General features: G+C 37.1%; 4 protein-coding genes across 4 annotated transcripts; 2 read left to right on the forward strand and 2 right to left on the reverse strand.

The window, feature by feature from the left end:
* Positions 1-6,873: 6,873 nt before the first annotated feature.
* LOC112198576 (transmembrane emp24 domain-containing protein p24delta9) lies at positions 6,874-7,398 on the reverse strand. The gene is made up of 2 exons (XM_024339733.1): positions 7,195-7,398; positions 6,874-7,098 (listed from the first exon to the last, which is right to left on the reverse strand). Exons 1-2 carry the CDS (start codon positions 7,396-7,398, stop codon positions 6,874-6,876), a joined length of 429 nt encoding a protein of 142 aa, XP_024195501.1.
* Positions 7,399-8,909: 1,511 nt separating this feature from the next.
* On the forward strand, positions 8,910-12,143 carry LOC112198587 (receptor-like protein 6). The gene has a single exon (XM_024339740.1). The coding sequence runs from the start codon at positions 8,910-8,912 to the stop codon at positions 12,141-12,143; it is 3,234 nt and encodes a 1,077-aa protein (XP_024195508.1).
* Positions 12,144-37,524: 25,381 nt separating this feature from the next.
* Positions 37,525-44,041, reverse strand: LOC112193051 (carotenoid 9,10(9',10')-cleavage dioxygenase 1). The gene is made up of 14 exons (XM_024333068.2): positions 43,696-44,041; positions 43,555-43,625; positions 43,418-43,432; positions 43,094-43,205; positions 42,907-43,006; positions 42,454-42,516; positions 42,074-42,184; positions 41,808-41,992; positions 41,157-41,295; positions 39,677-39,794; positions 39,491-39,592; positions 38,731-38,982; positions 38,003-38,114; positions 37,525-37,836 (listed from the first exon to the last, which is right to left on the reverse strand). The coding sequence occupies exons 1-14, from the start codon at positions 43,942-43,944 to the stop codon at positions 37,807-37,809; spliced, it is 1,659 nt and encodes a 552-aa protein (XP_024188836.2). The 5' UTR covers positions 43,945-44,041; the 3' UTR covers positions 37,525-37,806.
* Positions 44,042-63,370: 19,329 nt separating this feature from the next.
* Positions 63,371-66,743, forward strand: LOC112180006 (polygalacturonase). The gene is made up of 8 exons (XM_024318493.2): positions 63,371-63,712; positions 63,970-64,107; positions 64,976-65,149; positions 65,261-65,281; positions 65,411-65,618; positions 65,790-65,871; positions 65,973-66,198; positions 66,283-66,743. The coding sequence occupies exons 1-8, from the start codon at positions 63,431-63,433 to the stop codon at positions 66,511-66,513; spliced, it is 1,362 nt and encodes a 453-aa protein (XP_024174261.1). The 5' UTR covers positions 63,371-63,430; the 3' UTR covers positions 66,514-66,743.
* The last annotated feature ends 5,346 nt before the right edge of the window (positions 66,744-72,089 follow it).

A 72,089-nucleotide genomic window follows, 5' to 3' on the forward strand; every position in this document is an offset into this window, starting at 1 on the left:
CTCATTGTGTGTTTGCATTTCATCCTTGCATCTCTCATCACATGATCACACTTAGGGGGAGTATTGATACTTGGGCTATCTTTCTCTGATTGATTCTTCTTGGGCTGGTGTCTATTGCGAAACATCTACTGGTGATCCTCCTTCTACATAGCTTCCGCTACATAAGTTGCATTTGTCATAAAAATGTCAATGTTGCATCGCTTTTTTGTGTGTTCCGTGATGATATCATATTTCTGATGTACATATACCAGAGATGGGTCTATCCCGTGGACAAAAACCGTGTAAATGATTTTGGTTTCAGTGGTGAAGCCGATCAGGTCACCGATCAGGTCATTGAATAGGTCACTGATTACTGAACATGAGAAGTTCAATGAATTTGGAAATGAAAGTGCCCTTGTATGACATGAAACCAAGCACTAATTGGGAGGCAATCCAATGAATGGATGAGGAGATGGCAACGGCATAGGAAACTTTTATGTTAAAAGGGTGTTATAGTTTACCTGAATCTTCTTTTCAATTTCATTGCTTCTTTTCTGGTTCCTTTTTATGTTTTTAGTGTGTGTGCAGGTCATATAGTTGAGGAAAGATAGAAGAAGATCACTGTTGACCGAAACAGTTTTTCTGGCTCACGGATCAGTTCATTTTGAACGGCTAGGGTTCACAGCTCACTTGGAATCAGAAGACGTGCCATACATGGATCAAAAGCCCCAGGAGTCTATTTTCCAATGGAGTTGACAGATAGAAATTCTGAGTTCTAATGAGTCTGCAGTCTCCAGTTGAGTACAGAAAGGTCAGGGCAGAAAACCAGAAAACTGGGCAGCTGAGCCACATAAAGCGTAAAACAGGGGATAATTCCCGGGGTCCAAATGAGACAAGCCTTATATGTATATGAAGCCCCAGATGTCTACTTCATTCATACCAAAGGGTTTCTGAATGTGACCCCTGTAGCTTCCGGTATTCATGTTTGAATGGACAAAGGACATTCTGTCAGCATTCTGACAGTTTTCTGTATTTTTTTGCTAACTTTGCAGGTCTCTAGTTTTCACATCCCTTGGACTTAGAATTTGCGCCACATATGTACGGAAAGCCCTGAATATGAACTTTCATCTCCAAGTAGGATCTTTGGATTCCGATTCTGAATGGATGAGCTATAAGCCTCGGAAGTAGGACTGCTGCAAGGTTTTAGCTGAAATCAGTTTGTGACAAGTGATGTTTCCTATTGTCTTTGAGCATTATTGGAGTACCTTTGGAGCATGTTTGGCATGGAACTTATGTTAGGAAGTCAAGGCTTAATTAGCCTTGAGGTTTGTGTCTTTAGTTCGTCTCCAAAGGTTGCGTGCATTGGGAGGTCTACAAGAGGGAGCATTCTCTACTTTTCTTAACTATACTTGTTTTTGTTGTTTTCTTTTCTCTCTCTTTCTATACTTAAATCTTTTCATTACATGTGATTATTTGTCAAACATTGAGGACAATATTTGGTTTAAGTGTGGGGGGAAGAAAATTGAAACCTTTTTGCTATTTTTAGGTTGTTAGTTTTGCGTTTTCGATATATATATAAAAATTAAAAAATATATATATATAAAAAAAAAAAAAAAACGATATTCAGTTTTTGTGTGCTTCATAAGCTAGTTCGTTATCTTCCTCTATCTACTTGACAATGAATTCATGGATTGTTCTTGCAAGCTCTGGAGTTGGCTGCTGCATTAAATTTTGGAAAATTGGGAAGGCCATGCACATAGAGATTGATAGAAGTGGGAAGATACCAATGTTGAGGTTCTGAGTCCCATGCAGGGAATAAGACAAAGGAATATGATGATATCGGAATGAAATATTTGAAGTATGTGCTTTTGTTCCTTGTTGCATGCTCCTCTATTTATTCACTCAAGTACGAGCAGCACAAGAGCTGGTATTCTTGGGTTCATTCACAAGCTGTGTCTACATATTCGGTTTTATTATGTTGTGCTCTCACTTGTTCATTAACTACAAGCTGAAGGTTGCCTTTGTCATTCCTAGACAAAAAGGGGGAGAATATTGGTGAATTTGATCAACTTGTGCTTTGATTGTTTAAATCTTTTGATATTGATCTTGAAATTGCGTTGACATTCCTATGCCTTATCTTTAACTTGCTTTTTACAAGGTGTGTGTGATAAGTGTTACAGGAATTGCAGGCTTCTTCCCAAGTGAGGATCCTCAAGTACTTGTTGAGGGGGAGTTTGTATTAATTAGATGTGTTTTGTATAGGAATGCCAAAGGGGGAGATTGTAAGTACAAGATTTTGTACATGTTATTTGTTGGCATTCCCATACAAAGCTAGTGAAGTATATCATGACAATTCATCACTGAAGAAGCTGGAAAAGGGCCTAATACTGATCTCAAATACGTTACAGGTAAATGCATCTCATGAGTCAGCATATGCATTGGGATTGCAATCTGTGTTGCAATCCTTGAGTCAGTCCTAGGTTTTAGGAAGTTTGTTTTTGGAAAGTATCTTTCTATTCTTAAATTTTATTATGCAAAGATTTTTTTCACCAGTTAAAATCGTCCCATTGAAGACCTAATTGATTTAGGTCTGTTTATTTTAATTGGCAATCTTTTGTTAAAAAGATCTTTCCTAATAGGAATCAATTAGGGTTAGACGCATTGATTGTACACGATTCTTTCTCCATATAATTATGAAAATATGGTCTAGGTTTAGAGAGCTTTTAATTTGCATATCATATCAATTTGCATGTGATTGATGCATATATTGTGGGTCTAAACTCTCCAATTCAAATAGTGTTTAAGGAAAGGAGTTTAGGAAATCTTATCTGCATTTAGAATTGTTTTGAATACATATCAGATAAAAGATTGTGATTGCATATTGTTTTGAAAAACCTTTCCATGTTTATCTCAATCGGTGTTTAATGTGATTGGATTGAGGGGGAGTCTTTATCTTCTATAAAAGGTTTTGAAACTGCATTATGAGATGTAGAGTTTTCTGATTGAGAATTTTAATTGTGCTGCATAGTCTGCACTAACTGTTTTACAAAACTCTCATTGTTTGTTTGATTGATTGATCATACTGCTTGTTCACTGCATTCATCACTTGCATATGTGATTGAGATCAGTGAGGCTTCAAGGCAAGATTGAATTTGAAGGCGTGTCCAGATTTCTTCATCTATACAGATTGCTTCATAGTTGTTTAGAATAGGTCTTTTACAGTTGTGAGCAAGTTAGCATTGTTGCTAGTCAATGTGGTTGTGTTGAATACCACTACTTATGATCTGTAACGATTTGATTCATATTGGATTTGATTCACGTGTTGGCTACGTTAAAAGCCACGCAGTGAAGTTTCCTCAGTGGAGAGGTTTACACTGCGTCAGCAATTCTTGTGTTCTTTTATTTGTGTTGTTGCTTGTTTGAATAACTGTCATTACTCAAACTCTATCAATTTTGTTCCATCCGGTAATTACATGGACCCCGGAAATAGTTTGTATGTGCTGCAAAACGCTTGAGGCTTGTGATGTTGGATAGGATTTTCCCAACTTCCAGCTTGGAAAGCTCTCCCATTCTCTGAGAAATAGAGCCAATCAGAGTCAAATTCTGATAGCCCAAAATTTCAACAGGCATTACACCGTGAAATCCATTCTTAGAAAGCACAAGCTCCTCTAAAACCATGCATTTCCCAAGATGAGTAGGAACAGACCCTCCGAAATGGTTGAAGCTAAGGTTCAAGCTTTTAAGCCCAACCGACCCATCCAACTCTAAGGAAAAGCTCCCAAACAAACTGTTATGAGAGAGGTCCAAGAACTCCAACACAGCAAACCCAACAAAGCTAGGCAAGGAATCAGTCAAATTGTTATAACTGAAATTGAGTAGCTTTAGCCCATCTATGCTTCCACAAGCTATGATAAACTCGAATGGGATTGTAGTCAGAAGGTTGTGTGACACATCAAGAATCTGCAAAGACTCAATTTGGCAAATAATTGGAAGAAAATCCCATGAAGTAGTGGTGTTTAGACTCTTGGAGAGATTGACCATAGTGGTTATTTGGTGTGAGGATAGTTGTAATACCCAGAAAATTAAAATTTAATTCCGATGACCTTTCGGAAATGATTTCGTGGTCGTGAGCACAAGTACGCAGCCCGGAGATGTTGTGGAATTATTTCAGACGAATTTTATTTGAAAACGCAATGTTTAGGAGGGTCATAAAAGTTGACTTTTTATACGTTGAGAATTTGTGAAAACTTCTGTCATGAAAGTCGTAGAGCTCATCGATACGAGTTCGTGCATATGTTGAGAATTTGTGAAAACTTCTGTCATGAAAGTCGTAGAGCTCATCGATACGAGTTTGTGCATATGTGGAATGCGAAAATCGGAGTTCGTATGAAGAAGTTATGGCTTTCAAGAAAAATTTCTATTTCTGTATAAAGGGCGAAACTTTGTGAAAATTGCAAAGATGGATAGGTTTCCAATTTTGGAAACCCGAGCTGTGTTTCTCCCTCCCTGAGCCGATCGGTGTCCCACCTTCGACATGCCATTTATTTGCCTTCCGGCCACCATAGGCCGTGATTCTTGTCATAATCTCTTCGCCTCATCATCCTCTAGAAGTCTGTGGAAAAATCGAAGCAAGAAACGAGCTGTGGAGGGAGTGGCAAGGCCAAGAAGTTGGCGGCGGCGCTGCAAATCGCCTTGGTTGGAGTTGACGATTCTGGCCACCATAGGTAGAATGTCTTGAGGGGTTTTGCAGCCCAGAGGATGTAGAATGTTTCCCCTAAGATGGCTTGCAATGATTCAACTCGTGGAGATCGAATTTTGAAAATTTCAATTTTAGGGTTGATCGGATTTCAAAACTTTCGAGGTAAATTCTGGCCAAATGGCCTTAATTCAGACTTTGTGCTAGTTCTGAATGTTGTTCTACATGTTGAGAAGAAGATTTTTTGTTTAGGAAGTTTGGCCCAATTTGTAAGTTGGCCGACAGCGACGCCGCCAACTGTGGCGGTGAATTCTGGGGGGTTCCGGCCACCCTAGGGACTCACGATCTACTCATTGATATGAGTTTCAATATGCAGTACGTAATTTTGTGGAGATCGTATGAATTTGTTACGAATTTTACCTTTTTCAATCATCTCGGTTTCGATCTGTGAGGATCGGACCGTCTGATCGAATTGTAATTTTGATATGATGATTGTTGAAGTGTTCCGATGACTTTGTGAGGTCACAGATGAAGATCAGACCGTTGGATCTTGGTATAATTGTGAAATGACAATTCGAAAAGCGATCTCTGATGATCCGACCGTCGGATTGTAGTATAATTTTTGGGAGATGTTTATAAATGCGATCCAGGAAGATCCAACAGTCGGATCTTAGTATAATTTTGAGGGAATGATCTGAATGATGATCTGTGAGGATTCGACCATTGGATAGTCGTATAATTTTGAGGGAATGATCTAAATGACGATCTGTGAAGATCCGACCGTTGGATCGTCATGAAATTTTGATAGGATAATCTAAATGGTGATTTGTGAGGATCTAACCGTTAGATTATCGTATAATTGTGTTTGTGAATTGTGTGCTAAGTTGAGATCATATTTAATTAGGTGATTGACGGATTTGTTTTGGACGGACGGTTGTGATTGTGATTTTGAGCTGTTAAGAAGATGTAGCTGGATTACAGGTGAGTAAATCTCACATGATTCATTTACGAATCAAATCTCATTATTTTATATTTATTCGGTAAATTGTGGAAATTATTTTAGGGAAACAATTATTTGTTTTATATAAAATGGACTTGATCCATACGGTCCATGGGTAAGTATAAACAAGTTTTAATTATAAAAATGAATTTCTTGGTTTTTAATGCATGTGAACTATAGTTGGTATTAGTGGTCATTCCTGCATTGATGACTACTCATATATATATTTACGTAAAATATATATATATATACATATATATATATATATGGATGATGTGACATTTAGTTACGTAATGATTGTGATTTGATTGAGTTAGTATTTCGAGCACTTATTATTCACGTGAAATAATATATCTCAGTGGAATTGCGAGTGTAGTTATTATTGTTGGGAATTTTGATGTTGAGGAAAATTAATAGGGGAAATGATCATTTACCTAATTTTAGCTTAAAAATTGTCCACTTTGCTCCATTAACAGTTTTTTAACCCCATTTACCCAAAACACTCTAAAAGATTATTTCCCTAATACCCAATTAATTCTTTTTTTATTCTTTTTATTTATTTTTGAGACTTTTTTGCCCTATCCTTCTTTCTCACTTAGAGAGAGAAGTCATCCTCCACCTTGCTGTGCTCTGGTGACTAGTAGCCGGCCGCGGTCTCTGGCAACTGTTGACCGGACTCCGGCGACCGGTGATAGGAATCCTGTGATCGGTCATCGGAATTTGGAATCCGGCTATCGGATTCCGGCGTCTGATTTTATTACTCCCCAATAATACCCAGTAATCATATTATTCCCCCCCCAATAAACATATTATTGCTCCCCAATAAACTTGTTATTAGGGATCAATAATAAGTGAAAAATGAAGATGTTTTGAATTTTGAAAGCTTTCGGAGTTTTATCCAAATAAATAATTTTATTATTGCTCCCCAAATAAACATTTTATTGCCCCTCAATAATCTTATTATTGCCCTCCAATAATCATATTTATTGCCCTCAAGTGAATTGCATAAACTCCCAAAACCAAAATGAATACACTACAAACACAATTGATCAATTTATATGTTCAATTGTACACGTTCACTTTTTTTTTCCCTTCCCCATTCTCAGAGCTCACAGTATACCAAAAAAAAATAAAAATAAAGGTCCTCTGGGCACCTAGAAATTGCTCTGGGCACCAGATCGGATCGATCGGAGCTGCTTCATCTATACTCTTCCAGAGCCGAGCAAATTTCCAGCACGGCGTTCATTCCCTTGGCCGCCACACCGATCTTCCAATCAAACTCAATGGTCAACGTCGTCGGGGGCTTGTGATCGGGCGCCCAGAAACACGCCATGTAGTCTCCGGCCTCCACCGCCTGAAAAGCAAACTGACCCGATTCCACAAGCTCTGAGTAGCGATGGCTATTCCCATAGCTCGAAGTCACCTAAAATTCCAAATCAATCTGATCAGTCAAACTAAAATAACCTGATTCCGTGATTTCGGAATTCAGAATTTGAAATTGAATCTAAGCCTACCTGACGGTGAGCTTGTGTGAGGGCGGCAAGGGCTGGCCTTCATTAGGGTTGACGACGGAGTACTTTCCGACGGTCATGGCATTGGCCTTCATGTCTTCGACGATGCATTTGGTGTGACCCGATTGAAGCTCAAAGCGGAGAGATTGGGATGTGGAGAATAGAAACCCTAGGATCACAGCAGCAGCTACTAGTAAACGCAATTCAACCATTTTTCAGAGAGAGAGAGAGAGTATGAGGGAATACTGTCCAACACTGTTAGATTGGGTAAATGGGGTTAAAAAACTCTTAGTGGAGTAAGTGGGCAATTTTTAGGCTAAAATTGGGTAAGTGGTCATGGCCCCAAATTAATAATGTTGGAAAGAAAATACTATTTTGTCGGTCTTCATTCTTGAACGATGTAGGGAGAATTATAGTAATAGTTGTGAGTTGAGAAAAACATTATTTGGAAAATGAATTTGATATTGTTTTAGGGTTATTGGAGATAAAGAAGCAATAATCGGGAAATGATTACATTTTTGTTTTAAGGCTATTAGGTTTTAATGTGATTCCCTGAACTAAACTTTATGCAGGGATTACTATGATTTTATTGAATGTTTTAATGTGATCTCCTGAACTAAGTTTCTATGTAGAAATCACTTTTTTATTTAATTCTTATTTTGAGTATACTGTGAAATGAGATGTAATGTCATAATTTTAGTAATGCCTTATGTTTAGAAGTAATTAGTGAGATTCCTTAGTTGTGTCGTTGAGACAAATGGAGGATGATCTGATAGATTGTGGCGACGTAAGATGTTTAAAAAAAAAAATGTTGCTGGGTTAATTGTATAATTGAAGTCGTGGGAAATTAGATACAATGAATCGAGAGACAGGGCATGTGGGTTTTAGTTTGAATTCATTTAGTTGAGCATGATATTGATTGATATAGACTTTTGTTGTGATAATTTCATATTGATTTTTTTAGACTGAAATGGTTTGAGCATCTGTTACAGGGTTATTTAGGTTTACTTAGCTTACCGAGTTTGTTATTTCAACCCGGTGTACTATTCTAGGGTGTAAGGGTTATTGTGCAAGTCGGAGTTACAGTCGTTGAAGCTGAGGTTTGATAGCTATTGTAGCTTGGACGTAGAAGTGGTTTTGCCTTTAGTCTTCCGATGTGTAAAGAGTTGGTGAACGTGTTTACTTGTTGAATTGTTAGCTAGTTTAATTTGTAAACTCTTTGTAATGTGTTATGTGACTCTAAAGAACGAGTTCGTATTGCTATTGGTGAGCTCGGTTGTTTTATGGTTTAGTTTAATATGAAAATTTTCAATGTATATTTATTGTGCTTGTTATGTTTTTCGCGTTTCGAATTTGAATTTATTTATTAAAAATTCAGGACGTCACAATAGTTCAGACAACACCATAGAAATAGAATAACAAATAAAAAAGAAATAGAAGAATAGGGAGACGGTGTGCAAATACCTGGTCATTTCAGCTTTGCACCTACTTCTTTTGCAAAGATATGAAGGCATGTGAATGTGGAATATTTTAATAGAGAGGAGACTAATACCAACGTCTAATATTGTTTATTTGAATAGAGAGGAGAAGGGAGAAGATTTGAAAGACATATGCCATCCACTTTTCTACAGTCTAACTTTTGTTTTTTTGAATAGAGCGGAGAAGACTTGATAGACATAAGCCATCTGCCACTTGTCTAACTTTTCTTGGAAGTTACCTATGGATGGAGAGGAGAGGACTTGAAAGTCAAGCCAAGCACAGATTATATGGAGGCATTTTCCAATCCCATTTACCTTTTAGAAGCCACCACAACCTAATTATCACTTTCCCTGCAATTGTGCATCTGAAAATTTTCTGTAGAATGATAACTTTGATCTTCCATTTCTTCCTCTTCTTGATCACTCCTTGTGTTACTAACCTCATCCCTACTGTTCACAGCAAATGTATTGAAGCCCAGAAAGAATCATTGCTCAATTTCAAGAAAAGTCTTGTATTTAATTCTTCTTCTTCCTCCAAGCTCATAACATGGAATTCGAATACCGAATGCTGTACTTGGACCGGAGTAACTTGCAGCACTAATGGGAGTGTTGTTGGACTTGACATCAGTAGCGAGTCTATCTCATGCAACATTGACAATTCCAGCAGTCTTTTCCAACTACAACATCTTCAGAGACTCAATTTAGCCTATACTAATTTCAGTGGCTCTTCAATTCCATCTGCAATCGGAAAGCTTATAGAGTTGAGGTATCTGAATTTAAGAGGGGCTTATTTTTCTGGGAAAATTCCAATCGAGGTTGCACACTTAACGAGGCTGGTAGTTCTTGATCTCTCTTATAATTCCTATCCCTTTTTTGCTGAGAACCAGAATTTGAGCATGCTAATTCAGAACCTCACAGAGCTTACAGAATTATATCTTGATCATATAAACCTGTCGGCTGAGGGATCTCACTGGGGCCAAACCATATCATCTTCACTCCCAAAGCTGAGTGTGTTGACCTTGTCCTTTTGTGATCTTCGAGGCCCTATTCATGAATCGTTTGCCAAGCTTGATTCTCTATCCACGTTAATATTGTATGGAAACAATATCTCTGGTCTGGTTCCAAAATTCCTTGCCAATTTTTCAAGCTTGATTTCCTTGAGTCTCTCCGCTTGTAACTTGTACGGAGCATTTCCCAAAGAGATATTCCAGGTACCTACACTAAAGTCTGTTGACCTATCAGTTAATTCAGAGCTTCGTGGTTCCTTACCTGAATTTCTAAAGAATGTATCTCTTGAATCCCTAGTTCTATCCAGGACTAAGTTTTCAGGTGTCTTGCCAGACTCTATTGGCAACCTTGAAATGCTGTCTAGATTATATGTTTCAGATTGCAATTTCACAGGGGCAATTCCAAAGTCACTGGCAAACCTAACACAATTGAGGTTTTTGGCCTTGTCATCCAACAAGTTTTCTGGTTCGATTAATTATATTCAATGGGACAAACTCATCAAGCTTGAGCTTCTCGACTTGTCCAACAATCTTCTTTACAGGAGTATTCCATTGTCTCCCTTTTCTATTCGCTGGCTGCGGAGGTTAGATCTTTCTGGAAATCACTTCTCTGGTCAGGTGCTTGAATTTTCTAATGTCTCTTCGTACTTGCTGTACATACTTGATTTGAGTAGCAACAATTTGGAAGGATCAATACCCGTGTCTATCTTTAATCTTCTAGGGCTTCAAGAGTTAAATCTTTCTTCAAACAACTTGAGTGATTTTCCTTTTTATGGCCTTCACGAGTCGAGAAATCTTTCATTTCTTGATCTATCCCACAATAGCTTGTTGTCCAATCATAATGGTACCAACTCATCACACCCCTCCCTCCTTCAGATTCAGGCCTTGAAGTTGGATTTTAACAAGTTGAAAACATTCCCAAATTTCCTGAAAAATCAATCTAGTTTAGCCTACTTGGATCTTTCAGACAACCAGATTCCAGGTCAGATACCCAATTGGATATGGGGGCTTCCTCTCAAAACTCTAGGTCTCTGTTGTAACAAGTTGGTAAGTCTAGAAGCCCCTTTACTTGGTTCTACTTACAATCTGTTGAATATTGATCTTCACTCAAACCAGCTTCAGGGACAAATACCATTGTTCATAAGTGGTAATTATTTGGATTACTCAAGAAATAATTTCAGCTCTAGCATACCAACTGATATTGGTGATTTCATTTCTTCCACGGCCTACCTTTCTCTTTCAAGCAGTAACTTGTATGGGGAAATTCCAATATCAATATGCAATGCAAGTGGCATAGTTCTTGATCTCTCTAATAACTCTTTGAGTGGAATCATTCCCCAATGCTTGACTCAGGCATCTTCGCTTAATGTCCTTGATTTGAGGAGAAACAACCTTAATGGATCTATCCCCGATACTTTTCTTCAAGGTTGTAATTTGCAAAGTCTAGCTCTGAGCAGAAATCATATACAAGGTCGATTTCCAAAATCTCTAGCCAATTGTTCAATCTTAGAGGTTTTAGACCTTGGAGTCAATCAAATAATAGATGTTTTTCCCTGCATGTTGAAGACCATATCCACCTTGCGTGTCCTTGTGTTGCGATCCAACAAATTTTATGGACCCATTGGATGTCCTGAGACCAATGGCACCTGGCCGAAGCTTCAAATCATAGACTTAGCTCATAACAGTTTCAATGGTGAAATACCCGGTATGTCATTGACAACATGGAAGGCAATGATGGTTAATGAAGATAATTACCAATCTCCCCGTAGCTTTTGGTGGGGAGCAGGTGGTGGAAGTGGGCACTCTATTCAATTGGAAGATGTAGTAACAACTACAATCAAAGGTCTAGAGATGGATCTTGTATATATTTTAACTATCTTCACTTCGATTGACTTCTCTGGTAACAAGTTCAGCGGAACAATACCCAAGGAAATTGGCCTACTGAGATCATTACATGTCCTTAATCTGTCCAGTAATGCTTTCACAGGCGAAATCCCATCATCCTTTGGTAACATGAGAACCATCGAGTCCTTAGACCTCTCACAAAACCACCTGAGCGGCCAAATTCCACCACAATTTGCAAATCTCACTTTTCTTTCGTACTTGAATGTCTCATATAATCAACTGACGGGAAGGATCCCAACCGCCACTCAGTTATCGACATTTCCAAATACCTCCTTCGAGGGTAACAAAGGATTATGGGGGCCTCCTCTGACATCGGATACAACAATCGTAGTACCACCTCCAACGTTAAATGGAAGCTCAAGTAAGCCGAATTCTGGAGATGAGATTGAGTTGAATGTTCTCAGTGCTGACATTGGATTTACATGTGGGTTTGCAATTGTCGTCGGGTCACTTTTGTTTTGCAAGAGATGGAGGAAATGGTACTACAGAGCTATGTTTAACATCCTGTTCAAGATATTCCCTCAGCTGGAACACAGATTTGGTAATCACAGAAGGCATTTTACATAAATCAAAGGTATTGGAGACGTCGAAATGGTTAGGTAGACAAAGCATGCAGCTCAACTCCATTATATAGGAGATTCCGCTGGCATTTTTTCTCTGTATTTTCATCACATAATTATAATGTAATTGCTTTTTTTAATTTTTTTGTCATAATTATGTTTTTTTATTTTTGTGTTTTCTGTTTTGGTCTGGTGTCGTAAGCTATGTTGTAGTCGTTCTTGCAATGTGATCACTTTACGCTTTTAACATTTATGAAATATCGTGTAGTGTGAGCAGGTAATTGCTATGTTTTGTGATATGGTGATTGTTTTCAAATATCCTCCTATCTAAGCAAGAATGCAAGATAGAGACAAATCTGATAGAGAGATTTGGGTTATAGATGAATCGTTCAGGGGATCGCACTCGACTCTTTCCCATAGACATGGGTTTGGTTCATAGTAGATATCCAATGACCATGTAGTAGTGTTTAGACTCTTGGAGAGACTGATCATAGTGGTTATTTGGTGCGAGGATATTTCAGAACCATAGGAATAGGATAACAAATAAAAAAGAGGAGATAGAAGAAAAGAGAGCTGGTGTGCCCATAGTCCCATACTGGTCATTTCAGCTGGCACTTGCTCCTTTTGCTGCTAAAAGAAATGAAAGCATGTGAATGTGAGAGAGTAATACATGGACAAGAATGTAGCAGGTTTAATAGCAATTTGAACAAGAGAGGGTTAAGACTTAAGAGAGATGTTGGGCGTGTTGGAAGGGGGAGTTTGACTGGACTGTACTACTCTTTTCACCGTAGAATTATAGCCTAAAACAAAAGTCGTCCAAGGGAAGGTTGGGGGTGTTTCCTATCTTTTTCTCAATAAGAATGCAGCCCATGTCATGCTTAACTTGAAGAAAAAATTGGCTCCCTTGAAAATCCATAGTCGGCTAGTCATAGCTTTTACTTATGGCAAACCTTTGTCCTTTTGCAAGCAATCAAGATAAGTTAGAGAATCCAAGTATTGGCTGCAAGCAGTGACAGTGCCACTGACGAGTCAGAACCAGAAAGTTAATGTTGAATGGATGCATAAGCTGGACAAAGAGATCTTCCAATGGATATATAAGCTGCCGGTAAAAAAATTAAGATAGTGAATCCGACAATTCAAGAGGAAAGGAAAAGGTAAGGTATGTACATTATGCATGTAACCAATCGATGTTCATCTCCTTCTGCAAAGTAGATTAATACAGGAGGATAACTTTAGTCGAAAAGGTGTATATAATTAAACTAAAAAGGTATACTATAAATGAAAGAAGTAATTAACATGAACATGTATATATTGCACTCAATTTAAGAACACACCAATACAAGTAATGTCTAAAAAGTAAAGCACATAACACTAACCTGAAAAAGACATGTTTGATCTTCTCCTCTGAACAATCTGATGAAGGCAATCTCACTAATGGGGCAGAGAACTTGAATGCTTGTATATGATTGTTAGAGCAGAGATCAAGGTCTATAAATAGGCATTGAGGATTAGGTGCCTCCCATAAAGGTTTCCTAATCCTTTTACATTTAGGCCAACCTTATTCTTGTTCCATATGCAATTAGGTATACCTCATTAGCAAAGTAACCTCTTAAATCAGTACTGATAGCAATAGGAAATCCAACACCGAACCGATTAACACTAGGAATGTCTATTTTGCTTGTTCTGTAAGTATGCAGCTTATTTATTGTAATACTTGACGAATATTGATAGTCCACATTAAGTCTTACAATCTCCCACTTGGACTATCAATGTTCAAACAATAATAAAAGCTGCTGCATCAGTTATAGCAAAAATGAAGTGTGCACAGAGACATACTTAGCATCATCAAATTCATTCCAACACTCAGTCATTCTGTAATCCATTATATTGAACCACAGGAAATCTAATGCTTAACCAAGCATTAGCACCCTGCAATCACAATGTAATATTTCACAGAACACAGGAGCACAATTGCATATGAAACTCAGATTTTCTTACAAAATGCAGTGCAAGAAAATGATCCAGAACATAGATTCTGAAAATTAAGGAATCTGTAAATTTAGTGCTTTCAATCAAGCTCAACACAAATTTCATTAGTATATTGAACATTTCTGCAAATAAGGCTAATGAAAGAATCAATCATACTCGAGTAAAACATCACAAATGCAGAACTTTCAATAATACTTGAGTAAGAAATTTGCTGATTTCAAAATACTGAAATAGGAACCTGAAAATCAATGTTTTTAATAAATTTGAATGAAGTCTACAGCAATGAAATCAAATAATGCAAGAAAAATTAATTCTAAATCCTCCCACTAATCTAAAGCATCAAAAACTTAATAAGATTCCCATATGAGTTTGAAACAAACCAACTGCCTTAACTTCTAGCCTCCTTGTTTGGGATCCTCTTCCTTAGAAATCCCTTTCTTCATAAGCCAGTCTTTGAAACCCTTGCAATCCTTTTTGACGTGTCCAGGCTTTCGGCAGAAAAAGCATTTTACAGAACCATTCTTAAAATTTTCAGAGTTGCTAGACCCTTGAGAAACTTTAGAAGATGAGGCACCTGATTGGTTTGATCTATAGTTGAATTTCTTCTTAAACTGAGGCTTGCTGACAAGGTTAATTCCAATGCTCTTTCCCTTCTTAATTCTATCCTCTTCTTGGACACATATTGAAATCAGTTCATTTACACTCCAACTCTCCTTCTGTGTATTGTAATTTGACTGCATCTGACTATATTGTTGAGGTACAGAATTCAAAAGCAAGTGTACCAAGAAGGTGTCTTCAATACTGACATTTAGGACCTTGAGTTTTGCAGCTACATCAATACCCTTCATTATATATTCTCTAATGCTTCCAACTCCATCAAACTTCATGGTAATGAGAGTATTCATCAAGTTTCCAATTTCAGCTTTATCTGACACTTTGAATTTTTCTTCTACATTTTTAAAGTATTCCCTGGCATACTCAGACTCAGGTATACTACCTCTCACAGCTTCTGTCATAGATTTCTTCATGATTACTAGGGTCAATCTGTTGTGTTTATGCCATTGATGGTACCTATCCTTCACATCCTTGCTGGTAGTAAGTGTTGGTTCAGCTGGTGGATCTTCCTTAAGGACATGGTCATAATCTATCATGCCTAAATGCAGCTCTATATCCTGCTTCCATCTTTTAAAGTTTGATCCATTTAAGCTCTCAATTTGATGAAATCCTAAAGGGAGGTTAATGGCTGTAGCAAAAACATTAAAAGGTTCCAGATTTAGTGGGAAATTAATAGATTTGAATTCATGGCATTAAACTGAAGTGCCCTCAAATAATACATAAGGTGTCTGTCTTACCTAGAGTGGCAAAAGACATATAGACACTAACTGAATCATATAAGCAGAAAATCAAAACTCAACAATAGGTTGTTTAGAACATGTCAACACCTAGGGTGGCAAGAAGATAGTTCAGTTCACCTTCTGAAGGCAAGTTTTAAAGCCTGTTATATGCTGACATCAATCTCAAGAGCCATAATCATTTAAACCTCCTATGGGGAGCAAGGATTCCAGCTTCTAAAACTAATGTCACAAGATGTTGATCCAATACTGAGGTTTAATTAAAGTTTTTAACATGGGATTGCTATTGACAATACTATATGTGAAAAATTTAACTAAACTGGATCAAGAGAATATATGAAGTTTGTGTCTTGAGTTTTGTTAGAGCGTGTTCACAAGAAATTTAATATACTGAATAGGGAGATAAACATAAAGCAGTGAACACACAAAACTTGGATGCAGAAGCACTTACAAGAAATCCAGAACACATAATCAATCAAGTGGAATATATATATAAAACAATGAGCTGGGAACACTCAAACGTACAATTCTAATCAATCATAGTAACCACATATATGCCAACAAGGCTAAGGAACAGAAGGCAAAACATATTTGAATTGATATAAGATTGATTCACTTCAACTTTGTCTTTTCCAATATGAAAACTACTTTATTTGCTAGGATACAAAAATTTATTTGCTTCTTGTTTGATAAAGAGAGACCGACCAAAAGAACATTATGAAGTTTTACAAATTTTAGTAGTGAGACAAATAGTGAACAATGATTACGAGGAGAAGTAGACACAAAACCAATCAATCACAGAATACTGAGATAGAGGATAAGTACTCTATTACTGGTTAATGAACAAGAATACTCAAAACACACAAAACCAATTAATCACAGCAGTCAATTATATGCCTCAACAATACCAAGGAGCAGAAAATAACGTAGAACATATATGAATCGGGTTATTAGATCAATTTTCCTTCAAAATTTGTTTTGCAGCAGTTCGAAAGCATACCAGGATACTGTGCTTATTTCTTGATGATGAAACGAGACCAATCCAAAACCCGTTTAACAGCTTTTAGGGCTGTCCGATCACGATTCCGATCATAGTTTAAGAAAATTTAGGCGGAAAAAACCATGACCGAGATCGCCATCGAAGAACCCTAGAAATTTGGAAATCAAATTTGGGGCCAGCCGTTAATTTGAGTAACGATTAGTTTAGGCTAAAGGCTGTCTTCAGAAGCGGGTCTTGGTTTTGTCTCCAAGTGAGTTCTAGGCTTTGATAATGAAGCGAAGCCCAACCAAAACTTTATACAAGAAACAGATTTTTTTTTTTTTTTGAAAACAAATATATTTTCTGTTTTGGGTTCTTAATTGAGCACAATGGCTCTGATACCAATTGAAAGAAGTAATTAACATGAACATGTATATATTGCACTCAATTTAAGAACACACCAATACAAGTAATGTCTAAAAAGTAAAGCACATAACACTAACCTGAAAAAGACATGTTTGATCTTCTCCTCTGAACAATCTGATGAAGGCAATCTCACTAATGGGGCAGAGAACTTGAATGCTTGTATATGATTGTTAGAGCAGAGATCAAGGTCTATAAATAGGCATTGAGGATTAGGTGCCTCCCATAAAGGTTTCCTAATCCTTTTACATTTAGGCCAACCTTATTCTTGTTCCATATGCAATTAGGTATACCTCATTAGCAAAGTAACCTCTTAAATCAGTACTGATAGCAATAGGAAATCCAACACCGAACCGATTAACACTAGGAATGTCTATTTTGCTTGTTCTGTAAGTATGCAGCTTATTTATTGTAATACTTGACGAATATTGATAGTCCACATTAAGTCTTACAATAAATCCATTATTGGGAGACGAGACCAACTACGCGACAGATTCAATTTACACAGGGCTGCCTTCAGAGGACAGGTTCTTTCAATGATTTGAACAATTAGAGATTCAACATTTCAACCTATTACGAATAATTAATAAAAATGAACAAGGAGTGCAGCTAATGAAAAGAGGAGTGCCCTTTATCTCTCCTTGGTGATTGTGGTTGGTTCTGTTGCTGGTGGTAGTGGCAGTGCCACGTTTTTGTTTAGAAATTCATAGAAATTAAAGGGTTTTTTCCGGTATACCCAAAAAGCCTTGGTATTTTTCCTAACTGCCTAACACTTTGGTATTACACTGTTGTTGATAGAAAAAGACTAACAGAGATGGTTTTAACAAACAAATGCCTTTTGTATCCTATGTTGACCTTTGGATTCTTCTACAGTTCTATCCAACAAAAAGGGATCAGTATTCAAAACGTCAAAACAAAAACAAGACTAGCCTTCAACATACCACATTTCGCCTAACGACTCCTTGTCTAAACTGCTACTCACAGGGCGGAATCACTGCTGCTTGTCCTAATTTTTTCTGTTTTTAAAACTGATTCTTTCAGATGAACAGTAAAGTTTTAGAACCTTGGATTTCCATGGGATGCATGCATTTTAAATAGTAAAATATGAATGACAATTATCATGATGAACTGATAACAATTGAAATGAACTGATAATAACTATATTGGTTAAAGAAGTGGGTAAACAACCATTTGAATTTATTCAAATATACATATAGTTAAAACATTCAGAGCCTCATTCTCAGGTAAACAGCAAAAGCTGTTTAGTTATCCATAAGAATGAGAACAGGTACTTACTTGTTGAAAGCACACTACTTCACACCTAGACAGGAAGGGAAGCACACTGCTATCCTACTTGAGATAAGACTCTTCTGCTCAATTTTCTAAATTTTTAATTGATATGGGAAGTATTCGAGTAATTTTCGAATTTAGAATTGATCTGGCGATTTTTCGAATGCCTTTTAAGAGAAGCTAAGGCTCCTTATATAGGGAGCGGAACTCAAACTAGAATTCAAAATACAAAAATGTACAAAACAACTCCGTGACTCTCTGCTTTTCTGAGTGCTCCTGCTGGTGGAGGTCGTTTGGGAAAAAGCAAAAAGCATGTTAGGTGAGAAGTGAAGTGTTTTTTACTTGTCCTTTTCTTTTGTGAAAAGGAAAAAGCAAAAGTAGCTTTAGAAAAGTCTAAAGGTCTATAGTTGCTATTTTGGTGCTGATTCTTCACCTGTAGCTTCACATGTTCTCATCTGTTTCTGAATGGTGGCCAAAGACAAAGGAGCTATTGTCTGCCTAGGCCATACGAGTTGTTGTTGCATTGTCCTCGACGTCTGTATCAACATACATTTTGTGGTGGTTGTCATTTTCAAGCTTTTCCACCCAGCGCATGCATGCCATCGTCGAGTCTATCTCTCTTCTGGTTAGAGATAGGAATAGGTCACTGCTGACTACGTCAGGATGATCGTAAGCAGTGATAATTGTTTTCTCTCCTGCTGCCAGGAAGGTATTGCTGATATCTTCAGCGATGATCTTCTTCATGTATTCCAGGGCCATGGCCTTCATCCAAGGAATGCTTGAATTTGGTTGACCATTGTACCCAACACAGGCTGGTTGAAGATATTTCCTTGGGATGATTCTCACATAATGATATGGAGAAATATATTCAACTTCACCATTTGCCTTCTGGATCCATTCTGGAGGAGTGGATCTGAACTTCAGAAGAAGCATACAGTCATTTTTTCTGATGTTTTTGACTGTGTTGACAATAATAGGTGGCAAACCTTTCAGATCATCATTAGTTTTGGTCCACAAATTATGGACAAAACCATTTTCAACAAGCCAAAGCTTGTGTTCTTGGGGATGTTCACTCTGAACATTTACTAAGTATCTTCCAACATAAGGTCCTAACACGATAAAGAAAGTTGGAGGAACAAGTTCTTCTGGATTATGCCTTCCTATCAGACTATGGAATTCATGCCAGTCTGATTCATTGAGTGCCATGATAGGAACCCTAGCACTTTCTGGAGTTTCAAGGAAGTGAATTTTCTCTTTTCTGACAGCACTCTGCTGCATATGGATTTCTTCAGTCTGTGGTCTGGCATTCTCATAAAGTTCTTCAGCTAGAGCAAAGAGTGCCGGGAACATTAGACCACTGCTTCTTTCTTGGAAGGCAAATAAGAGGTTATCTAGGATGGCCTTCTGGTGATAAGCCAGTCTCCTGCCAGTTCTGAATACAGGAGTATCAAAAGTTCTTAATTCATAATTAAAAACATTTATAACTCCACTTGGAGTTGGTCTGCTTTTTGGCAAAGCAGCAGCCATCAATGGTCTTGATGTGCCTTTACCGTCTGCCGTTTGAGACGGGCTAGCCAATCCTTTACCCTGGGATTGATCAGTTGAGGCCAAGCCTTTTGAGCTTAGCAGAAACCTTTTAAGGATTTTTTCCTTGGTTTCCCTTGGATCCTCTTCAGGTTCTTGTTCTTTCCCAGCTCTTCTACTTCTGGGATTACGACCTTCGTTGTCTTCTTTTTGGCTGAACATTGCCATTTCTTTGGTCAATTCGTCTGGAAGATAGTTCTTGTTTCCTGCAATTAATTCAACAGTATAATCATATTGGTTAAGAAACAATTGCAAGTTTGCTAATCTTCCTCTATCAGCAGCTTTGTCAAGTTTAAAATTTTTAAAATTATTTACTCTGGCACAATCGGTGCGGACAATAAAGGGTTTTCCAAGATATGCTGGAGAATTTAAAATCGTTTTCTTGACAGCTAAAATTTCTTTTTCCCCTGTGGGATAATTTAGTTCTGCAGGGCTGAACTTGCCACTACAAAATTTGCAGATCTTTTCAATGTTAGTTCCAGGCGCTCTCGCCAGAACCACACCGGACCAGTAATTTCATCATTCTCTTCTGGTTGTTGAAGAGGAGGGAGATTTTTGCAGAGATTTTTTATCTGCTTCATGATCTTTTCATCATCTGCTGTGAAGTTCCATTTTCTTTTGGAACTTGTCTTAGGAGATAACATTGTTGTTAACCCTGAGATTTTAGGGATGAAATCTCTCCCATAATTTATGACACCAAGGAATCTCTCTAGACTATTAGCATCAGGAATTCTGTCTGGGAACTTCCAGATCTTTTCAAGAATGTAGGGTTGGAGCTTTATGACTCCATTCTTGATGTTTATCTCTAGGAAATCAACTTCATCAAGGATAAAGAAGATTTTCTTCTCGCCTAGGATAATTCCATGCTGAACTATCAGCTTTACTACTTCATGGAGGTGTTTCATGTGTTCTTCTCTGTTTTTGGAGAAGACCAGGATGTCATCTATGTAGACGACGCAGAACTCCGCTACATGCTTAAAGATGTTGTCCATCTTTCTTTGGAAGATTGAGGGAGCTTGCTTCAGACCAAAAGGCATTACCAACCATTCGTAATGGCCTTGAGTTCCAAATGCAGTGAGAGGAATACTCTCAGGATGCATCTTGACCTGCCAGAAACCCGACTTTGCATCGAATTTCGAAAAGACTTTAGCTCCTCAGAGCTGGTTGATCAGTACTCGTACTTGAGCAATTTGATAACCGTCTTTGACAATCTTCTTGTTGACATCTCTGTAGTCAATCACCATTCTAGCTTTTCCTCGTAGATTTTCTGCATGATTTCTCACGTAGAATGCTGGAGCATGATGAGGGCTAGTGGAAGGTTGAATTAATCTCTTCTTCAAGAGATCTTCAATATCACTTCTGAATTCTTTTTGATCTTCCTCTTTGTACAGAGGAATGGCTTTGACATGGCAGATGGCATTCATGTCATGCAATCTCAATTCACAGACCACTGGGTCTTTTTCCCAAAACTTTTGAGGATTTGTATCCACATTCTGCTCTAGTAGTTTCTTGATTTTTTCAAGAGTGGGAATTTTCTGAGACTCAAGCTTGTTCTGAAAGTGCTTGAGGTTGTGCTCATGGATGAAACTAGCTTCTTCATCTTTACTAGTTTCTGGTTCTTCTTCTTCTTCTTCAGAAGATTCTTCAACAAGCAATTCTTCTTGTTGCTTGATTTGGAGTATGGGCTCGAATTTGGGCTTGTAGGTAAGATCACCACTATTCTGTTGCGATCTCTGATACTGAGTAGTAAACCCAGAACCTACTACACTTTTTGCTTGTGTGAGTCGATCTGCCCAGAACACCTGTTCTCCTTTCCTGAAGCTTATCGCTTCTTCATCCTGAATGAATCTTTGTTGGAGAATAAAATCATTTCCCAACAAGAAATCAGATCCTTGGCCTTCAGATTGCCAAACATTCTGGATGATAAATGTTCCTCCACCAATGGTGATATGAAAATTTTTTGCTACTTTCTTCATGGTGAGATGGCTCCCATCAAATGTAACACCAGTAGCTAATTTTTTCTTATCTTCTTTCCAGAGTTCATCTAGAATTGCAAATCTCTTTGCAACAGTAAATCCCGATCCATTATCTACAAAGGCATGTAGATGATATTTTCTATGATCAGGGAATTTTAGTCCAATCTCTGTGTAGTTGCTGTATCTACTAGTAGAGACGACTTTCGATTGTTGAAGCTCATTTTCCTGAGCTTGTTCCTAAGGAATGAATGGTTTACATTCTTCTGGAACAATTTCTGGTGTTTCAACCAGTTCGACATCCTTATCGATTTTTTCTTCACCGATGATTTCTTCCTTTATTTCAGAGGAAGATGATTCCATGGTTTCCTAGAACAGAGTTTCTACTTCTTTCGCCTTTTGCTCAGCGAAATACTCTTCATATTCTTGTTCAACTAATTGGCTTACAAGGCCATTCTTGGTTTTCCTTCTTGCTTCAGCTATGAAGCATTCTTTGTGATAGGTCTTCTTAGACTCTTCACAAAACATTGGGAGACCATTCTTTTCGTGACAAAAGCAGTAGTCACAAACGAATGTACCAGGGTTCACCTGATAAGAAGACATGAAAGTTTCTGTCTTGCTTTCTTCCCAGTTTTTGATTCTCAAAACATTCATTTGTCTGGATTCGAAGTACTCTACTTCAGAATCTATCTCAAACACTTCTGATGAATCTTTTTCTTCAGACCAGGCAGAGTAAACTGACCTGTCGTCTTCTTCATCATCTGAATAGGCTATTTCGTAGCCTTTCATGTTTGCTACTTCTACTATTTGCTCATATTCTTTAAAGAGAGCATTAGTAGATCTTTTACCCTTTTCCGGGCATTCATTGGCATAGTGCCCTTCAGCTTTACATAACCAACATCTGCAAGCTTTCTTGCTTGGTTGTTTATGCTGATAGGTATTCTTCTTTTTTTTGAAGAATTTCTTCTTAGAATCTTCATCCTGCTGCTTCTTGTAATTGGAACTTCTCTTGAATTTCCAATCCTTCTTTTGATTACTCTTTTTGAATTTTTTAGAGTAATATTTTTCTTTCTTCTTCTTTCTGTGGAATTTGGATTCATGACATCCCCAGTTTGTGGGCATATCCAGTATTCCATAACAGAAATTTTCAACTCCTTTGAGTTGCTTCTTGGCCATCTTAGCTCTAAGATTGGCTTTGCATTGCTCCTTCAGTAATTGCCGGATTCTGTCGGCAATTCCTCCAACTGAAAATCTCTCAATTGGCTTCTCAGCTATGCTTTCTCTCACAGCTATTCTCCATGGTTCAGGGAGCTTTCTGTGCAACAGATTAACTAGATCAGTATTCTCTAGTTCACCAATTGTACAGTAGTATTCTTGAAACTCATTCAAGTATTCTTCGAAATATCTCATGTCACAGATTTTGAGAGCATAGATATTCGACTTTACCGTTTCTTTGGCTTTCTCACTCAGATTTGAGAGATCTCCACAGAACTGATCGTACAGGGGTACTGCAAAATCATACGGAGACTTTGAATTTTTGATCTCTTCAAGCCAGTCTCTTCCTCTGGCAGTTTCTTTGAAGGATAGGTAGTACTTTTTTGCCACTCCGGTAAGAGTAGTTTCATAGTACACCTGCAAATCTGGTGCTTCAAATTTACCAAGGGTGAGTGCAGAAGCCATCATCAGGCTATCTACCCATTGGTCAATGGTTTTTCTTTTGTCTAGACTCTTGTCTAGTTTTAACCAGATGCCATAGTTCGTGATCGGAACTCTAGGCAGATTGTCCTCTGGGACAAATCTTTGGGAATTTCTTTCCCCTTTTTTACTCGTGGGGGCTTTTTGAAATGGGAGTTTTGTTTCCTTTTTTTCTCTGCTAATGAAAGTTCTGGAGCTCTCTCCATCTTCCATTTCAAGATCTTGATAAGGAAAGACTTTTCTCGTCTTTCTGAATTTGAACTCTTTCATCTCTTCGATTAGTTTTTCTAATCGTTCAGGACTTTGGCAATTCTCAGCTTCTTCATAAAGATCATAGAGCCTCTCAGCTCTGAGCATATGGACTGGTCTGCTTAGATCAGCTTCCAGATCTTCTTCTGATATTGGCTCTTCTATGGTGGATTTTGTACCACTGACACTAGCTTCTCTAGTGCTGTAGCTTCTTCTCAGAAGGTTATTGTTTATCCTGAGCTGCTCAGGACCGACATCACTTTTTCTGTGGTTGTCGAAGTTGAGGCTGATTTCTCCAGTTCTTCTACTCTTGTAGATTTTTGCTTTTGCACTTTCTGCTGGTAGCTTCGGACCTGATAATTTCCATTCAAGAGGAAAAGTTACTTCATTCCAAGCAACCTTGTGAATCTGTTGTGAATGGTTCTTCTGGCTGGTGAGGAATCCAGTAGTGAGACCAGGGATGTTGGAGATCCGTGTTTTTGGCTCTATTGTGGTGCTCATCAGTTTATAGTATATTCGGTATACTATTGCCAATTCTTGCATATCATTTTTCATTGATATGCCATCTATCTTGACTCTCAGTCGGAGACAGTGGGCTGCATCCTTCAAGCTGGTTGAGAAGTTAGGGAAGCAATTGAAATATGCCACTTGGTTGCACAGTGATGCTTCTAGAGTTCCCAGCAAGCTAGCTTGAAAGTCCGTCAGTCTGTTGTCTTGTAGAACACATAGGACTGAACAGTTGATGCCTTCTTTTGCCAAAAGCTTTATGCCGACTTGGACTGCTCCAATATACATAAATTGAGACTTCTTTGTTTGTGCTCTGGCAACTTCAGCTGGAGTGATCATCAAGAGATCTGTCTCTCCTCCTGCTGTTGAGGGGGTTGTGAATTCAAGTAATTTGAAATGATCGCTGTCCATCAGGTCAAATGATCCCCTTTTGTAGATCTGTTTGAAATCTAGCTTTGGAATTGAGGCGTTTTTTTACCTCTTGCTCGATTTCATTGTATTCAAATTCTTCAGAATTCAGGAGCTGTACTCCCTTCTTCTTCCCGAAGATGCTCTTCATCTTGACATCTCGAGTATCTTTCGGCTTTTCATACCGAATACTAGTCTGACTAGTAGATGGTTCCAGAAAAATCATGTTTGGAACAAGATTTGAATCTGGTTTCTCTAATGGTTTGAATCCATTAGCTTTCTTTTTTACTGTAGGCACTTTCTTGTCCTTCAGTATTTTTTCCAGCGTTTTTTGCTGTTCATTGATTTTTCTACTGACACTCGTCAGCTTTTCTTCTTCCTTTTTTGGAAGTTCTTTCATATAATCCAGTTTGTTTTCCAATCTTTCCAATTGGTGGATTATAGCAGGTAATTTTTCTAGATGAGTTTGACATCTAGACAATTCTAGTAACAGCTTCTGATATTTCTCATCAGAAGATTTCAGTAGAGAATTTATTTTCTCTAATAACAATTCTGACATTGTCCCCATTAAGGAGGGGTTCTCCTTGAGCTATTTCACAAGCTCTGATACCAGTGATGTGCGGATCTAACCAATGCTCAAATAATCAAGAGGTTTTTGTTCCTCTTCCAGAACATATAGGAGATTATCAATCTCTTCTTCTATTTTGTAGATTCTAGTTTGAAGTCTATAAATAATAGGGGCATTTTATATTACACCCAAATTTGATTACACCTATTAGATTAAACCCATCTATAATTTTTTTTTAATATATACCCAAATCTGTTGATTAAGTTGATTACATAAATAAATTCTCATTAAGTGACATAGAAAATAAAATATGTTTTTGTCAAAAATTTCTTAATATGCTACAAGCTCTAAACAAATACACTTGATGAACTAGATCATTGATTGAAGCTCTGGTAATCAATACCTAGATCGAGGTTTATATCTGATTTTTTCTATATAAAAGGTATGTTATATTTTTCATATAAACACTTGAATGGAAAGCAAACATAGGTTAATAACATATTATACAGTTGTTCTATTTGTAAGGTATGTACTAAAAAGGTACCTGATCATTAGAATACTTTTTTTTTTCTAGATAATTTGATTTTAGGTATGTATCTAACATATAGGAGGCTTAGTTTTTGGTTCATACATTCGATTACAGCCTAAATGTTAATGGGTTTCGTATAACATCTTTGTATTAGAATTTATCATTATTTTCTGTATCATACCTCTTTGTTAGGTTTTCTATTATATTATACCTATGATTGTACAAACAAAAATGTTACACCTATGATTATGGTATATATCATTGTGTGTCAATTTCTATTAAGCTTGAACGTTTCTATTATTTAAGCCCACCTACATATACATATTTAGTAGGTACATTAGACATGTATTATTTGAGAGAATGTAAAAGGGCAAATTAGATATACATGAAAATAAGGAAAAATATTGATTATATATAGGCCTATAGTTTATATGGAAGGTTTTCTTTTGATTTTTTTATTTTTTTTTATTTGTATGAATCACTCTATATAGAAGGTTTATCAATGTGATTTGGGTGTAAACTAAAAGAAAAGTATGTATGGGTTTTTTCTAATAGAAGGTTGAATTTTTGGGTTTATATCTAATTTTCTCATAAATAATATCCCAATAGTTGGGAGAATCTCTATTAAGGCTATCTCTATAGGCTTTCAATTTTCTCAATTTTTCTATCTCTTTTTGTACTTCTTTGCTAGTGTTTTTGCAGATAGCAGTCAACTCAAGTCTGTCTACAATCGAAATTATGAATAATAATTGGTACTGTTTACCTTTGAGTCAGAGGATGCCTGTTAACATTGTATATATATTCAAATAAAACTCTGATGGGCCCACCACGTTTCTAAAACCTTTATATAACAATGAACTAGACAGTAAAACTTTATGAAAGAAACTAATGCATATGCAGACTCTGACAAACAAAGACAGCAAAGAAAATTGCTAGATAAAGGGAGAAAGGGTACTAATGGTAGGGATTTTGAAAAGATGGGTAGGTAGGAAAGAAAATGAGAAAAGTTTGTGTAAGGGGGAACAAAAATAAGACACTGGGGTGTATGAGAAGTATTTTCCCGGATTTGGGGTGTATGAGCATTAACCCGAAATTAAACTCAGTCACTCAGTCACATGTATATAAACAAAGTTACAAACTGGTCCTGGTCGTGGATCATATGATTGATGCTCTTTGTATCAAACTGCGAAGATGCTTCCGTTAGAAAACAAACCTTTACCTTATTCCGTTATATTCTAACGTACGCACGCTGGTAGTGCATTTAGGACTCATCAAAAAGCCCCCGGCCTGTCAAAAAGCCCGCCTTGGTGGGCCGAGGGCCTGCCGGTCAAAAAGCCCAGCCCAGCCCACCAAAAGCCCTCTAGGCCCGGCCAGTAAAAGCCCGTAAACTATATTATATATATATATATATATTATATATATATATATATGTATGTATGTTGATGTGCTCATATTTTCTTAAGTCTTATATTTCTATGCCTCTTTCTCTTGGTATATATGTTTAGTTCTCCTTATTTATGGTTCATTTACGTTAGTTTAGTGTCTTTGTAGGTGTGTTTCAAACTTTCAAAGAAAGAAGAAAAGAAGCTAAGCTAAGCTAACTAACACAGAAATTGTTGTGCAGAACACCTAAATTTGCTGAATTACTAGGAACTTCTCGGATAGAATTAGAAGATGTAAGCTATATGCACGGAAAGCCCCATGTGTCTAGTTTCTGAGGAATTTTACGGTTTGCTATTTTGACTTTTCTAGAAGGAGTTATGGCAATTTAAGTGAAGACAGTTCAGCTTGGACTGGAGTCTGCAACATCTTTTACAAGTTCATGTCTAGAACCTAACTTCATTGAATTACTGGGAACTGCTTGGATGGAATTAGGAGTTGTACCCTATATGCATGGAAAGCCCCATGTGTCTAGTTTCTGAAGAATTTTACGGTTTGCGATTCCAACTTTTTTTAGGAGTTATGGCAATTTAAGTGAAAAAAGTTCAGCTTGGACGGGGAATCTACAACATCTTTTACAATATGCATGGAATGCCCCATCTAGAAGGCCCAGCACATATATTTGGAAATCTACAGTATGCCACATCATCATTATTGAAGATCCAGGACTTTTAGACATGTTTATATTTGTGTGTGTGTGTGTGTGTGTGTGTCTTTGTGTGAGTGTGAATTTGTTGTAATTTGGTTTATGGTGAAATTGGAAGTTCTCATACTTCTATATAGAATATGTGCATATATATTCTAGTATTTTACATGTCATGACCACGGTTGACCGATTCGATTGGATTCAAAAATATGGTGAAATTAGCTAAATTTTTTATCACACTCATAATTTATTATAATAATCTCATCCAACGGTCGGCTTTTCCATTTTATTTGAATTGATAGAGGTTGCCCTTTAGAGTGTATGATATATAAATATAGGTTTATAAAAGTAACTAAGTTTGACCTAGTTGATCAAATTCGAAACGAGAACCAAATTGGCTAGATTTTCTATAACCACCATAAAACATTACAATCTCTCCATCGAGCGGTTGGTTTCTCCGAATTCATTTTCCACTTCATGGTTGCTTTAGAATGAACCTCAACAATTTAAATGCAATGTGTAAGTCATACAACTTTAGAAGGAAAATTGGTATAGGCCAAAGTGTTTGTAATTAATTTTTATTTTTTTTTATCTTATGTCCACGCACATCCATTGGTGGAATATTTACAAACGTAATGTGAAAAAATAAGCACGTTTCGCGGTCGTGATTCCATCGGTCAACTCAGAAGACATATAAGTGACGACGGTTGACCAATTCGATTGGATTCGAAAATATGGTGAAATTGGCTAAATTTTTTACCACATTAATAATTTATTGTAATAATGTCATCCAATGGTCCATTTTTCCATTTTCTTTGAATTGATAGGGGTTGCTCTTTGGAGTGTATGATATATAGATATAGGTTTATAAGAGTAACTAAATTTGACTTAGTTGATCGAATTCGAAAAGAGAATCAAATTAGCTGAATTTTTTACAATCACCATAAAACATTACAATCTCTCAATCGAGCGGTTGATTTCTCTAAATTCATTTTCCACTTCATGGTTGCTTTAGAATGAACCTCAACAATTTAAATGCAATATAAAAGTCGTACAACTTTAGGAGGCAAATTAATATAAGCCAACATCTTTGTAATTAAAATTGAAATTTTTATCTTATGTCTACACACATCCATCAATGAAATATTTACAGACGTGATGTGAAAAAATAAGCACGTTTCGCGGTCGTCATGCCATCAGTCAACCAAGAAAACATACAAGTGACAACGGTTGACTAATTCGATCGAATTCGAAAATATGGTGAAATTGGCTAAATTTTTTACCACACTCATAATTTATTGTAATAATCTCATCCAATGGTCCATTTTTCCATTTTCTTTGAATTGATAGGGGTTACTCTTTGGAGTGTATGATATATAGATGTAAGTTTATAAAAAATATTATCTTTAAAGATTTATTTGTAAATAAAGCCCGCAAGGCCCTCCCTGAAAAAGCCCGCAAGGCTTAACCCGGCCAGGTCTGAAAATGCCCGCGAGGCCCGCATTAAATGGATGGGCTTGGATCCTTCAATTTACAATAAAGCCCGGCCCGCTATTATTTAAAAATGGTGTAAGGCCCGACCAGGCCCGGCCCAAGCCCACTACTAATGGGCCGGGTCGGGCCCGTTGATGAGGCCTAGTGCATATGTATGTCAATATGTGTTGTGGAAGGTACTGCAGACCGTGGAGGGTTTGTCACACCACCAGTTAGATGGAGTTGTAGTTTAGTACCATGTTTCAGATAATCTTAACTAATTGGATACTTACAGTTTGCTTATATATTTCTGTAGGAATATGCAGATGTAAGTAATAACAATGAAATTAATTAACCTAGGGAGCCATCACTGTAATATGAATAAGGTAGAAATGGGGTCATCATTTGGCCCTTTGACCCTAAAGCCCGTCTGGCCCGGCTCTTGCATTAAGGCGGGCCAGCTAGATCGTTTCTCAAATAAGGTAGGGTATGGTCCATGCAAATGATTGAAATGAAGTCCACCATTTGGGCTCATTAGAGTTAAGTCCGGCATGACCCTTTAAGCCAGCCTAATTAAGCCCTAATAATTTTTTATTTTTTTATTTTTTAAATATATATATATATATATATTTATAACATATAACTTATCTCTTTCTGTGTAATTGATTTCCTAAGCTTTATTTTCTTTAATTTTTGTTTCCTTTGTTAAACCACAAGTAATTTTGGGAGACTATCTCTCTAAATTAATTGAATATAACCACCTTAACTAATATTAAAAATGTTATAACTTAATTCCAATATGTGTGTGTGTATTAAATATGATCAACAAAAAACAATGACTCATGCATGTGTTACTTATAAAATCATTGAGCCACATTTTGAGAAAAAAAAAATAATGTATTTCTTTTTGTTAAACAAAATAAGGCCATTTTTGGCCCTCTTTGGCCCTATTTGGAAGGCTGGCCCGACTCGGCCCTTTCAGCCCCAACGGCTTGGGCCTTTCGGGCGGATAAAGATTAGCATATTTAAGCCCTGACCCGACCCTACCCGGCCCAAAATTTTGTCAACTTTGACTAAATCGGCTCGACCCTAAGCCCTAAAATTTAGGGTAGGGCCAGCCCTTGCCCGACCTATGATGACCCCTAGATAGAAACAAATCATCCCACCAACTGAGCTCAACGTGCATGTATTTTCAGAAAAACAAACTCATAATTCATACAAAAATCATGTGCAAATACGTTAGAGAATAGAGGAACGTACACTTGATTATTAGGAGGTGAAGCTATTCATCATCTTCATAAGAAACCGGGACAAAAGAAGTTGAAACCATAAAATCTCAAAAATTCAGAATTAACTCACCATGTTTTTTCTTTTCTCTAATAAGACTAGCTTTGTCTACATGGACTCACAAAGTCAAGTAAAAAAATAAAGTGGTTAATTTTGGTATATCAGTTTATCCACTTGTTTCTAGACGTGAAAAATTTGAAATTTGAAATGAATGCAGTTATCTATCTTATACTTGTAGTCCACGTCTCTCTTCTATAATTATCTCTTTATTTTATTTATTTTTATATATTTCTTTTGCTTATTATTATAATAACCATTATGTTTTTTTTTTTTGTTCAATTAACTGAATATGAGTAATTAAGGTAGTTCAAAATTTGGTGAAACTTTTGAGGGCTTCGCTTTATGGTAGTAAAGATTAACTCACCATATTACCATGGCCTTAACCCTTATATAGAAGGTTATTATTTTGGCCAATCACTATAAATTTTTGGCCCTAGCTCAACCCACCTCGATACAAGCTGATCTTGGAAGATCACTTTTATCAACTAGACGAATTGCGATAGCATAAGAGTATGAACAGATAAGAAAATTACATTTGAAGGACTATACTCAACCCACCTCGATACAAGCTGATCTTGGAAGATCACTTTTATTAACTGGACGAATTGCGATAGCATAAGAGTATGAACAGATAAGAAAATTACATTTGAAGGACTATACTCAACCCACCTCGATACAAGCTGATCTTGGAAGATCACTTTAATCAACTGGACGAATTGCGATAGCATAAGAGTATGAACAGATAAGAAAATTACATTTGAAGGACTATAGAGTTTTATCTACTAGTACTACTACTACTACTACCACCACTACAACTACTATCACTACTACTACTACTACTACCCACTACCTACCACCACAACCACCACCACCACTACTATTATTATTATTATTATTATTATTATTATTATTGTTTACTTTTGGGACTATTTTGCACTCTCTCTCTTTGTCTCATAAAGAGTGAGAGTGGAAAAGAGAGAAGTCAAGGAGACTTCAACGGAGGTTCCCAAACTCCGGTTACCAGTCAACGGAGGTAGCCGGAAGTCACAATAGAGATCATCAGATATCTCATAGGTCGCTGAAGATTATTATTACCCCAATAAATTTTTATTGCTCCTTAATAAACTTCTATTGGGGGACAATAAAAATTTATTTCTGGGCAATAAAAGTTTATTTGGGAGAAGAGAGACTAATTTCCTTAAAATTAGACAAATAAATCATTGATTGAGGAAGAATATAAAAGTCTATTGGTTTGGGCACTGGAAAAAGGGACTAATATCTCTAAAATTAGACAAATAAAACTATGATTGAGGAAGAAGATAAGGAGATTACATCAATTCAAAACCTTTATTGGGAGACAATAAAAGTTTGTTTGGGGGAAGGGCTCCCTACAATTAGCCAAATAAGACTTTCATTGAGGAAGAAGATGAGGAGATTACATCAATCCAAAACCTTTTATTTGGGAGCAATGAAAGTTTATGGGGTTTTATTGGGGGGCAATAAAAATTTATTTGGGGGACGAGAGATTAATCTTCTTAAAATTAGACAAATAAAACTTTGATTTGAGGAAGAAGATGAGGAAATTACATCAATTCAAAACCTTTTATTTGGGGGACAATAAAACCAATAAAATTTGGGCATTGGGAAGGGGGACTAGTATCCCTAAAATTAGACAATAAAATTTTGAGTGAGGAAGAAGATGAGGAGAGTACATCAATTAATTTTTTTTTTTTTTTATTGAGAGGCAATAAAAGTATGTAGGGTTTTATTGGGGCCAATAAAAGTTTACTTGGAGGAACGAGGACTAATGTCCTTAAAATTATACAACTAAAACTTTGATTTAGTAAAAAGATGAGGAGAGTACATCAATTAATTTTTTTTTATTGGGAGGCAATAAAAGTTTATAGGGTTTTATTGGGACAAATTGTTCATGTTGGAATTTGGATAGGGTAATGTCTATGACTTTTCAAACATTGTACACGTAAGATGTGTTGAAAAGTCAAAATGTCCACGAGGGATTCTGACTTTTCAACGATAACAAAATAATAAACGTTGAACAAAAATGTTCAATCATACATTATAACTAAATAAATCTCAGCCTCAACTTCCAACCCTCGTTACTCGAATGTCGTGGGCCTTAGAGTTGGAAGGTCACTCTTATAGCTCGGTCATCACCCAAGCATGTAATGTCATGATTGACCAGCATTGCTCAGTTGGACTATCAAAGCCTCCTTCTACATGAGATTGCTCACAAGGGCTTGATTTACTCAAATCAAGGAGCAAATCTAACCTAACTAGACAAGTGTCACAATCCTATATCCAGCATGGCCATGAACGTGAGCTAAGGGCGATGTGATTAGAAGAGACCACAAAATGGTGGCATCTGTCACCCACTCGGCCAAACCCATGCTGATGGCATGTCAAAAAGGAGCTGACAACCTTATTTTCGAGGCCAACCATACTTCAACAGTGTACCTCAACCACCTCCAAGCCCTATAAAAAGGACTCTTCATTCATTCGGGGCTCCCTGGGATCTTTTGATCACTTTCCAATATACCAAAAAACTTCTCCTCCTTCTCACTTTCTGATTTGATCATCGGAGCCTGATAGGCCGGCACCACGCTGGTGCCTATTTGAGTTACCTTTTTCTCTCTTCAATATCTGGATCAGTTTCACCCTAGACCTCTAAGATGGTAGCAGATCATATGCTGAACCTACCAGTCAACCCTATGGAGAGAGGATAAACCCCACATCCAAGATCCTACCCCACTATCTTCCACCTTGGATTTCAATGGAACCCTGTTGACCTGATGCAAACGAAATTTTGCATCAACACAAATAAAAGTTTGGAGGAACGAGGACTAATCTCCCTAAAATTATAAAACTAAAACTTTGATTGAGGAAGAAGATGAAGAGATTATACCAATTCAAAATCTTTTATTGGGGGACAATACACTAAAAGTTGATTTATTTTTGTTCATTTTTTGAAGAAACTTTATTCATAGAAGTTGTAGAGGACATTGGGAACTCGGAAAAATCATCTCCAAACGCATAATCTTTTTTCCGACACAGGAACATTGCAGCGTTGCTGTCATATAGTCTAGCCATGAAACTTGTCCCACTCTCTTCATTTTCGAACCCTCTTTCCAACCATAGATGTCTTGCACCATGTTATTCACCATACATAATTAATCGAAGAAAAGAAGATTCGGCCCTTTTTCGGTATCTTTTTTAAAATTTCGGCCAAATTGAAAGGGAGACCAACTGGGTTTTGTTCATCTTGCAATTCTCTACAAGCCTTCTAAGTATCACATCTACCCAACTCAAAAACGAAGATCCGGCAACCAGAATTTAGTTTCATGAGAGAGAGAGAGAGAGAGAGAGAGAGAGAGTTTAGTAGCAATGCCTAATCTTTTATTTTTCAGAGTCTAAAATAGAAAATTTTGCTCTTAAATTGGGTGGGTATGAATTAAAATCTCTTGCTGGATTAAGTAAGAGAATTTTGGCTCAAATTTGGGCATTGAGTCAAGGCCCCAACATATGAATACTATGCACCCACAAAGTTTTAAAAAGAACGCGCCTCACACGCTTTTGAGAAAAAATAAAAAACAGAAAGCGAGTGTTCCTCTCTTGATCAAATACTGCCGACAATGTTGTCATTAATTGCTTCCTAGTCCGAGCGAGGAGGTTAGTTTAGTAGGCTGGAGATGGTGCGTCGTTTTTGTTTTGATTTTGGTATCTTAATGCCTTCGAGGGTTGGAGTTGGAGTAGGAAGGAGAGAAGAAGACCGAGGTCCAGAATGCAGATCGAGTTGTACCAGCGAGGGAGGGTCCAAATCCGAGAATAGCGATGGTGTTGAGGTTTTTCAGGGGTTTTGTTCCTCGATTCAGTGTCCTTTTTTTCGGAGCATATTAGTCAGGGCAATTTATTGAATGGATCGGACATCTCTGATGAGCTGAAGTCAAATTGAATCTCCAGCCGAGTGTTGATGATTTGTCACTGGGGCTTGTGAGAGCTTGGTGAGGTCACGAATCCGGTAGTGGTGGTCCCGTTAGCGGTGGCTGTGATACCTCGATCAACACCTATTGATAGATTATTAGATACGTTTGGGGTCGGTTTCATACCACTTGTAACACTTCATGAATGTATTTTTTTAGAAGAAATAAAATCCATTAATAGCCGAGGAGATTACAATTTATTGGACTAATCGATTGTGGTCACAACATGATGACACACATTCCTACAAAGAGTCGCAGTAACGGGTCTGTCACTAATAGGAACATTCATGAGCTAAACGAGCTCAATCCCTAACCAAATTTTATGCCCAAAACCATAAGCTACAATAACAATTTTGAGGGTAACGATACAACCTCGCCATTAAATTGAACAATTTACCCTGTCCAAATACTGGCAAACCATGTGGGAGGGAAATTCAATCACCATAATGTTGACAACTAGAAAGTACCAAAATTAGAACACATACTTCCAGATAATAAAACCACATAAATGACCAAACCAAGACTCTCAAACCCTAACTCGAATGAGTAGGGACTTATTGAACCTAACAAAAAAAAAAAGGGGGAAATTTTAACAATAGTACATTATAATGGGCCCACTTTGAATTTTGGTAAATTTACTTATAGAAATATCAAAATGGTATATGGCTTTCAAATCTCGACCTAATTTTGGTACATGTCGTTACATCCACCTTTAACTTTATGCAATCATTCATTTTGCAAAGGGTTCTCCGACATCGTGTTCAACCTCCCCACCATAATTGTCAGTGTTGCAATCATGCCGACTTGGTTGTCGGATTGTACAGATTTTTGTCACAGACGGCGAAGCCAACGATTCCTCTAACGAAGACGAGCTGGAGCTCTTCTTCAGGCGCCAGAGAATGAACAAGTATGTGAATGAGATTTTGTTGGTGAAATTACAATAAAAATATAATTTCTATATGAGATATTCGTTGACAATAGGCTGAGGCACATGTATCTCTCTCTCTTTAAGGAGATTCTAGCCCCCTGCGGAACAATGCCGATGCACTAGAAATCTCTTGGCTTGTCCTCTCCAGCATACAACTGCCCAACAACAAGTTATACGGCTCAAACCAATCTGCACAAATTGGAGGAACCCAAAGCTCCACCAAAAGAACACCTTTCTTTGGCCAAAAAACACACAAGATACTTTGGGGGATTTTGGAAAGAAAGTTGATGGGTGAATAGTAATGTTTTGTAATAGTATTACGTAAAAAGCAAGGATATATTTTAGCATGCAATAAATGGTGCTATTTATAGGCTCTTAGGACACTCCCTGCAATTAATAGGGTAGTAACCAAAAGCCATATGTTACAAGCATTAAAACCCAAAATAAATCAAAATAAAACACCATGACTTACAAAATAAAATTCAAAATAAATTCTGAATTTAAACACACAAATAAATTCAGAATTTAAACAGAAAATAAATTCACCCAAATTTAATTTCAAATAAAATATTAAAATGTAACAACAGATTGAGTCATGTTCGAGAGGCCAAGGTGGCTGCCTTTTGGAAGTGCAAGATGACAAGGACAGTAATTTACTTCATTCAATTGCCAATTGAAGCCTCAAAACCCTTCGACATAGTTCCTTGGTTAGTTGGCTACTTTGGGTTCTAATTTCAGAAGGATCCAATCCTTTTTATTGTATTTTATGAATTGGTAATTATTTTTCTTTTATAAGATTGATTAGGGATTTTTTTTTTTTTTAATCAATCCCACATGGTGAAATAATATATTCATCACAAACTAGAATAGGTCTTCCGCTGTCATTTAAGGATATAGACATACAAAAAGGTAGTGGTAGTATCCATTGTAGTACGTAGAAGTAGACCCACTCATTACAAATTTCAGATCGTAGAAATAGCAGAGATCCTTCATTGGTACTACGCCGGAAGCGCTAAAGTTCTAGGTTCCTAATATAAGGAAACTTATTGTAATTAGACAAAAAAATATAAAAACATAGGTTTGGGCCAAGAGCCTAAACTCTAGCCCAAATAGAAGTTAATGGACTGGAATAGGATCTCAGCCCAACAACTGAGCCCAATAGGGTAGTCACCAAGTGGAGCACTCCAGGCCCAGCAGCTGGATTCGGGCCCAGTCCACCATCGTCTCCCAGTCCCTCGTCGTACGTCACAGTCCGGCAGAGTTCCATCCGCTCCAGTCCGCCGCTCTCCGTAGACGCGATCCACGCTGCTAGAGCCACGTCCTGCGTCGTCCCGAGCCACGTCGCCAATCTGCATCACCATGGAACAACATCATCCTCAATCTGGGTTCTCACAGCCCCATACCACTGTCAATCAAAACTCCAGGCGGTTTAGGAGGCCAGAGGCCACCTCATGACGGTGAGGAGGCCAGAGGCCACCTAGACGTTGGGGCGCCGCCGAACAAGAACAAGTTGCAGCAAACGAAGAATGCCGGCCTTAGGGTTTCTCTAGGTGAGAGAAGCCTATGAGTGATTTTTCGGCGCACAATATTGATTAGGGATTTCTTTTCCTTTCTTCTGGGATTGAAATGCCATTTTGGATTACTGGAATTGTATAATCGCGCTAATGATGAGAAGCATTGAGGACTTGAGGCAATGAACCAACGACGTCTATTTTCTGCAATTGTGTGGATTTCCTCCCACAATTGGTTGTCGTTGGTGTGAGAGAAATGTGCCAAAATGCTGATCATAGGCCTTCTTTAATTTTCTTTTCCCTTTCAAAACTTATGGTTTGTTTGGTTTCTCAGGCATTGCACAAAAATTAAAAGGACTTGCTTTTGATTATTTGATTACTTATATAGGAGTGCGATATCAGAAGAAGAATTAGTATTGGCTGCAAGCAGTGATAGTGCCACTGACGAGTAAGAACCAGATAGTTAATGTTGAATCGGTGCATAAGCTGGACAAAGAGATCTTCCAATGGATATATAAGCTGCCAGTGAAAAATTAAGATATTGAATCCGACAATTCAAGAGCGAAAAAAAAAATGTGCATTATGCATGTAACTATTCCTGGATGTTCATTTCCTTCTCCAAAGTAGATTAATACAACTTTAGTCGACAAGGTGTATATAATTACACTAAAAAAGGAGTATATAAATACATTATTGGTGCAGAGACGAGACCATCGATGCAGCAGGTTCAATTTACACAGGGCTGCCTTCGGAGGATCGGTTCTTTCAATGATTTGAACAATTAGAACTTTGCTTGTTCTTGCAATTGCTCCTGTTCCAGTAAGCATAAATCAGATCAGAAGCATTATAAGAAAATGGTGCAGAAGTAGAAGAATGAAACATAAATGCAAAAATAGGGTTAGAAAGCAGCATAAGACTCAAATTAAATCGAATAATAATTGAACAGCATCCTAGGAACATTTGTAAGTGGCACTGACCTCTGTCACAAAGAAGGCATGGAACCCATATGGAACCCTGTGGGGCAACTCAACAATTGCAACAGGATCACTGGACATTGTTTTTGCATCTAATACATGAATTGCTGATTTTCTGCAGCGTCAAAATTCAAGTTCAGATTGCATTCTATACTCCAGAAGATTGAACTATACAAATGATACTACAAAGATGAAAGATATATATTCTTGGTCAGTTTAACTGTCAATTACAGATGGAAATGAGCAGTAGCATATGAGTTGTAAAGGGTGCAGAGGATGAACTTCAGAACTCAGAAGTGATCAGGGACAGAGTCAAAGTCCACCTTTGTTAGGCACCTTTCTCTTTTCTTTTTGGGTGGGCAGTCCAGACAATGGAATAGGATTATCTAATCAAAGGTTTAATAGTATAGCACACAGTTCATTTACGCAGATCATTAGATGCTTAATCAACACAAATATTACAGAGATGATTTAATTCACATCAGCAAATCAAAGGTTTAATTCTATTTTTTACACATCTTTTACTGTAAACACTAGCACTGTTATCGACCTTCAGGTCTAATAAGTTTGCAACACAGCTGAAACCAAGAGCCAGCATTTGTACTAAACTTAGGACAGATGTACATTTTAGAACAAGATATATCAGGGATAGCCTACTGATGATTCGCACATGAATTAGAATGAAATGAAAACTAAAACTTAGTAAATAGAGTGAAAGATGTGAGTAGTACCCAGTATTCTCATCATGTACAAAGAATATCAAGTAGCCATCATCTTCTTCTGAAGTAATACCAGGAACACGGGGGACAAAAATAGCCTCAGAACCAAATCTACCCGGTCCCAGGTCATAAAGGCCTTGGACATTTCCTCCAACCTCAATTTTCGTTTTTCCAATCTCAGGTGCAGCATGCAGATCAAACTTGACTATCCCTGTCACCATCGCAATGCTATCCAGTGTGGTTCCATAGACATAGCGTTGCTTCCTGATTTCAAACAAGTTAATTAGTCAAAATAGATGAAGATCATGACTACTGCACTAGGTTACTCGATAAGATAACAAACAGTACAGAATTTGAAGACAAGGTGACAGAACAGGGAAAGCCCACAGGAGTAACAACTCTAATCTGTTATTGTATTCCAAATATTGAAAAAGGCCAAGACTAGGCTCTTATAATAGCCTATTTACACAGGCAATCTAATAATAAATTCTACAAGGATATGTTATATGAATCCTCAGAAATATTAGGGAATAAAGTGATAAATACTTAAATTAAACCGAACAAAATAAACTTCCCGACCAATGATTAACATAAGAACAGAACGACCAATAGGATTCCCATTACCAATAACTTATTTTCAGCTGATAAAGCAATATGTCCTTTCAATATCTAGTTTTCTTCACAATAATGTCATCTTTGCACATTCATGTATATTTCTGCACTTTTTGATTCAGAATCTCCCTGCAATAACAGGAGATGAGGAGATGCATACCTTCCAGTGTAGCTCTCATTCACCCTAGGAAAATCTACAGCTGATTCTGATAATTTCTTCTGTGTTGCTAAACCGGTTTTTAAGTTGAATCTCATCTCATACCTGAAATTATTTAGAAAACTCAGAAACAACATCATATGTGATGGTATGGTATTCACAATAACAACACAGGCCAAAGTCATCTACAGCTCATTTTTGAAGTTGTCAAGCTTTTTCTTGATCGGTCCATTGACCATGTCTAAATCTGGATTCTCAAGGCGGCATGTCATTAAAACAACTTCGTCCTCTTCCTCCCAAGCATTAGCTATTGAAAATAAGTCAGAGAAATAGGTATCAGAATCTATACAAGAGCAAACTTTAGGCATAGTTTCATCACGATTCAAGGCTCATGAAAAATTATATATATTTAATGTAAGCTGATAATTAGCACGCACACCAAATTATAAATTGAAACAAATATCCAAAATGATTATTAGCATTATTATATATATATATATATATATATATATATATATATATACAGCCCTTCTTGGCTGTGGACGTCCGTTCCTAAGCTAAGGAAAGGAATGGATTTCCAGTTTTGACCCACTTTTCAATCACATTTTCACATCTTAACGATCAGGTTTTAGGTATATATGAGTAGATCACTTCTGCAAATTTTCAGCCAAATTGATGATCGTTAAGGCATCAAAAACTGCAATTTACCATTATAAACACGAACGGTTCCAGTTTGACAGATTCGGTTCGTTCGTGTAAATTGCAGTTTTGGATGACTTAACGATCATCAATTTGGGTGAAAATTTGTAGAGATGATCTATACACTAGGACCTAAAAACTGAACGGATAAGATGTGAAAATATGATCGAAAAGTGGGTCAAATATGGAAATCTGTACCTTATGCTTAGGTACGGATATCCGCACCTGAGCAAGGTTATATATATATATATATATATATATATATATATATATATATATATTGGTGTGGAACTAGAACAGAAAAAGAGAGCCAGGTCATATCATTTAAACACCTTGATCAGACAGAAAAGAAACCTATAAATCTCTAGCAAATTTAAAAGTTAGGGGAATGATACTCAACCAAAGTGGGGCCACAATAACTTCAGTAATCCTTGATAAGTACAGAAGGTCTGCTAGGGAAGTAAGAAGGAAAAGGAGTTGAGGAGAATCCAGAAACTAGAAATACTAAATAGGAAAAATAAATGAAAACCAAAAAAGCTTAACACCCTTTCATGTGCGGCTGCTACATCAGAGTTAGAATTGATAGGTAGAGGGCTTCTTAAGGCTTGACTACACAAAAGAGTGGCTTGAAAAAAAAAACTATCCCCAAGCAGCAATAGTATAGTGCTCCATACATATCCCAATTAAACAAATTCAATATTTCCGAACAAAAAATCTAGAATTAAATTTTTATAACCCTCTAGTGCAAAATGATCTTGTTTCACATACAACATTCGTAGAATTCCCTCAAAAAAGTGGCATAGAGAGTATGAATTGCAGAACTAATGATGTTGGCTGAGTACCAAATTCACCAATTAAACTTTCTTGGCATGCAGTTACTTTTAGTTATTCAAAAAGTTAGTTGAACAAGCAATATTTAGTTCTCAAAAACTGTCTCTTACATTATTTTAGATAGGAAAGAAATGCATACCATTATGGAAAATGAAGCAATTTGGAAGCTCAAACCATCTGATTAGCAAATCATCCTTTGCATATCGTGGAAGGACACCAAAGCGAGCTTTTTTTGTTTCATCAAATGAGAATATCAGCTTGCCTTCCTTAACCATTTCCTGGAAAAATTAGATTCAATAAAATGTTTTGAATCTTGATAATATGATTGCTTGATGTTCAAAAATGATTCTGAAGTCATTTATTCTTCCGAAAAACTTAAGTTAATGGAAAAAGTGGCTATCAGTGTATGTCATGCCAAAAGAACAGATTAAACACTCCCTCACCTGTGTTGCCAAAAAAAAAATTCCCTCACATGTAAGCCACCTATTGACCATTAACCAGTTGCACGCCGATATGTAGGAAACCAAAGAAATTCCAAAGCTTGAGGGTCGTAAAATTACCATGTTAAGTAACGGCAATACTAAATCTTTACAGGACTAGGCAAGGACCCAACAATGCATACGAAGTTAAATAATGACATGAGTTTAACATTTAATCATTTATACATTAACTTGTTAAAAGGGTCTTCCTCTCTTTCTCTCATTTGCCACTCCAGCCTCTCTCCCTTTCTCTCTGAAGATTGTTTTGTTAGTATGCATACTAAAATTGATTGATGCTTAATCTTCCATACCTTTGGTCTGAAATACAAGGGAAGATCCATGAAAATTGCATAGTTCTCAGTAATGGCAAAATCATGCATCATGACAGGAGCTGGTACTGTTATAGGTATAGGATCATGCATGAAACCATCCTTTGAAATTACTCTGTATGTGACGTATGGTGGATCATGCGAATAGCCAAATGTAAACATCTCCCCTGCATTCGGTACTCCATAAGTTACACAGGAAAATTTCTTGATACAGGTGGACTAAATATCTTTGATGAGAATGTGCTTACCAGTGAAAGGGTCAACCTTTGGATGAGCAGTGAAGGAATGCTTCAATCTCTTGTCATAATCCAACAAGCCAACTGTTTGCAGATCTCCATCTTCCAGAACTTTGAGAACATCTACATGATACAACATACCCAAAGAATTCAGTTCCAATGTAAAAACAAGTCAAAGTATCTACGGGTGAGTCCCTTATATATACAAAACAATTTCAATTTAATCATTTATTTTCTTTCTTAATCATGAAGTGCACTTGAAGAAACATGAAAAACTTATTCCCCCTAATAATGGGAAATATACGCACAATCTTAACTACACTTTTCATCAAGATGCTAAGATCTATTGGAAATGAAAAGCAGGAGCAAGAAAACAAAGGAGTTAGGCTTACAAGGTTTGTCTCCCTCTGAAAGAGCTAGAAGTTTCCCATGGTGATATACGAGAGCTGTGTTACCTGGATGAGGGTAACTAACATTTAGTTTCACGCATTCCTTCCTTTGACGAGATAAAACATATAGGAAAATTTACCAAAATTTCCGATTATACCTTTTTACCAAGCATTAAAATTTTATAACTACTTCAAAATAACCAGAGAAAGATGTCCATCACTTTCTCCATACAAGTTTCAATCAAGGTGTTTAAAAAAAAAAAAAAACTGTTAAGTACTTAAAACTTCTAAAACCAGACATGTCCATGAATGATGAAGTACACATCACAATTGCAAAAGAGGCATCAACTGTAAAGCAGCAGGATAATGCACGGTATACTGATTTTGGAATTGTACTGGTGTAGTATATACTAATAGGCAGTCATGAGTATTGTCTACTAAACTAGATAACCGTACCTGTCCCATGTCCATATGAAAGATCTAATACTTTCAGTTTAGCCCTCAGCTGCTGCATGTAAACCATGAGTAAACCAAAAAGCCCCTTAAGGTCTCCGACCTGAAAACAAGATAGTGACAAGCCTAAGAATAGGATCTCCAACAAAACATCTGTTACGCAAATCTTAAACTAGTGTTACTCATGTACCTTCATAAATTTGGCACCTCCAAAGTACTCTTCTTGCTTAAGACGTGATGTCTTTACATAGCGGGAAACATATGTTGCTTTCCCATCCTTGATGCGCATACCATGAATCATACTGCAAAAAAATGTTACAAAAATCATCCTCTTCCATCCTTTAGAGCATGAACATACTGTCTTATGATGAATCCTATTAACAGAGCACACTCCCAATAATCCCCAAAACTTAATGGATTCACATTACTTATTCAGCCAAGACATGGTTATCAACAGAAGCTAATTTAGCATAGAAACTACATTCAATGAGGAAGCAGCCAGGAAGTCACTCACCCATCTCCATCAAACCTGGAGAGAGAGCAACAAAGGGGAATGATCAGCACAAGACCCAGATGCTTAATTAACTCTCAAGTTTCAATCTGCAAAAACTGAAATGGACCCAGAAAAATAAAGATTCTGAGAGAAAATACCAGTGATATCCAGCAACTGGAGCAAACTTGGGGTTGGGGCCAACCCTTACAAACTCTCCATTCAAGCAATCCTGTCATATAATGTCATTAAGTCATTGGCAAACCCAAAAACGACATCAATGATTGATGAAGGAGACTTACAGGAAGATGCCCGATGACATGGAGGTCCTTGGTGGGAGGCGTTTCCTCAATAACCGGAGCAAAGTTTCCGGCGAGATAGTGGTGAGGCTGAGAACTGTCGTACATCAACTTGACAATGAGCTTCTCAACCGTGTCCACCAGTGTGGAGGTGACGCCCTTGCTCGGCTTCGGATTCGGCACCACTATGCCGTTGCTCTTCAGCTTCTCCTTCACATCATCATCGTGACGTTTCTCGACCACCTCCGCCATCACAACTGCGGTTTCTGTAGCCAAGCAGATGACACTCCTCTGGCTCTGGTTCTTGTTCTTGTTCTTGGTCTTGTTTGTGTGAACCAAGCAGTGTCGTGTGGTGGGTGGCTTTATCTTGGGAAGTGATATTCGCACTTCTCTTATTACCAACTCCACTCCACTCTTTATTTTATAGTTGTTTTTATATATGTTGTTATTATGTGAAGTCTCCAATACACCCTTGCTGCCACCCAACATTATCAAATCCAGCAAACTTGGCACCGAGAAACTGCTGCCGGAATCTGTGTTTTGCTGCAGAATCTGTGTCAGCACTAGTTGCCGGAAATTTCAGACCGGTGCTATTGCGATTTCGATAAAGCTTATAGGCTAGCTAACGTCCTCGTTTTGCAGCATGCGTGCATGTCATGCAAAATCTCCATCAGAGTTGGGTTGTAGTGGAGGACGTACTTTTGGCCGGATGTACTGAATGCAATGTCATCTTTTACTCCTTGTGGGCTGAAATCGGGGAAGAAAGAAATTAGTAATCGATGATGATGTTGCTGGAGGAAATGTATATGTACTAAGAGATCATGAGGACGAAAAGCTAGCTGCATGGGAAACTCAGAAATAGAGGCTGCAAACAAGAGGAGGCTTGGCCTCATAGTGCTGACCAGTTAGTGCCAAATGTTGTTATTCTTAAAAACCCCGATGCCCAACTCTCTACCTTTCCCAAACTTTGGTATTTTCAACAAAAAAAAACAAACTTTACAAGACAATGTGTTCCTCCCTCTCAAACATTAAAGCTAGAGAGAAGAGAACTAAAACAAGAAAAGTAGCATGGACATTTTTAATTTCTTTGATTTTCTTCTATCTTTTCCTAAAACTTCATCTTGCTTAATTACCTCTCTTTACCACTGATGACCATATCAAAGTTTGAGTGAATTGCTAATACTTATCAAAAAGGATAAAAGAATTTCTGGTGATACTATTAAACCACCTTCTGTTGTGTGACAAAATAAAAAATTGTATGAGAGAATTGGTATTTTCAACAAAGAAACAAATTTTTCAATATATTTCATCTCGAACATTAAAGTAGCATGAACAGTTTTAATTTATTTGATTTTCTTCTATCTTTTCCTAAACCTCATATTGCCTACCATTTTCCCTACCTCTATCGCTCTCTCTCTCTTTTCCCCGGAATGACAATATCAAAGTCGGGAGTGAATTGCTAATGCTTTGAGAAAAGGTGAAGAATCACCGGTGATACTAGTGAACCACTTACCTTTTGTGGGACTAGGAGAAAAATAGCAGGAGAGAGTTGATTTTGTAGAGGATAGTTTGTGCAAGGGTAAATTGGAGATTCAACGTTTCAACCTATAACGAATAATTAATAAAAATTAACGAGGAGTGCAGCTAGTGAAAAGAGGAGTGCCCTTTATCTCTCCTTGGTGATAGTGGTTGGTTCTGTTGCTATTGGTAGTGGCAGTGCCACGTTTTTGTTTGGAAATTCATAGAAATTAAACTCACATCTATATAAACAAACTAGTCCTGGTCGTGGATCATATGATTGATGCTCTTTGTATCAAACTGTGACGATGCTTCCGTTAGAAAACAAACCTTTACCGTATTCCGTTATATTCTAATGTACACTCCCATGTGTGTCAATATGTGTTGTGGAAGGTACCGTGACTGCAGGGCGTGGAGGGTTTGTCACATCACCAATTAGGTGGAGTTGTAGTTTAGTACCATGTTTCAAATATTCTTAGCTAATTGGATACTTACAGTTTGCTTATATATTTCTGTAGCAATATGCAGATTCACATAAGTAATAACAATGAAATTAATTAACCTAGGGAGCCATCACTGTAATATGAATAAGGTAGAAATGGGGTCATCATTTGGCTCTTTGACTTTAAGCCCACACGTCCCGGCTTTTGCATTAGAGTGGGCCGGCTCGATCATTTCTCAGATAGGGTAGGGTATGGGCCATGCAAATGATTGAAATGAAACTCACCCGTTTGAGCCAGTTAGAGTAAAGTCTGGCATGACCCTTTAAGCTGGCCAAATTAAGCCCTAATAATTTTCTATTTTTTCTATTTTTAAATATATATATATATATATATATTTTTCTATAACATACAATTTATCTCTTCCTTTGTAATTGATTTCCTAAGCTTTATTTTCTTTAATTTTTGTTTTCTTTGTTAAACAACAATTAGTTTTAGGAGATTTAGAGAGATAGTTAATTAAATATAACCACCTTAACTAATATTTATCAATGTTATAACTTAATTCCAATATATGTGTGTGTGTGTCTATATATTAAATATGATCAACAAAAAACAATGAGTCATGCATGTATTACCTATATAATCATTGAGCCACATTTTGAGAAAATAAATAATGTATTTCTTTTTGTTAAACAAAATAAGGCTATTTTCGGCTCTCTTTGGCCCGAATGGGAATGCTGGCCCTACCCGGCCCTTTCAGCCCTAGCCGCTCGGGTCTTTCGGGCAGGTAAGGGTTAGTATATTTAAGCCCTAACCCTACCCTACTCAGCCCTAAATTTTGTTGACTTTAACTAGGCCCGGCCCGACCCTAAGCCCTAAAATTTAGGGTAGGGTCGGGGCAAGATGACCCTTAGATAGAATCAAAGCATCCACCAACCGAGATCAACGTGCATGTTGATGTGCTCATATTATCCTATATTTCTATGCCTTGTAATCTTGATTTTTATGTTTAGTTCTCTTTATTTATGATTCATGTACATCTTTTAATGTTTTTGTAGGTTTGTTTCATAGAAAGAAGAAAAGAAGCTAAAATGAGCTGACTAGGATTGAAAGACGCCCAGGTCCCAGAATCTGTATGTGCAGAACACCCAACTTCACTGAATTACTGGGAGTTACCCAGATCGAATCAGACAATGAGCCTTATATGATGGAAAGTTATGGATGTCTACTTTCTGTAAAATTTTACGGATCTTTATTTCGATTCTTCTGGAGAAAGTTATGATTATTTGAGTGAAGATAGGTCGAACAGGAAACCTGCTCGGGAATTTACAACCATTCGTAGAGAACTCAAGTTCCATGGCACAGGATCATCAATCCTAATGTTTCAAGGAAGTTAATTCAGATAGGATTCAATGATGAACTTATTCCTACTTCTACAAGAAATATTTCAAGGTTTTCCCATTCCAAATGAAGAAAGGAATCTAACCCAAGTTTTATAAGGAAACATGAAGCCAAAGATGAATAGAACTCTTCCCTATATAAGGGAGCACAAATTTACATGAGAAGGAGAGTCTCGGGAGCACAATGTAGACACCGAAGGAGCGAAGATGACTCATCCATCTTCCTCTTCTTTTCCCTTTCCATTCTTTTTATGTTTTTCCTATGTTTTACCTAGTTATCTTTTGTTAAACCTTTTCCAGGGTTAGGATGATGCCCTATCATGATTGTTTATGTACTTTGATGATTTATTGATGGATTTATAGTTTCTTTATGATGAATGCTTGATCACTATTTGAATTGATGCTTTATGTTTAAGTTTTTTGATTGATCACCTTAGGGTTTTGCATATAGTAATTGGAAGACATATTTGAAGCAGAGATGCAATATAATTTGATTAGCTTCTTGTGATTAAGTGTGGTAAATTACATTATTACTTGAGAAAGACTAATGGTTTGCTTGATTCCCTTGTTTTCTAAAGCGTAATGAGTCTTGCATGTTAAATTTATACCTGAGAATGATCAACTGCATAGTTAGGATATAAGATCTTTACCCGAGAGGGAGAGCATCATACACTTAAGGAAAACTATGGTATAGAGTACCTGAGAAGGACTTAGATATGGGAATTATCATCTAGAGGAACAAAAGAATCTGTTAATTGCATTGAAACATAAATAGGATTGTTAATGGTTGATTTCAAAACCCTAGGTTTTATCATTATTTGTTTCTTTCTTTCTTTAATTTTCACATTATTTGTTTAGTCGAAAACCTCAAAACCATATCTTCTTTAGTTTGATTGTTTATGTGTTTTTGTGTTTTGATTAATTGAGTTAGATTTAAATTAATTATCAATTCTCAGTTGGAACGACCTCGTACTTGCACACTATACTAACGACGATTCGTGCGCTTGCGAGTTTTAATTAAAATTTCACAACACATGTACTTTTAGAAAAACAAACTCATGATTCATACAAAAATCATGTGCAAATACGTTAAACAATAGAGGAACGTACACTTGATTATCAGGAGGTGAAGTTATCCATCATCTTTGTAAGAAGCTGGGACAAAAGAAGTTGAGACCATAAAATCTCAAAAATTCAGAATCAACTCACCATGTTTTTTCTTTTCTTTAATAAGACTAGCTTTGTCTACACGGACTCACAATGTCAAGTAAAAAACCAAAGTGGTTAATTTTGGTTTATCAGTTTATCCACTTGTTTCTAGACGTGGAAAATTTGAAATTTGAAATGAATGCAATTATCTATCTCATACTTGTAGTCCACATCTCTCTTCTATAATTATCTCTTTATTTATTTATATTTATTTCTTTTGCTTATTTCTATAATAACCCTTTTTTTTTTGTTCAATTAACTGAGTAGGAGTAATTAAGGTAGTTCAAAATTTGGTGAAACTTTTGAGGGCTTCGCTTTATGGTAGTAAAGATTAACTCACCATATTACCATGGCCTTAACCCTTATATAGAAGGTTATTATTTTGGCCAATCACTATAAATTTTTGGCCCTAGCTCAACTCTCCTTGATACAAGCTGATCTTGAAAGATCACTTTTATCAACTGGACAAATTGAGATAGCATAAGAGTATGAACAGATAAGAAAATTACATTTGAGTGACTATAGAGTTTCCCTATAATGTGCATTTTAGAAGAATATATGAGGGAAATGTCTATTTACCATAATTTGAGATATACTAACTCCACTTACTCCAATAAAATATTGCACTCTTACTCAGAAGATTACACATTTTTTTCCATAATACCCAAAATTTATTTTATTTTTTGTTGTTTATTTTTGGGACTATTTTGCCCTCTCTCCCTTTGTCTCATAGAGAGTGAAAGTGGAAAAGAGAGAAGTCAAGGAGACTTCAACGGAGGTTGCCGAACTCCGGTTACCGGTCACCAGAGGTAGCTGGAAGTTGCCATAGAGATCATCAGATATCTCATAGGTCACCGAAGACTATTATTGCCCCAATAAATTTTTATTGCTCCCTAATAAACTTCTATTGGGGGCAATAAAAATTTATTTCGGGGCAATAAAAGTTTATTTGGGAGAAGAGAGACTAATCTCTTTAAAATTAGACAAATAAATCTTTGATTGAGGAAGAATATATATGAGGAGATTACATCAATTCAAAACCTTTTATTGGGGGACAATAAAAGTCTATTGGTTTGGGCATTGGGAAAGGGAACTAATATCTCTAAAATTAGACAAATAAAACTATGATTGAGGAAGAAGATAAGGAGATTACATCAATTCAAAACCTTTTATTGGGGGGACGATAAAAGTTTGTTTGGGGGAAGGGCTCCCTACAATTAGACAAATACTACTTTCATTGAGGAAGAAGATGAGGAGATTACATCAATCCAAAACCTTTTATTTGGGAGCAATGAAAGTTAATGGGGTTCTAGGGGCAATAAAAATTTATTTGGGGGACGAGAGATTAATCTTCCTAAAATTAGACAAATAAAACTTTGATTTGAGGAAGAAGATGAGGAGATTACAGCAATTCAAAACCTTTTATTTGGGGGACAATAAAACCAATAAAATTTGGGCATTGGGAAGGGGGACTAATATCCCTAAAATTAGACAATAAAATTTTGATTGAGCAAGAAGATGAGGAGAGTACATCAATTAAATTTTTTTTATTGGGAGGCAATAAAAGTATGTAGGTTTTTATTGGGGCCAATAAAAGTTTATTTGGAGGAATAAGGACTAATCTCCTTAACATTATACAACTAAAACTTTGATTTAGGTAAAAGATGAGGAGGAGCACATCAATTAAAAAAATTTTATTGGGAGGCAATAAAAGTTTATAGGGTTTTATTGGGGCCAATAAAAGTTTGGAGGAACGAGGACTAATCTCCCTAAAATTATAAAACTGAAACTTTGATTGAGAAACAAAATGAAGAGATTACATCAATTCAAAATCTTTTATTGGGGGACAATAAACTAAAAGTTGATTTATTTTTGTTCACTTTTTGAAGAAACTTTATTCACATAAGTTGTAGCTAGAGGACACTGGGAACTCGAAAAAACTATCTCCAAACCCAGAATTTTTTTTTCCGTTGAAAGAACTTTGCAGCATTGCCATCATCTCGTCTGGCCATGAAATTTGTCCCACTCTCTTTGTTTTTGAACCCTCTTTCCAACCATATATGTCTTGCACCATGTTATTCACCATACATAATGAATCGAAGAAAAGAAGGTTTGGCCCCTTTTCGGTATCTTTTTTAAATTCCGGCCAAATTGAAAGGGAGGCTGACTGGGTTTTGTTCATCTTGCAATTCTCTACAAGCCTTCAAAGTATCAGATCTCAATTTAACACAAAAACGAAGATCCGGCCACCAAAATTTAGTTTCGTGTGTGTGTGTGAGAGAGAGAGAGAGAGAGAGAGAGAGAGAGAGAGTTTAGTAGCAATGCATAATTTTTTATTTCTTAGGGTCTAAAATGGAAATTTTGCTCTTAAATTGGGTGGGTATCAATTAAAATCTCTTGCTGGATTAAATGAGAGAATTTTGGCTCAAATTTGGGTATTGGGTCAAGGCCCCAACATATGAATAGTAAGCACCCACAAAGTTTTAAAAAGAACGCGCCTCACGCGCTTTTGAGAAAAAATAAAAAACAGAAAGTGAGTGTTCCTCTCTTGATCAAATAATGCTGACGATATAGCCACTGCTTCTTGGTTCGAGAGAGGAGGTTAGTTTAGTAGGCTGGAGATGGTGCGTCGTTTTTGTTTTGAGTCTGGTATCTTAATGCCTTTGAGGGTTGGAGTTAGAGTAGGAAGGAGGGAAGAAGACCAAGGTCCAGAATGCAGATCGAGTTGTACCAGCGAGGGAGGGTCCAAATTCGAGAATAGCGTTGGTGTTGAGGTTTTTCAGGGGTTTGTTCCTCAATCCAGTGTCCTTTTATTCGGAACATACTAGTCAGGGCACTTTATTGAATGGATCAGACATCTCTGGTGAGCTGAAGTCAGATCGGATCTCCGATTGGGTGTTGATGATTTGTCACAGGGGCTTGTGGGAGCTTATTGAGGTCACGAATCTTGTAGTGGTGGTCCTGTTGCTGTGATACCTTGATCAGCACCTGTTAATAGACTATTAGAAATGTTTGGGGTCGGTTTCAATTGTGATATGACATTTGTTATGAGTCATTCATACCACTTGTAACACTTCATGAATGTATTTTTTTAGAAGAAATAAAATCCATTAATAGTCGAAGAGATTACAATTTATTGGAATAATCAATTGTGGTCACAACATGATGACTCACATTCCTACAAAGAGTCGTAGTAACGGGTCTGTCACTAATAGGAACATTTATGAGCTGAACGAGCTTAATCCCTAACCAAATTTTATGCCCAAAACCACGAGCTACAATAAAAGGTCTCCAATACCTCGCCATTAAATTGAACAAATTTACCCTCTCAATTAAGCACCGTGTCCAAATACTAGTAAGCCATGTGCAAGGGAAATTTAATCACCATCATGTTGACAACTAGAAAGTACCAAAATTAGAACACATACTTTCAGAGAATAACACCACAAAAATGACATAACGACCAAACCAAGACTCTTAAACCCTAACTAGAATGAGTAGGGACTTATTGAACCTAACCAAAAAACTAAAAAAAAAAAAAGGAAAAATTTTAACAATAGTACATTACAATGGGACTACCCTGAATTTTGGTGAATTTACTTTCAGAAATATCAAAACGGTACATGGCTTTCAAATCTCGACCTAATTTTGGTACATGTCGTTACATCCACCTTTAAATTTATGCAATCATTCATTTTGCAAAGAGTTCTCCGACACCGTGTTCAACCTCTCCACCACAATTGTCGGCGTTGCAATCATGCCAACTTGGACACCAAATTGTACATATTTTTGTCACAGACGGCGAAGCCACTGATTCCTCTAACGAAGACGAGCCGGAGTTGTTCTTCAGGTGCCAGAGAATGAACAAGTATGTGAATGAGATTTCAATTGAGTCGTGTTCGAGAGAGGCCAAGGTGGCTGCCTTTTGGAAATGCAAGACAACAAGGATGGTAATTTACTTCATTCGATTGCCAATTGAAGCCTCAAAACCCTTCGACAAAGTTTCTTGGTTAGTTGGCTACTTTGGTTCTAATTTCAGAAGGATCCAATCTTTTTTATTTTATTTTGTGAATTGGTAATATGTTTTCTTTTATAAGATTGATTAGGGATTTCTTTTTCCTTTCTTCTGGGATTGAAATGCCATTTTAGATTACTGGAATTGTATAATTGCTAATGACGAGAAGCATTGAGGACTTGATGCAATGAACCAACGACGTCGATTTTCTGCAATTGTGTGGATTTCCTCCCACAATTGGTTGTCGTTGGTGTGAGAGGAATGTGCCAAAATGTTAATCATAGGCCTTCTTTGATTTTTTTTTCCGTTTCAAAACTTATGGTTTGTTTGGTTTCTCAAGCATTGCACAAAAATTAAAAGGAATTGCTTTTGATTATGATATGCTTTTGATTATTTGATTAATTATATAAGAGTGCGATATAATAAGAAGAAGAAGAAGAAGTTTGTTTGGTTTCTCAAGCATTGCACAAAAATTAAAAGGAATTGCTTTTGATTATGATATGCTTTTGATTATTTGATTACTTATATAAGAGTGCGATATAATAAGAAGAAGAAGAAGAAGAAACTTATGGTTTGTTTGGTTTCTCAAGCATTGCACAAAAATTAAAAGGAATTGCTTTTGATTATGATATGCTTTTGATTATTTGATTACTTATATAAGAGTGCGATATAATAAGAAGAAGAAGAAGAAGAAGAAGATGAAGGAGAAGAAGGTGGATGTAACGGCATGTACCAAAATTGGGTCAGGATTTGAAAGTCATGTACCGTTTTGATATTTCCGAAAGCAAATTCACCAAAATTCGGAGTGGGCCAAGTGTCTTGTACTGTTGTTAAAATCTTCCCAAAATAAAAAAAAAACCTAAAAACAATCAAAAGGATGCTGTCAAATCCTACAGTCTTGTCCCAAATAGTTGTCACGGATTTGTCATAGCATTCACCGCTGAAAAGAAACCAGCAACTTCAATTTCCCCTCCATCAGATTTAGCCAATAAATGCATGGCATACCAAGCAAACCTGCATGCTGAACTGCCAGAGCAACCAAACCCCGAGCCTTCTTCCTTACCAACCTACAATCCAAATTCATGTCTGCCTCGAGCCTCCATCTCTAAGAGTCCAACCCCCCCCCCCCCCTCCGATCAAGGCGCTCTCCATAACCCATGCACAGCCGCGTACAACCACCTATAACTGTCATTGCCCATATCAGATGCAAAAGGCCTCTGATCTCGCCTTTATGTTCGTTGTGAATCCTTAAAATTACCATTTTCATCAACTAAAACAAGGAGTCATATTGCTGCCTAAATCGCCTTGACCACCACAAAACCTCCAACCACCTGTCCGATAGCAACCCCCATACACAAGTGAAGCAAAAGGTTTGCACTGACGCTAGAGCGCTATCGGACGAGAGCCACCAAGAGAAAAGGAAAAAACCCAACCCTCTGTTTCGCAACCCTAGCTTTGAGAAAAACTGAGTGTTTAAGAGAACTATCATAAAATTATGTTCACAGAAGAATGCACTTATGTGATCAAAAAGAAGAATATATAAATCACATGAGCTGAGATATGTGGCTTTAGAGCTTAATTACAAGACTCAAATCTATATGATCAACACTTGAGGCCCATTCTAACTATACTAAAACCCATTTTGCAAAAGACAAATGAAATGAATAGTGGATTGGTGATTTTGCCCTTTATGCTGTTGGTTATTGCACCCCCGCCATTTTCCTGTAGCGTAACTCGTGCTTGCCGCTCCATTCTATTCTATTCGTTGTTTTCCATCTACAACATCATCAGACTCCTATTCAATCTTCAACATCAGAGCTCTTTGCAATCATCATATGCTCTTTGCATCAGACTTCTATTCGATCTTTAGCATCTGTTCTTTTCTTTTCATCTTGGTAACTGGATTGGTTTTGTGTAGATGAAGAACTTCAGAGTTTATTTCTGATTGATTGAAGCTTTAGAGTAGTTGGTTTTTGTGGATTTGTGGTTTGATTCATAGAATCTTTTCAGCTTTTCAGATTTACCGTTTATCAATTTCCCAAGTTTCAAGGAGAGTTTCAAATTGGATTGGGGGTTTGCAGAAACCTTAGGGCTTTTTCGATTGCTGCTGACCTTCAATTAGGTAGTTTAAAGGTGGATTTTTGCACTGTTTTTTCAATTGGATCTTTTCTTCATTGTTGGCAGAGGTTCTTCAAGGTTTGACCTTTTGATATTTGTCCACTGGTTGAATGTTTTTAGACATGAAACCAGTGAACTATAACAGCTTGACGATGTTATAGCAAAGCAACAGGTCAAAATGTCTTACTATTTTATCCTTCAATTTTAGTGTGTGGCCTATTTTCCTATTCTTAGATCAAAAGAGCATCATAGTAAACAACTCTATGAATTTTGGTTTCGTTTATTCATTGTTTTAAACTACTTTTGTTTTTATTCTTTGATACCCCCACATGAAGGGGAATTATTTTAACCTCTCAGCTACGCATGTTATGATGTTATCCTAATAATTGAAGGAATCAGTCTCTCTTATGAAATCGCATGATTCAATTCCAATCGTACTTTCAAAACTTGAAACTTCAAGAAGGTGATCTTTCAAAAAGGCTTTTCTATGATTTGTTGTACCGATTAGTATATTTGTATTACAATTAAACTACTGATCATGCACTTTATCCAAATCCAATTCCTCCAATTAGAAGCTAGGTTGCTTTAATTTGGAAGCCATTAAGTGTGTTCCAGAGAAAAGAAATGTGTTTGCTAAGCAGATCTAATATGGTAGTAGGGATCTATAAGTTAAAGTCATTGCTAAGTTGGGCATAAGATCACCCAAGTGAACATTCCATTTGAAAGTTTGTCACTCAACATTTTTAGATTTGAGAGTTCGGGTTTGAGTAGAAGCAACAAACTAAATATAGCTTAGGTATAAGTTTGTTTAGTATGTTGGGGATGTTATAGTTTGGGAATGTAGTATGTGATAGTTTGGGATAAGCTATCGGTAATACATCTCTTATAGTTCTGAATGGGTGAAGTAATGATTCATAGCTAGCTGAGTAAGACCACATGTGTGTAATTTTGGAAGTACTCTTAGGGTTGGCTAGATGGGAAAGAAGTAGTTGTTAAAGACTATCAAAAAAGTCATGGTAAGGCTTGGAGGAAATAACAGTAATGGTATGAAAAATTTACTTTGGCTTAAATAATTTTTGTATACATAATTTGGCGTAAAAGAAGATGCCATTGTTGTGCTAACCATTGCAATTTTCTAATGAACTTTGGCTTAAAAAATTTGGAGTTTAAAAATGAGAAAAGCCAAAGTTTGTAAGCTGTGTTAGCTTTAAGTCTATTCTAGGTGTTTTTTTTTGACTGAAAGATGAGTGAAAGAGAAGAGTAACCTCCCTAACACTATGTTGAATTAATCAAAGAAAAAGTAGATAACAAGAGAGGGGGACAAAACCAAAACCTCTCGAAGCAAACGAACAATGAAACAAAACTAGCAAAACTGAAACTGAGGAAGACCCATAATGTCACTATTACAATATGACAAAATAAAAGAAGGAGGCACATCCCACCACACCAGTTGAGTTAACGACGTACCATGATTAGCCAATGCATCTGCAACTTTATTCATGAAAAATATGAGAAGATCAAAATGTCATATTTGCGATGCAACTTAAACAATTAAGCCAACGAACACGAAGTTGCCAAGGTACAAGCAAAGAAGAGCGTAGGTAATCTAGTACAAGTGACAAGTCAACCTCCAACCAAATGTGTTTCCAATCATGAACCCAAGAAATCTCAATAGCCGTTATAACTGCCAAAACCTCCACTGCTATAGAACTAGGAATGTCAATGTTGGAAGAAAAAGCACCCAGAACATGACCTTTAAAGTCACGAAACACCGCACCAAAACCTCTAACACCCTCTGCATGCTTCCAAGCCCCATCTGATTTAATCTTCACCCACCCAATGCTCAGAGGATGCGAAACAACCTCAATTACTCTATGGGCTCTCCGCAATCGACACTCTGCTCCAAAACACTTTAATATTTGAAGATCTTTACTGAATTACTCATTGGACCCTTTGCGAGCCAACTAGCCCTCTAACATGACTCGAAATGAGTTGACAAATTGAAGCAGTAGAAAACAACTTGCCATCAAATCTGGTCTTGTTCCTAGCATGCCATACAAACCATAAGATCGATGTGAAAGTGATCAACCAAAGCTCTTTAAGCTGTGAACTATGTCCCATACTCAAACCCTTGTGAAATATATCCATAAGAGTATGAGGAACAACACCCAATTCAAAAAGAGACGAGAAATAAGACCACTTAGCAGCTGTAAAAGGACAAAGCAAGAATATATGCGGTAGCGATTTAGTACATCCACCACAAAGCTCACATCTTGAAACCAAAGCCACTCCCCGTCTTTGAAGAAGATCATCACAAATTATTCTCCCTTTTAATACTTCTAGGTGTTGTTTGATGCATTTATAATGATAATCATATTGATAGCAACTTACTTTTGAGTATACTTTTGTTACTTTTCCTCCTCCCCTTTATAAAATGAATTTGGATGAACACTGTATTCGTTTCCTCAAACTTGCAGTTTAGTTGTTATGTAGATCTTGGCTGGTGCTTTAGGCTTATTATGTAAATTACTTTCGAGGTTTTATTGATATATTCTGTCTGCAAATATATCAAGAACAAGGACATTTTGTTTTTTTTTTCTTTTTCAATTCTTCCGCATGGGAAATTGTACAGTACCTGCATGTATGTGATACACTCATTTACAGATATAACAACAATTTTGTTGTCATTATGGTAAATAGAGTTATTTTTTGGGTAATTTTAGTTCTATTAGAGGTAATTACTCCACCTACGATATTTTTACAAGTTTATGAACAAATTGTTGTTGTTATGGTAACTTAGTTCAATTATATATAAATGTGTAAAACAAATGTGATAACTTTGTTGTCAATGTTGTAAATTCTGTTTAATTAAAGGACAAAATACTGTTTACTCCCTATACTTATAGGGTCTCGACGTTTCAGTGCCTGATATTTCAATTTCACCTAGATGATCCCTAAACTCTCTAATTTCATACAATTGGTCCCTGCCGTCACCTTTCCGTCAAAAACTCCGTTAAATTGCTGATGTGGCATCCCTTCTACATTAAAATGTCTATTTTACCCTCATTGAGATTTTTTTTTTCCCTCTCTCTCTCTCTCTCTCTCTCTCTCTCTCTCTCTTTACCTCTTCTCTGTCGTCTCCAACCTCCTCTCTCTACCCTTGCACCTCCTCAACTGCACTTCTGGAGCTTGTTATGATGTTCATGCAAAACTCATCTACCTAGAAGGTAAAACCAACGGGAAGAAAACAAGCAAACTAACACATCATAGAAAACTAACACATTCATATTGACAAAGCATCAATCCCACAAGAACTTGTTCATATTCAATTGAACCGGCTCGTCAAAAACCACAACCCATCAACACCTCTAACCGCCTCCTCCTCCGCCTCCACAATCGGTGGTGGTTCAACTTCCAAATTAAACCCTAACACCACCTCTACCACACCACCTCCGCCAACCCCTTAGCCTCCAGAGCCCTAACCGACGAGCAGAAAATCGACTTGATCAATATCCCAGGGTAAACTCAAACCCGATCATTGCTGGCCCTTCTCATGTCGACTGCCGAGGCACAATTAGAGTCGTCGATGCCTCCGGCGACCGCTCATTCACGCTTCTCTGATTATCCTGGTTCAATCTCGACCCATAGAGCTCAAAATCTCGCAATCAACCAAATTTAGAACAATCAAAAGATAAACTAGCATTATGCACTAACAGAGGAGGAGAGAGATGTGGCTAGATTGAGCTGGATTTAAGCTTGTCAATCAGAGGCGCAGGGGCGGGTTGGGTCGCAGTCGTCCACCAGTAGGCGACCTCCTTGGATGCTGACCCACTCGTCAAGGGCTGCTGCTCTCTTCCTCTTATTGCTCCTAACGCTCACCATCCTCCTCTCCGAGTGCTCCCCTTCTCTGCTACCCCTCTCCACCGATCTCATCTTTGGCCTCACCGCTGCACTCTTTTATATCCACTCCTTCATGCCTCGGGAAGCTGCCTCCGTCCAGACCTCCGATCTACAAGCCAAGTGCGAAGAATCGATTTGTTTTCGGTTGCCGTTTAATCTGAGCTCATGGCCGACCTTGACCCAACAACTTCCAATTCTCGCCGCTGCCGCCGTCGAAACCCTTCTTGATTTGGACCTTGGGATAAGGAGAGGAGGCAGGCTTAGGTTAGGAGAGGAATGAGGGGTGGGCTTCGTTCGACGTCGTTCTATTTTGTTGAGAAGTGCTCCCCGTCGGTGAAGAGGAGGGGATGAAAATGAGAGAGAGAAGAAGAAGAGGTAAAAATAAAAGAGAAAAAAAAAAACAGAGAAAAAATAATAATAAAAAAAAGAGAAGGTGAGGGTATAATAGTCATTTCAGCCTAAAAAAAATGCCACGTCAGTCAGATAACAAAGTTTTGGACGAAAAATTGACGGCAGTGACCTATTGTGTGAAATTAGAGAGTTTAGGGATCATCTTGGTGAAATTGAAACGTTAGGGACTGAAACGTCGAGACCCTATAAGTATAGGGAGTAAACAATATTTTGTCCTTAATTAAATTGTAATTTTGGTTCAATTAGATGTAAAATGAGTGTATGATAAACATCCAAGTACTGTAGACAACCCCCGTGATTCTAGTACTTGCACAAAATGATTTATGTTAATGCTCTCCCTGTACACTGCTATGTGAATATTTTAGGTTGACATTCAATTGGCAACTGGAGATTACATTCTGAAGTTTTCTTCCTTCTCCAATTGATTGTTGTCTGCCTGCTTTTTTCTCATCCCCTTTATAAAATGAATTTGGATGAATACTGAACCATCATGACGTATGCTAAGGTCGACCATCTTGACCGCCCTTCTGTACTTTTGCTTCATTCCCATGGTGTTTAACAATGCGTTATTTGCTTTTTCTCATCTATCCATTACCCTATAGCTGTCTTCCTCTTTCACTATTTTCATATATGTCTTTCTAACTAAATGCACTAATGCATAAGATAACTTCTTCAAATGCTGATGAAAAAGGTTGATGCACTGACAAAAGTCATGGAAGTGGAGTCTAAGAACATGTAGAGAGAAGCAGTAGCTAGAGATAAAGAAGTTGCAGCAGCGGAGGTGGATGATAACAAAAACAATAGAACTTAAATTCATTTAAGAAGTTGTGACTACTTTTCAAGAGCCTCAATACCAATATTTCCTTTTGTATTTTGCTTCTGTAGCAGCTTCCCTTGCAACTACTAACATATTTCAAACTTGATCACCTGAATATATGAATGACTTTATGGTTTACTTCTAATTGCTGCAGGGTAGCAAAAACATCTTCAAAGTTTGCTTACATGGATTTTATTGAAAATCATGCGGAGATTTAGACTTGATGAGCAAGGTGGATATTTTTTCTATCACAAACGGCCTAATTACTATACACAACTACAACTAAGTTAATCAACCATAAAACCCGCAGCAAAGCGAGGGCACACTTTCTAGTTTTAAACAAACCTAACTTGCATCAGTCATAAAGCTTATAATGATGAAAGAATAAGTGGAGACTAACAAAGAAACTTAATTATAGTCAAGAAACTAAACATGAGAATTAAACTTTTGTCAGGACTGTCAAGAAATGAGTATTTTCTTATCATGGAAGTCAAAGGAACGTAAAATTGGGGAAATCTTCGCAACAGTGTTGTGAAGAGAGATCAGGAAATGGAGGTCTGATGTCACATATAGATGAGAAGTAACGAAGTTCATCGCAAACTAATTTTTCTGCATGAAAGAATAAGTGGACTAACAAAGAAACTTACCGTCAAGAAACTAGAGATGAGAACTAAACTTTTGTCATTACTGTCAAGAAATGAGTATTTTCATATCATGGAAGTCAAAGGAACGTAAAATTGGGGAAACCTTCGCAACAGTGTTGTGAAGAGAGATCAGGAATGGAGGTCTGATGTCACATATAGATGAGAAGTAACGAAGTTCATCACAAACTAATTTTTCTGCCCATTCTACTGGTTCCCAACCACACCACGGCAAATTCATAGCTGATCGCATTTGGCAATTACTTGCTTCTTATTCATGTTCATCTTCCCTCAAAACTAACTAATTAGCACACGCAAATGCCATTCACCCATTCGTTTGCTAACTTCATCCCCTACTCTCATTAGAGAAATGCTTATGCTAGCTTATGGTACGTCTACTTAATCATATTCAGAAGGACTTGGACAACATAGTGTATATTAGTGTTGGTGATCATGATGTTGGATTTGTTATTTGGGGTGATCGACTTGTCATTTTGGCAAGGGAAGAACGGCACCACCTATACTAATTACTTATTGCCAAATCTAATGTGCCTCTTCTAGTGTTGGAATTTGGAAACACGCATTATAACATAATGTAAAGAAGAACGTTTTTTTTTTTTTTTGAGTGGAAGACGTCAATAAAACCAACACACACACCCATGCAGTGTATCCCAGCATAACCAGACTAATCACTGCACCGCAGACGCACGAACCATTGGGTGTTTTAACTAACCCAGGTCCCTCAAATCTGCTGGCCACGGGATGAAGTTGGGATTCGAACTCTAGACCTGGGGTTTCCAGACTAGGCAGCTCGACCAACACACCACACCACGTGGTTAAGAAGAACGTTAATCACTTCTGCTTGCTCCTAATGCTCTTTCGCTTCATATTCCCTCCTGTTCCACTATTTCATGATGCCGGTAGATCAATGTTTAATTAAATTGTTAATATCATCTTTTCTTTTAAAGAATGAAATTTGCTTTGAAGTGTACGTATTGAAGTGTATACTTTATGAGTATATACCTTGATTAATAAAAACCATTAAAATTTTATTTTGGCCAACAAATTATATATGAGAGAGCTTTTAATGAGGACCACTAAAATGTAAAATGAGGACTTCATGAGGACTTTCTAATCAATGGTTTGGGAGACCAACTTTTCGATTACTTTACTGCAAATCAACCATTAAATGTTTATGTATGCATGAGTAAATAATTTCTGGAAATTTTCTTCCAAATTGTTAATCGTTAAGGTACCGAACTAGATTAAATCAATCGACGAACCAAATCTGTCAAATATGAACTATTCATGTTCATAAATGATAAATTACGATTATGAATGCCTTAACGATTTTCAATTTGGTTGAAATATTGCATCAATGATCTACATATAAATATCTAAACATCTAATAGTTGATTTGAGGAAATGTCATCGAAAAATGGGTCACACTATTATGAATAATAAATTATTATTATGAATGCTTTAACGATTATCAATTTTTGTTGAAAAATTGCATAAATGATCTACACATGAATATCTAAACATCTAAACATCTCCATAAAAAAAAAATGAATATCTAAATTTCTAACAGGTAATTTGCAGAAATGTGATCGAAAAATGGGTCTAACAAGAAAGTTCTCATGAAATCTTCATTTTAGTGGTCCTCATGAAAACATTCTAAACACTTATACATATATCACAATTAGATACACGTTTATGTTATTTTTACGTACGGTCAAGGAAAACTGATTACAAATATTAGAAACAACCAGGTTAAATCATGATCTCACAAAGCAGAGTAACCAAAAATTGTAATTCTTAATCTACCCAAGTAAAAGTTTGATCATTACCAAAAAAGAGAGAGAATTGATCATTAAACTAAACTGAAAAATGGTCTCCAACAACGGAAACCAGTCGCTGAACCCCACGCCTACAGAAGTGCCTAGACTTCCTCCCACACCGGCCTACTATATCATCATTAAGATGAAGATTAGTGCTTAACATACGGGAAATGCGTTCTACAATTTTTTCAAGGACACGCCAGTTATGTTAATACGGCACTCAAATTTGGAATTAGATTTCCAAAGTCTACCATTATATTAGCAGAGATCAATATCAATTCATATTAGTTAAATGTCAACGGGAGTTTCAAAACTGGCATGAGTGGGAAAATACCTATTAGCTTCCGAAATGGGAAATACCAGATTATACCAAATTATACCTAACAAAACTGTAAACTGCTACATGGAAGAAAGAAAAGTAAAAAAATGAAAAAGAAAAAAAAAAGGACATTATGGCAAGAGGTACATCTATGATTACGTACATATCCATTTCCATTGTAGCAACATTAGTACGGATTCTCCATTAGTTGCATGACATACGTATGTGCCAATGAGTTTTTCTCCTTTCAACCTGGTAATTGAAAAATGAAAGTTCTCATGAGACATATGTATGTCCCAAAAGTTTATATGCATGCAATAACCATTTCATGCATATGTTGTATCATCAGAGACGTATAATAGTAATGATATCCAATTTCAGTCAAATATCATCATATAATTAAAAAATACATGTACTGATAAATATCTAGGATTATCGATGTTTGGACTTTCAATTATTACTTTTTTTTTTTTTAATCAAATATGTTGCAATATTTAAGTAGAATGATTAATATACCGCAGAATTAAGTGATGTATAGTATATCTATAATTACATTCAATTATATAGATTGCGTCTAGTATGAAAAGGTGTAATTTGGAGTTCTCTCAGCCATCAGATTAACTGTAATTAAGGAGAACAATTAAGCGGTACATATATATAGAATACATGAGAACAATGACGTTCGGATTCTGAGACTTGTTAATTAATCCAAAATAGCTAAAGAAATTTGTCGAATGTCGTAACTAAATGTTGTTTCTGCATTTTTTAGTTATAATTCCACATGTGTTTGCTTCTGTGTTGGTAAACAAGCACAATATCACCAGACCAAAGTGACCTAACTCTTTGGTCATATTTTCTTCACCAGAGTGATTCTTTCGTCGACTCAATCTCTCCTGCAAAACATTTCCATACCTCTCTGATCATCATCATCATCACGAATTAGAACAAACATTCTCTCACTTGTTGTTGCTTTCACCCTTCTCTCTCTATAGAATACAAGCAAAGCTTTGACTACTTTCTCCTATAAATATTAGCTGTTCGAAGGCGTTCATTCACAAATCACATCCCATCATTTGTGTTTTTCTGTATGAAAAGTGAAAGTTAAGATGCAATATTCTTCATCTCAAATCCATTTTCTGTCACTATTCCTCCTTCTCATCATTGTACCTTCATATTTTTCCTTCCCTCTTGGCCATAACCATAACCCAGAGGAGCCACCTGTACTTGATCATCATCAAAAAACCTATACTGGTCATAATTTTTTGAGACCCTACCCTACAATATTAAGGACAAGCAGGAGGGAGCTTATTACAGCCAGTGCTTCATCCAAGGTTGTTTTTAATGTGCATGATTTTGGAGCTCAAGCAAATGGAGGAGATGATACCAAGGTGGCTCTCCATCTCTTTCTCTTGAAAGAATGCATTCTCTTTATTTCATTATGAGTACTGCTATTAGCATTTTCTGTTTAGCTTCTCGCTTGCCGTTACTCAAATTATATTAAAATTAAGGCGTTTTAATTGTTTTAGTTCTTTAACTTACGTTTTAGTTTCAAATATTTGACATTGATGATCGAACTCGTTTAGTCGATGAGGGCTTTATCATTGTGGTTGTTAAGAAATAGTTGGTGTAATTTTTGTTGTTGTAGGCATTTAGGAACGCATGGAAGAAGGCATGCTCAAATTCTGAAGGAAAAACTGTTGAGCTCGTGGTCCCTAAGAACAGAAACTATCACATCAAACCAATTACATTCTCTGGTCCTTGCAAATCTCAGGTCACCTTTAAGGTGAGTGTTATCACTTTATATAAATATAGACTATATATGCATGAAAGCTTAATTATATTATGTGCCTAACACATTCTAGCTAGCACAACACAATTATATATATGCATTCCTGAGTTGGGATGTGGAGTAGGTTGATTTCTGAAGTAGTTAGGGTGATAATTTAGTACGTGCCAAATTCGAGAGTTAAAGTTTTAATATTAGTTTACTTGTTATTATTCGTAATAATGAGGTAAAAACTAGAGCCCCCCCCCCCCCCCCCCCCCCCCCCCCCCCCACACACACACATATATATATATTTATATAATCTTGCTCAGGTGCGGATATCCGTATCTAAGCAAAAGGTATGGATTTCTGGTTTTTACTCAGTTTTTTATCACACATTTTTACATCTTAACCGTTCAGTTTTTAGGTCTTAATGTATAGATCATCTCTACAAATTTTCAGCAAAAATGATGATCGTTAAGGCATCAAAACTGCAATTTACACAAACGAACCGAATCTGTCGAACTTGAACCGTTCGTTTTCGTTGTTGTAATTTTTTATTTATAAACCTCGACAGACCTTATTATCCACATAAAATGGTATTTTGATAAGTTTTTGAGTGACTAATTACTTGATTCCGAGATAATATCTCAAACGGTCGGATTCATTCTCAAATATCTCTTGCATAAAGCTCAAACTATTGAAAACTATTCTTACTTTTGCCAGATGTTATTTTTCGATTAATTGATCTGTCGGGGACCAATAGAGTGGTCTGACTGCCATAACCTAGGATTTTATCTGATTCCAATTTCATTAGTTCACACTCTGTATTTGTGTTTAAATAAACTTGTTCATATATTGAATATATTGTTGACCACATCTCTAGATTTATGGAACGATCAAAGCATCACCATTTCTATTGGATTACGAAAGGGACAGTAGCCATTGGATTATGTTCGAGAATTTGCAGAACTTTAAAGTTGAAGGTGCTGGCACTGGCATCATCAATGGAAATGGAAGGAAATGGTGGGAGAATTCTTGCAAAGTTAACGAGTCCCTTGTAAGTAATTTTTTTTTTTTTTTTTCACAAAATTTTTATTCTGATTACTAAAATATTGACTAACTACCTACCGTTTTCTTTTCTTTTGTGGAACCTTCCATTATATCACAGCCTTGCACGAGCGCACCAACTGTAAGTTTGTGTTTATGGGATCATATTTCCAATTCCTAATCATTACCCAACACTTAATCTTAATTATATATTTAATTACTAATCAAATTAATGTGTTTCTTTACCTTTGTTTTCTTGTTGGATTTTTAGGCTGTGACTTTCTATCAGTGCAATAATTTGGACGTAGCAAATCTGAGGTTCCAGAATGCACAGAGAATGCATCTGACGTTTCAGAAATGTGCGCTTGTAAAAGTTTTGAATCTCATTATAACAGCACCAGGGAACAGTCCTAACACCGATGGAATCCATGTCACTGAAACACAAGATATTCGCATAAACAGCTGCCGCATTAGGACAGGTAAGCCCAAAAGAATAGTACGTAGTTAGTTTGACATATGTCATATTGGCAAAAATCTGTCCATAACTTTATTCGATTAGTTAAATCAATTCATAACAATCTTGTAACAGCACATACTGAAATTTATGGCAAAGAAAAACTCACCGGAACTTATGTATTTACTCAATGAAGGTGACGACTGTATTTCGATAGTAAGTGGGTCAAGGAATGTTCAAGCTAGCGATATAACCTGCGGACCAGGTCATGGAATCAGGTATTGCATTAGATATGGGGATACGATACCTATATTTATGACAATGTTTCCTAAGTTTTAATAATATGTATGCTAAATTTTCTATGATGTTTTTAATGCAGTATTGGAAGCTTAGGAGCTGAAAATTCAGAAGCTCAGGTTTCCGATGTGGTAGTAAGTAGAGCGAACCTTATAGGCACCACTAATGGATTAAGAATCAAGACTTGGCAAGGAGGTTCTGGTTATGCAAAAAACATCAGATTCGAAAATGTTCTAATGCACAATGTCACCAATCCCATAATCATAGATCAACATTACTGTGATCAGGAAAAACCATGCCAAGATCAGGTAATGCTACCTTCAGATATTTAGTATCTCCTGGTTAGGATATTTATTCCATATCGATATCCTGATAACGTACATGACGTGCAGGCTTCAGCTGTAAAAGTAAGCGGAGTGGTATACCAAAATGTGAAAGGCACAAGTGCTTCTAAAGTGGCGGTAAATTTCGATTGCAGTGAGCGCTTCGGATGTCAAGAGATTTTGGTGCAAGACGTGAACATAGTACCTCTAAACGATGAAGGAATTACGACAGCTTCTTGTCAGAATGTTGGATTACGCGATAGAGGGATAGTTTCACCAAAATGCTCTTCCCAAAAGTAGAATCCATTGATTAATGTAGACCTTTGGGTTATTGATATTTGTTGAAGGGATATCATGATTATACGTGCCTTACTAAATTAGGATTACTTTCTATCGTTGTAATAGAAGAAGATTGTTCTAGATTGCTAGTTCTAATTAGAATAGGATTTCTTGTACTCAAAGATTATGTACTTGTACTCCTTATATATAGAGGCTCCTATTATCAATAAAATACACATCTATTCTCCCAATTCTCTCTACGATTCTATTTTTCTTAAGCACGTTATCAGCATGAGCCTTAATCTTGAAATCAGGAGCCAAATACTTTTCTGCAGAGCATCTTGCTGCGCAAATATCAAACCCTAGAACCTCAAAACCCTAGGAACACCGTGCGGTGTGCGCACCTTCATTAATTGGCCGAGCACCACCTCCAACGCTGCCATCCTCTTGAGCACCCGCGTGCCATCATCTTTTGAGTTCAAGACCGAGAAGAAGAACAAGAAAAAAATCCAAGTAAGTTTTACAATTAAAGTTCCTGCTTTCTGTCCTTTAATTTTCTCTTCTTTTTCTCGGAGACTTGCAACCTCTCTTCTTCTACATCCCACCTTTCTTGTAACATGGGTTTGATTCTTAAAGCGGAACCGTGGAGAGTTCACGCTATATGCGAACTAAGAGTGTTGCTACTGACTAAGAGCGTTCATGAGCATCGAAAATTGACCATTCAAATATCATTGTTTCGGTCTAATCCAAATTTCTTGGAAAAAAGATTTCTTGGTAGCAAAGAGGCTCAGAAATCCTAAATTAGTTGTCGTGGAAGTATTATACTCCGAAACTAAATTATTCTCCTTCATAATACAATTAAGCTGTACAATACAAGATGTATTCAGATATGAGAGAGCATGAGGCTCGTCTCGCAGATGAAGGAGAATGATGGAGATGGCAATGATGCCAATCTTACAATTAAGACTTCAAATCAGGCCAAGATCAAGAGACTGGTGATTTTGAATGAAGTCTTTATTTTTCCAAGAGATGTAATAGGCATTTGCCATATTATTTTTGTAGTAAATGCCAATGGTTTATTTTTTCTTCAAACTAGGCTCATCCAAAGTAAGTGTGATGTCTAGGAAGGTTTTGAGATAAGTGGTACTTAAGCGAGCCTTGCTCCACCAACATCTCTCTACTCACCTGGTCATATTTATTTTGGAGTTATTGAAAGAAGTCAAATGACTACCATTGTTTTGCATTAGCTAGTGTTTGGATTAGATTTTCTTTTGGTCAAAGAAACAATGATGTACACCGTTGGCTTATGAATAAAATTTCGAGTCCTTTTCATTATGACTCCATTTCAATTCTGAGCTTTTTGAGGAATGAATCCTAAAGAACTTTAACATCTTACGGATAGTGTGACTACACACACCATTCACCACCATAGGCAATCATTCTTAGAGATGTTGCCTACACATTCCTCTATGACTACGATGACTGGGCCATCAAGTTTAGTTCAAGGATTTGGAATCGTCCAAATTCCTCTTACCAAATGACACCTTGATTACTGTCACAGAAACTCTCTATGCTCCTAGGGCAAATCGAACCCTATTGAGCTATTCAAGCCAACGGATTCCATGCGAAAACGCATGTAGAAAATAGAAAAGCGTTCCTTTGGACTACCTCTAATGATTGCGAAGGAGCATCTTAGAGAAACATATGTCTCTCTAGTGGATTTTATGTCACCATTATTCGAGCCATTAAATCCAATAAAGTTATGAGAGAATATCTCTTGGATTTAGACAGATATAGGCTTTGTCACGACAGGATAGGTTATTCTAGTCATGATATGATGATCCGTCTACTAAAGACTTTACATGAACATCCATTCTTTTGAGCGAAACGAAGCACGAATCAAAAGTTGATTCTTGGACTCAGTATGACCGTCGCTGCTGCCTCTGGCGCAGCCGCCGTCCACCGCCAACCTAGGGCCGCCGTTGTCCCCCCTAATGATGTCATGGTTGGCTTCTCCCATGTCCATGACGCTATGGAGGGTGTTTCTCATGGTCATGACGCCATGGTTGATAGTGTAGTCACCAATTTTGCTTCTAATAGCATTTCAAGTGCTCAGACCTAACCAAAATCCTTATTGGTTGCTTCTAAGGCCTCTCGCTCATTCTATAAAACTCTTTCCTTAGGGAAATTAGGACCGAGACCGCCCTACGTAAAGGATACGAGAATACTCATTCTGTTCTTACATAGAATCCGAGGGGATTCAGTGGACCGATTCAACCAACTTGCGAATATTTAAATATTTCATGAGGTTGGTTGACGTGCAGTCACGTGTTGTGCCATTGTCCACTTATAATGCTGCTTATACACTACACTCCTAGCATAGATCATATAGCGACAGACTCACTCCCCGTATCATACCATTCATTCAATTGGACTTGACAATGCTAGAGAGTTTACATCGAAGACTTTCGATGATTATTGCATTAGGACTGATGTTGGACATCATATTCCCATGTACACACCCAAATGGTCTCGCAAAAAATACTACAATAGTTGCTTGAACATTGGTAATGTGCACTAATCTCCCTATATCCGCTTGGTGTGATGCAATATTGCATGCAGCTATGCTAATTCGTCTACGACCCATTGCCACTCAATCTATCTCTACGTTACAGCTAGTGGTTGGGTACAAGTATCTCATACTTACGTATATTTGAATGTGCCAATTGCGCCGCCACAACACACCATGATGGGTACTCACTGACGAATAGGCCACCACGTTGGATTTGAGACTCCAACAATTGTTCGCCACTTAATACCCTTGCAAGGCTATCTCTTTACCATTAGATTTGCGGATTGTCACTTTGATGAAACAGTCTTCTCGTCGTTAGGGGGAGATAAGAACACGAATGTTCAACAAGAACGACATGAATTATAGTGGTCTATCCCCACTATGTCTCATCTCGATCCCTACTAAAGTGACGAGATCATACATATATGCTGCAAATATGCCTGCAAGGATGGACGTCCATACGAGAGGATGTAGTGATACCCTACACGGAGGTAGGCATGACACCATTGCCATAGAGAGTGGCACTCTGGCATCACAGACCATGGCCCCACCTAGGATGCGTGGGTGGCCCATGGGTTCGAAAGATACATTGGCACAATTCAATCCTTTGATCATTGACACTCAAAATCCGTCTAATGAGAATGTTCCGGATTAAGGTTATCGTTGGGGAACGCCTTAACGTCAGAACCTATTCTTGATAATATAGAGCTCTCTGAAAATTACACTAGTGTACATGAGATGTGGGATAGAAACTCCATCATGATTGATGATGTATTTGCGCATTTCTTTGCGCATGAGTTTATTGAGTCCGATGAACGAACCACGCTTCGTTGATGAATGAATGCCAATGTAGAGAAAATTGGCCTACGTGGAAAGATGCAATCCAGATTAAGTTGGATTCTCTAACGAAGAGGAAGGTTTTTCGAGCTAGTGATGCCAACACCTCCTAACATAAAACATGTTGACTAATGGGTCTTCGTTAGAAAGCGTAATGAGAAAAAGAGACGGTAATCTCACCTTATGGCGCAAGCCTTCTCACAAAACGCCCTAAAATAGACTATGAGGAGACAAATTCTCCCGTAATGGATGTCATTGCACTTCACTACCTTGTCAGTTTGGTAGTTTCTAAATAACTGAACATGTTCCTTACGAATGTGGTCATCACTACATATCTTTATGGGGATCTAGATACGGAATATATATGAAGGTCCCTGATGGACTTCATTTACCCAAATCAAGTGGCTCTTGACCACAGAGCGCGTTTGCAATGAGAATGCAACGCTCACTAAGTGACTACTTGATTGGGAAGGGACATGATGAACTATGCCCGCGCATTTCCATGACAAGTTGCGGATTTGCAATTGTCGTGTTTTATGTTGATGAACATAATTGGAAATCTTGATGAGTTAAGGGAAACCGCTGAACACCTAAAATTCGAGTTTGAGATGAAGGACCTTGGGAGAACACGGTTTTGTATAGATTCAGAACTTATATACCGTGTTAATGGATGCTTAGGCATTTTGATAAAGTCAAGCCTGTAAAGCAATACCATGGTCGTCCGTAGTCTTGACCCTAAGAAGGATCTATTTTGTGTTAATTGGTAGAAGTGCCTTACCTAAGTACAATAGGCGCATTATTGTACTTAACACAATACAAAATTGGACACCTCATTTGTTGTAAACTTGTTGGCTAGATGTAGCCATGCGACAACACAATGCCAATAGATTGGTGTAAAGACGATACTTAAAGGGTATGATAGATATGAGCTTCTTCTATCTCTCACAAAGGTCGCTCCCAAACGGGTTATGTCTTTACCATGGGAAGCACCGTGATATCTTGGAGGTTTACAAAACAAACCATTATTGCTACTTCCTCGCATCATGCAGAAATTATTGCTCTACATGAAGCCATGCATGAATGCATATGGCTAAGATATGTAATTAGATATATTTAAGGAACTTGTGGTTTGAAGTCTACAACAGATGAACCTACGTGCATTTATAAGGATAATGCAGCTTGCATTGAACAAATGAAGCAAGATTTCATCATGGGCGACAACACCAAGCATATATCGCCTAAATTCTTTTATAATCAGCAACAACAAACATCTAAAGATTGAAGTGAATCAAATCCAATCAGATGACAATGTAGCTGACTTATCTACAGAGTTGTTACCTAAATCCACTTTCGAGAAACATGTGAAGAGTATTGGAATGCAGAAATTATCCTAACTCCCATGATTGTAGCAATCAGGGGGAGATCTCGACATCGGGGGAGTCATGATGTCTACATGTTTAATCTTGAATAGTGAAGGGCGTGTTATACTCTTAAGGATATCATGATTATGTGTGTCTTACCAAACTAGGATTACTTTCTATTGTTGTAATAGGAGAAGATTGTTATAGATTCCTATTTCTAATTCGAATAGGATTCCTTGTACTTAAAGATTATGTACTTGTACTCCCTATATATAGGGGCTCCTATTATCAATAAAATACACATCTATTCTCCCAATTCTCTTTGATTCTATTTTTCTTAAACAATATTGGAATTGATTTGTAATTAAGTATTTTATTTGTCTACATTTGCAAAAGATAGTGTTCTAGTTCTTACAGGGTTAACCAAGTGGTTTTGTATGGGATCGACCCGGAGGGCCGCCGGGTTGGGTTAGGATCACGTTAGATCATGGATTTAAATTTAATTCTCCGATCTAACTCAAAAAAACAGTTTTTAAGGGACTGATGTATACAAGAATAAGTGTATAACCAAGGTGCACAACACAAAGTTGCCATTGATTTAGGGTTTAGGTTTAGAAAATTGCATATGATTTAGCCTTATGGTTCCTGTTTTTATTATTTTTATTTTTATTGTTTTTTATTTGAAGAAAAAAAATTACATTTAGTCCTGTCAATACATTGGATTTTGATCCGGATCTGTTGTTATTCGACGAGTTTGAATATAATAATTCGATCCACAAACCTATTAACGATCAGAATACATTAATCCGTTAAGTTGATCTGATCCT

Source organism: Rosa chinensis, chromosome 1 (assembly GCF_002994745.2).
Source record: "Rosa chinensis cultivar Old Blush chromosome 1, RchiOBHm-V2, whole genome shotgun sequence".
Classification (NCBI taxonomy): Eukaryota; Viridiplantae; Streptophyta; class Magnoliopsida; order Rosales; family Rosaceae; genus Rosa; species Rosa chinensis.

Excerpts from the sequence above, each read along its gene's own strand:
- LOC112198587 (XM_024339740.1), top strand. The coding sequence starts at position 8,910 with ATGGAGAGGAGAGGACTTGAAAGTCAAGCCAAGCACAGATTATATGGA.
- LOC112193051 (XM_024333068.2), bottom strand. The coding sequence starts at position 43,944 with ATGGCGGAGGTGGTCGAGAAACGTCACGATGATGATGTGAAGGAGAAG. Across the intron at positions 42,517-42,906 it reads TTCATATGGACATGGGACAG|GTAACACAGCTCTCGTATAT; the intron begins GTACGGTTATCT and ends ACCCTCATCCAG. Across the intron at positions 41,993-42,073 it reads AAAGGTTGACCCTTTCACTG|GGGAGATGTTTACATTTGGC; the intron begins GTAAGCACATTC and ends TACCGAATGCAG.
- LOC112180006 (XM_024318493.2), top strand. The coding sequence starts at position 63,431 with ATGCAATATTCTTCATCTCAAATCCATTTTCTGTCACTATTCCTCCTT. Across the intron at positions 65,150-65,260 it reads GCAAAGTTAACGAGTCCCTT|CCTTGCACGAGCGCACCAAC; the intron begins GTAAGTAATTTT and ends ATTATATCACAG. Across the intron at positions 65,282-65,410 it reads CTTGCACGAGCGCACCAACT|GCTGTGACTTTCTATCAGTG; the intron begins GTAAGTTTGTGT and ends TTGGATTTTTAG.
- LOC112198576 (XM_024339733.1), bottom strand. The coding sequence starts at position 7,398 with ATGGTTGAATTGCGTTTACTAGTAGCTGCTGCTGTGATCCTAGGGTTT. Across the intron at positions 7,099-7,194 it reads CGCCCTCACACAAGCTCACC|GTGACTTCGAGCTATGGGAA; the intron begins GTCAGGTAGGCT and ends TTGGAATTTTAG.